The sequence below is a fragment of the Genypterus blacodes genome, unplaced genomic scaffold (assembly GCF_046128005.1).
Source record: "Genypterus blacodes isolate CSIRO-AG114 ecotype Tasmania unplaced genomic scaffold, CSIRO-AGI_Gbla_v1 ptg000076l_1, whole genome shotgun sequence".
NCBI classification, from domain to species: Eukaryota; Metazoa; Chordata; class Actinopteri; order Ophidiiformes; family Ophidiidae; genus Genypterus; species Genypterus blacodes.
Window position 1 is genome coordinate 1,531,398 of NW_027466885.1, and position 72,089 is coordinate 1,603,486.

Below are 72,089 nucleotides of genomic sequence, written 5' to 3' on the forward strand. Positions count from 1 at the left end.
GCCTATCTATAAATCAGAGTAGATGGATGACACGCTAATGACAAATTTCTGCCTGAATAGCATTATCCCCTGCATGTCATTGTACAAACTGACATAGAGTACATCGAACATGATGTTATATGGTCTGACACAGCTTGACACAAAGATTTTATTATACAAATCCGGCGTACTATGACATCCAGTTAACATATAAGATCACTGTTATCGCATAGTCTGCAGCATATATAACATGATTGCAAGTGTAAATTGTAACATTGTTGCAGCAGATGATAAAAGTGGCTCCCAAATATTGTAGTTTAGATTTATTCTTTGGAGACCAGAGTCCGGGGAGACAAACAAACCTATAGGTCAAGCTGCAAAATTGGAAAATGTTCGCGGTTTTAGTAAGTTTGATTTACTTACTGGATTGGACAAAATGGTAATGAAAAGGCAATTAAAAACAGGAACTGAACTAATGCTTGTGTTTGGTCGTGGAGATGCTGTTAAAGCAGGGCATACTAAATGACTGTAGGCTGAAGACTTTTTAAGCTATTTCTCCACCTTAACAGCAGCAGCCATTTGTGATACCAGGACAACAATTGTTTCCTCTGGGATACTTCATAATCTTTTGTGAGGAACTGAAGTAACATTTTACTTTAAGTGCACTCTGATGTCTTACCAGCAGATTATAAAATCATTACAGGCAGAGATCAACTTTCATCACACAATGGGGAGAACATCATCATCACCAGAAAATCACTTCCAGTTTAATACTATGTCATTAACCAAACAGCTTCTCTATGAAATATTTAGCCCCTTACAGTTTTGTACATTGTTATTATGTTGTGTTGTAATAATTATCATCATGTGCTAAGTACGGCACTACTGGCATTTCTGCTTGAGGATTGGTCTCCAGCCTGGGATGATCACATCATCTGCTCCACAATAGACTGCTGCTGTTAATATTTGCATGCTGAAAAGTTCAATACAATGCTTTCGGACACTTTTATATCGCACTGTGGAATCTTCTAGCCAGTTTTTATTATTCATAGCCCCATTTGTTCATGATACTGATTTTGGACTCCCTCCCTGCAAAACAGAAAAAGTGACGCAAAAACAGGTAAAATAATATGTTAATCCAAATCCTATGAGATCTTATGAAGATCAATTTTGGTACAGATCTTAAACAACAAATCTTTGCATGTTAAAGCGTTCTGTTACTCATGTGTAATGTTATAGATGTCTTTAATAATTAGCTTTGCTGTGTTTCCCTGCTGTGTATATGGGCAGTTATAAGCACAACAACAAGCATAAAACATAGGCAAGATTGGCCTATGGCTACAGTTGGAGGTTGTTGTTCTGGATCCTTACCACTCACAATGCGGTCCGCTACACATTGTTTTTTTGTTTGTCATGTAGATCTATTTAAACTTAGTGAATAGAAATAAAAAACTGCAAATGTTGAAAAAAAAATTCCAAGCCTCGGGGGCCTACTGGGAGAAATGCCATGAGTTGAATTTTAGAACTTTTCTGCCCACTATTTAAAGTATTAAAGCCAACAAACTATCTTCTAAACTGCAACTATTGAAGTAGAATGTAATTGTATCCTTGCTATTACAGTTCTGGAAGGACCAAAACTGTAAATTCAGTTGCTATAGTCTTTTATTTGGACTTGCAGCACTACTCTTTTAATTCAATTGTTGTAAACTCCACTGTTGTTATCCACAGGTGTACATTTTGATGGAACAGAAAGGTGGTCCAAATCAATCATGATATGACTTGAGCAAATAAACTGTAGACAGTAGCATGAGACCATGCAGCACACAATGGATAGACTAACGTCCCCACTGACACACTCTCTCAGACAGACAACTGAAGAATTATGTCTCCAATCGAGCACCAAATTGGAAACAGAGCAGGGGAGGCTGTTGCCTGAATAGTAACTCATTGATTCAGTATAGTGTGGAGGCAAAAGAGACTGCTCTCTCTGAGTTTCTGAGAGCATATATTTATACATTCTGTCACATTGGAAATCAATACGTGTTTATAATCACATGGAATCTGAAGTTGTTTTAATGTCGAAGTCAGGATGGAGGCTGGGCAAGATGTGTGATGTGGATCCATCTTCACATTATGCCAAATCCAAGGTCAGAAAGGCAGTGATCACACGTGATAATGTCCTTTACCCCAGTCGAGAGCTGGAAACAATGACATCAAAATAAATAAAGAGGTTTTCAGCTCTATCCCAGGTTGCTGCAGTGGTCAGTTCTGGAGACAGCTTTGAGTGTAAACAGCTTGCTTGGATAGATATCAGTGAAACATTGATATAGCAAAATAAGACCAGTGTATGTCAGATCCTGTATATAAGGCATAAATAATATATACACTATATGCTATGCACTATGCACTATACACATAAAATATAGAATAGATCATTTAATTTCCATATTACAGTATTGATGATATGGCAGCCTGATGACATACAGATATGATAACATGGTCAAACTAAGTTGTGTTCCCTGTCGAAATGAATGACTTGCGTGGACAGTAATTTATAACTGTGATCAAATATTGCATAGTGGGAAACTCGGCTGATGTTTTTTCTCTTCCTGCACCACATTGTACAGCTTAGTGTGCAGTTTTTCATGGCAGTCATTCAAGCAAACCAGCCAGTCGCACATCATTAGTTATTCAGCACAGTGTCAAAGCACATAAAATTCACATTTCACGTACAGCAATCCATGAATTTTTGTGATATTCTGGGGATACATTTGCATAATATCACACTGATATTCTTCCTACAGCTGTTGTCAACCAATGATGGATCACTCCAACATGTAGAAATGCACTTTGAAAAATAGTTATTTGGACTCAGTGTTTTTGCTTCAGCTTCAGCTTCAAATGCTCCATTGAAGATTTTCGAGAAAAGAGGTCAAACACTGTGAGAGTAAAGTCTTCAATAATAGTGGTGATGTGGTCTTTCAAGGATGGCGTCCACTTCTGCCAATCCCCGTGTCACCAATGGCTAGTGGCTTGTGACATTTCTGACATTCAACATTGTGATACCTTTTAGGATGGGAACCTTTTAGTCTATGGTGCACTTACACACATACAGTACATACACACACAAACAGACATGCTTGCTGTCACTCTCATGAGAAAGCTGAAAGGACAAAATGAGAGAAATCAAAATGTCAAGCGAGAGGGTCACTGTGAAACATGACAGTGAATATTTTCTCCTTAGCACAGAGAGGCTCCAGCCCCGTGATTTTAATAAATGGGTTCTTCAACCCAAGATGACATTATATCTTCCTGTCGGGTTCCATGACACAACTGACATTTGATGGCATTACTGTCCTCTGTTTAAGAGTTTCAATTTCAGATCTGCATAGCTAAATTACCATTCTGAATACTGAATGTGCACAACAATGAAGGCTTACTCAGCAAAGGCCCATGATAGCCTGTGCTGTGTGTGCATGTGTGTGTGTGTATGTGTGTGTGTGTGTGTGTGTGTGTGTGTGTGTGTGTGTGCGTGTGCGTTTGTGCATGCTGTATGTGTGTGTTTTCCCTGCCCTATGGAAAGTAGTGGCACACAGCAACTCACACTCGAAACTAATGTGGCTGATTTTAGGTGAGGGAGATGTTTGAAGTGACACCGACTGACACACACCCTCACACCTCCAACAACACATCAAGTCCCACGCTTCGTGAGACGGAGGACTGGAGTGCCCTCAGCTTCACAGGTTGCGTAGTGATGACATCACCTCTGACTGAGCTTGTCACAATCCTTATCCTGATGATGTCGTCACCATGACACCACTGTCAATGAGAAATGACAGCTGTGTTTGAATGTGAGCAAGAGACACATAAAGAGGAAAGAGGTACTTCTTGCACGGACTTTTCCCCCTGGTACCCAATTTGTCCCTATTCTTAGACAGTGAGGCCATGTCAAGAGAGCATCTTAAAATGTGAATTGAGCTCTGTAACAGTGTGTTTTGGGTTCCATATTGTTTAAATCAGTTGACAGCTTGAAATCTGAGTGGCACTTATTTCAAAAAACAGAAGTTTCAATTTAAAATGTAAGCCTTTGTCAGTGCTAACGTATGTCAGTGGTGACTAAAGAACTAATTTCAGCAACCAATTCCCCTACTTAGCCCAACCACATTGTTTAGCTCCATATCACATTTGACAGGCTTGTTTTTGTCACCCCTCCTATTAATAACAATGTGACTTGAATCCACGGAGCACTGTGCACCATGCAGGATGTCAGTCCACTGTTATTTCCTGAACAGCGAGCAGGGCTGATAAATGGCGGTGATTTGCTGAGCGTTTGACAGTTTGCTTATTTCCCTTTTGCTCAGAGGGTCCCTCATCAGCCAATTTCAACATGGCAGCCTCAGAAGCACAAGTGAGTCTGTGGGGAAATGTCATTTTTAATTAAATCCCAGGTCCTTTAAGATAAGCAGTTAGGCGTTAATTTCACCCAGGGCGTGACGCTGTCAGGAGCCCAGGAGCATGACGTATGTATGTCTGTCAGGATTAATCATATGCAAAAACTAGCCTTTTTTCTCTTCCTTCCCCCTGACATACAAAACAAATCCCAAACTGGATGTTACATTAGCCTTTAGAGTGACTGATCTTCATAGTTGGAATAATAGGATGAATTAATTGTCATTAGTACAATTGCTCAAAAAATAAATCTGAAGTCAATATAATATTGCCTATATAAATAACACAGGGGGTCACATTTATTGGTGTGTGTTGAATAGCCGGTGTGTCATGAGTAATATGGAGGTGTAGAGAGAAACAGAATCAGTTCACGTTTGCCTTGCCATTTATTATAACTCCTTTTCCGAATGCCCACACTGGACAGCCCACCATCAAAAGCAGAGAGGGAGAGAGAGTTTTATTTAGTGAGTATCTGTGTTTGATTAGTCATATAAATAAGGGAAACATTATGTCTCTCACATTATGTCTCTTATTATAAACAGCTATACGGCACCATTAGTCCTATTAAACTTTCATACCACGCAACATGCAGTCAGTTCCAATAGAAATGTGGATGCCACCTCTCCAACTGGTGGGTCGGATGAAACATACTGCAATCTTTTTTTGCAGCCTGTTTCGCTTCCCATTTCCACACCGATGCTGAAGAGTCACTGCTCACAGTCATGACATGAACCAGACCCCCATGTGACAGTCCAGCCCAAGAATTGTGTAACAGCACTCATAATTGTGAAAAAGACCTCAATAACCGCTGACACAGAAGCTCGGATATCTCAAATTAGCACTTTCCTGGAATTTTAGCTATTATATAAACCAGTGGTTCCCAAACTTTTTCAGCAGGGTCCCCCTTTTATAGATCAGAAGTTTTTCGCGCCCGCAATATGTCGGTCTGGACGCTCATTCTCTCAAGACGAAGAAGAGAGGAAGAAGCGCCTCATTCATTTACCTCAGACGTTAGTTATTCATATCGCTCCTCTTCCGATCCCGCGCTGCGCCCCCCCTGCAGTACACGCCCCCCACTTTGGGAACCACTGATATAAAGGATGTAAGGTACTTTGATTTGAGATTCAATTTTTAAAGTAGACCTGACCTAGACAAAGTACCACCCCCACATATTAAGGACAATGACCCACACCCAGCGCTTATTTGAGTTATTATGCTATTTATTTATTTTTGGTGTGTTCATTAATGTGTGTCTTCAAATTGTATTTCCCGTAAATGTGTTACTGTCATACATCATAGTACAGTACATGCCCTGCAATGACAACTGCACAAACTTCACAAAACAAAACAACTATTTATATGTATGCATAATCACTCAAAATATATATTTTTTTAAATATGTGTTTAATTGTGGGATAAGTATTTTCTAAATGTTAACCCATCCAGTAAAGGTGCCGGCTGGCTTCCTCGCGCGCTCGGAGTATCGTAACTTTTCGGTCATTTCCGTCGTTGTGTCGTCGTCGCTTCTCTTCATGTTGCCTCCATTTTGCTCTCCTGTGTATTTGTGTACGGGCTCATTGTGTTGTTGTAAACGGGACAGAGAACAAAGTCGAAATAAGAGGTTCTAACCAATCACTCCGGAAATGGATGGGTAATATTTATGTTTCCTTATTGATCAAGCCGCGTTCATTGTGAGCTTGAATAAGCTCTATAAAGGAGGCTCGTTAGCTTGTGTTAACGGGTTTCCATAGCCACGCGCGCTCCCGTGTTAAGGAAGTGCTAATGGATGTGTTTGCTAACCATCACGGTGTCTTTACATCAACAGGCGTAATGGCTGTTTTAAAAGAATTTGTTGCGTTGACCGCTTTGTGAAAAAATTAAACAGGTCGCATAGCCATTCTTTGTTTCAAGTCACCTGCGGCGTGAAGCGGCTAGCATGTACAAAGCTATGCTACGTTAGCATCGCACTGTTCATTGATTTATGTAAGAGCTAACTGGCTAAGCTAAGCGATCTTTAGCTAACCAAGGGGAGCTTCAGCTAGCCAAGCGGCACTGTATCAGTCTTTTGCCTTTTCCATAAAACATAGCGATAAATTAACAAATAACTAAACACACCGCAACCACTAGAAGCATGGCAAGCCTATGTATCAGACATAGGGACGGAGTTAGTAGAATAATGTGGTTCTGCCGTGGTATGTGTAGTCAACAGGCAAGGGAACGCATGTGGAGGTGGCTAAGTCTGAATTTAACATTAACATGCTGTATTTACTACAAACTAGATATGTAGCTGTGAGCAAGCATACTTGAATTTATGATGAGTTCAGTCTAGTTATGGAAGTTGCTTCATCTAGTGATATATTGAATTTTTATGTAAATACAGTGGTCGTTGAGGGTGCTGTGAAAGATGCATTTATTGTTAAAGTGTATCAAATAAACATGATTTTATGTTGCATTTCTATGTAGAATTGGAGATATCTTGAGTGACCTATAGTTAAGGCCAATATTTACTATGCTTTCCATAACTGCTTGACCGGGAGGACCTGCTAGGGTCCACATGAACTTAATTGAATTCAACATCATTTTGTAACATAATCAACATTTTATTGAGAGGTTGACTTGTTTTGATCAAATTTCTTATTGAGCTTTCTTTTTTTCTTTCAGCATCAGTGATGTTGGCGTCGGAGTAAAGGTGAGATTCAAGATCTTCGTGTCTTTTGTTAACTGGAATCATAGGAGTGTTGTGTGGTGGTGTATTGTGATGTAGACACTGTAGGTGTAAAAAATGTTGGTATATATATATATATACACACACAAGAAAAATCCACTGTATCTTGCATACGGGTATTCTGTACATGATGTACCTTCGCACAGTCACATTGATAAAATCAGGCTTGTATCGAATCCATTACATTATGTAAAAAATAATGATTTTTTTTTAGGGTTTGCATTATAACTTAGACATGCAGCATAGGTGAACTCGAAATTTGCCTGTTGATGTGAATGGCAGTGTGACTCAGTTGGCAAGCCAAGGGCACATTAGTAACTTTAACAACAGATTTTATTGAAGTAAACTCATCCCTTGCAAATCTCTCGGCCATCTTGTGAGCCCTTCACCGTTCTGCTCTTGTTTTTTTTTGGCCTTTTACATCACTGACACCTGCCGTGACACTATGAACATGCATGAGATGGATGCAAACAAACATGCCACAACAATTATGACTTTTTACATTTTAAAGGTACCTTACTTAATGCTACACCCTGTTTACTTCAAAGCAATACACTTTTCTTTGTGTGAATGCACTGAGGTTCTGGCTACCTAACATGATTTGTCGAGTGCCAGCTGCATTTCTGTCTGCACAAAATAAAGTTAAAGTCCTCCCTTGAAGGTAAACGGAAGAGTCATAAAATACTGATTCCTCTGGTATGTTTGGTCTTTCTTGCCCTGTTTATTTCATCAATATGTCCTGTCGGAGACAAAAGAGAGTTGCCAGCTGTTGGGGTGGAATAATTTCTCTGCTTCCTCAAGCTCATGCACTGTGAGCTCACATTTTAGCCAATGTCCGACAACTTTATTACTTTTCAATTTATTTGTGCCATGTGGATCTACCAGGGCCTGCAACATCGAGTTTATCTTAACCATATAGAATTCTAGTGACAGTAGCACAATTGGTTCAAATTCAGTCAGACGGAAACAAGGAGGGGGCGTATGAAGCTATTACAAAGTTGTGTGTGTAATGAGTCCCTAGCCAGGTTCCTCGTCATCCCATCAGTCAGGTTTAAGAGCGCATGGCGCCTGTCAGCTTCCCAGAGCCTTTCGGGACCTCGAGCAGCTCCGGATGAAATGACACATCTTGACATCTTAAATTCAGCAAGATTAAACTTAAACCAACAAAGGAGCAGCCTGGCCACTCTTGTGCTTCTTTAATGCCCATTTTCACCTACTCCATCCCACCTGCCTTTCACTCCTTTAAACTGTCTTTAGAGAGTTCCGTTTTTTATTATTGTCTTTCGAGTTTCAATCTGGGAAGTAGAAATGTTTTCTCTCCATTATTTTACAGCTGTGTCTGACTGTCTTGTCTTTTCTTTTCCTGTAGAGAGGATCAGACGAGATGAGTATGTACAACAGTCCCAACTCTGGCATGAGCAGTATCAGTGGTGAGTTCGTTCCGACCACCCGCAAATAGGGAGGGGATTGATGTTATCTGTGTTCTATTGGTGATGACTGAAGGCTTTTCAAAAGATCTGAAGATTTAAGGATTATGAAAAGCGAAATAGCCTTTGTGAGTAGATGTCTTCCCTCACAGAAGTAATTTACTGTCTGAGTAACACAATTTCTCAGTAGGTGGGCAGCCACACACCACAGCACTTGACTGGAGTATATGTAGTGGATGCCTTTGTGCATTTTAATGCCTCTGTACAACTCAAATGATCAGATCTGAAATGATAATTTAAAATCTACAATCGGTAACACAGTCCCTTAAATATTTCTAATCTCATATATTGCGGATAACACAAAAACAAAATGGTTGAGGTTCTTAATCACCTACTTTACCGACTGATTTTATCAGTACAAAAACATATTGTCCAATTATTGTCTACCTATGTTGTTATTAACCATAAACAGTACTCTGTGAAATAATAGGAACTCATTTGCTGACTCAGGAAGGAGTCAGGGTGGCATTTATCCTTATTTCCCCAAAGAAATGTGCTCTGTTATTAAAGAGTCACATAATCTTTCACAGTCTAAAAAATGATCCTAATTCAGTTATTTTCCTGGCCAAGTAAATGGTCCATTACATGTACTGTACACTCCATGTGCGTGTGACTGGAAGAACACAAACACACACACATCGTGGTGTGTAATGACCAAAGCTCATTGATGTTTCTAGAACAGGGAATAAACTGAAAACATTCTGTAGTTTCATCTCGGCAAATCCACTGTTGTAAACTTGTGTCCAGACAGAAATGAGAGATTTTACAGTTCTGAAGCAAATTCCTGACTTGACTCATCTATGAAGAATAGTGATAGTAGACACAAGTCATGATACTGTTTTCAAAATTTAAGTCTCTAAATATTTGCCTGCTCCGCACAAAACTGTCAGGAAGTGGTCATTATGTTCCATCTAATTGAGTGGCATGCGGGCCCCTCCTGGTGCCCTCTGTCCGTCTGGCTGCACTATTGAATGGATGGAGACTCTGGAGAGAGTCTAGGTCAGCGGTCGGCAACCTGCAGCTCTTTTGCCTATCTTTAGTGGCTCCCTGTGGCTTTGACAAGAAATTATATTTGAAATGATCAAGTTTTTAAATCTATTAAATTTCAGCAACTTATATGTAGCCTGCATCTACCACCTGGCTTCTTTTCCTCTGGGAATGAGAGAAAGAGAGCAACTTTGGAAACTGCAAAATGCAGAGAAGAGCAGATGTACTTGAAAGAATCGGGTCAAATCTCCAAACTCCGTACCACCATGTGTAAGGTTTACTCAAAGGCTTTGGGAGATATCTGTTTGGCCGAAGGAATAAAACAAATCCTCATTGGCCAAATGTCACATTGTTCCAGTTTCTTTTAACGAGTCAGAATAAACCATCATTTGGGAAAGCATGTAACATTTGTACAATTTAAACTGGGATTGACATAGCACTTGTGGTTATTGGGACGTTGAGACATTACTGACAAAACAAGGAACATTTGTGACTTGCCTCTGTTGGTTGTTGTACCAAAGTATATGAATGTATGAATTTAAAATGTAGCTTGATACAGTGTTCAGTATAAAGTGCAGATAATCAATGATGATGCTGACATTTCAGATGGAACATCCAATGGCAGTGATAGCAAAAAACTGAAAGTGGATGAGGCCCCCCCATCTCGCGTGCTTCACATCAGGAAGCTGCCCAACGAGGCCTCAGAGACTGAGGTCATTGCCCTTGGCTTGCCTTTTGGAAAGGTCACCAACATCCTCACTCTGAAGGGAAAGAACCAGGTAAGTGGAAGAAACTGATATTAAGTATTGGTAGCACCATAATGGTTTAACACTTTTCTTACCCCCTGTTTTTGCCCCAATTTTGCCTTTTGCTGCTTATTTCCTATACATTGACTGCCACGCCATTTGTGGGGAGATGAGGGTAGTTCACACTGGTGGTGTGCAGTAATTAGACTAGACATACAAGAGCTGGATTTAATAATTAAAACTTGCAGTAATTGGACACATTTTATGCTTGTGTTTATGCTTATAACTCCGCATGACAGAAACACCAGCAACGTTGGGAATTTAAGAAGACACTTGTACCACTAGATCACACATTTTCAATCACAGAGTTTATTAATCTGAATTCAAGCCCAAGTCCAATAAATCTAATTTGGACATGAAATGTTTTAGTTGGACATCAATACCCTTCAGCATGAGTAATAAAACCCTTTATAAAGCATAGAGCTGTGCTCCAACACTTAAAAGGTTTTATGAGGCATTTTTTCCACGGTATCCCTCGGCATCCAAGGGTGTGCCAATTTTACTTATTAAACATATAATCTATAGGACCTAAATATGAGCATTTTGGGGATAACCCTAAATGAATTAAACATGTAGAAGAAAGTTACCTAGTCTTGTCATGCACGTTACACATGCTTTTTGCAAAGCTAACCTAAGAGGTGACCCATCTACATCAAGCATGGGGCAATGCCGAGCCACTACAAATGCTAATAATGCGATATAATTCAGCTTTATTGTGTTTTTTTGTAATCCCAGGCCTTCTTGGAGATGGGGACAGAGGAGGCAGCCATCACTATGGTTAACTACTACACCACAGTTACTCCTCATGTGCGTAATGTCCCTGTGTTCATCCAGTACTCCAATCACAAAGAGCTCAAGACAGATGCTGGCAATCAAGTAAGTAGAGAGAGAATAATGGATATCATGTTTGACACATTTCACGAACTGAATTAGGCAAATAGTTGTGTAATGGCAGAATGCTATGAAATCCATCCATCGACACCGCTTACTCTGCAGTTTTCCCTTCTTCCTGCCGTGCATGTAAACACACCGACATGTTTTCTCTTGCCACAGCGGACCCAGGCAGTGCTCCAGGCAGTTTCTGCTGTCCAGTCCGGCGGGTCACCAAGCTCGGACATACAAGAGGCTCTGGCTGCTGCGTCTAGTCCCGTGCTCCGCATTATCATTGATAACATGTTCTACCCTGTTACGCTGGATGTACTCCAACAGGTACAAATATGTCATTCTGTGGATCAGTCATACTTGTTTTGTTTGCTCATGAAGCCATTTACAACAGTACCTGTTCTCAATGTTTTCCTGCCGGGTTTTAACAATAATATGATGTAATGTTAACCGATATCATTTGTCAGTTTTCATCGGCAAGTTTCTCTAGGCTTTTATTAAACATTGATATATAGAAATACTAAGAAATAGCACAATCCACTTTGAAAATAATATTTCTCTTAATTTACTGAAGTCAAAAACCTTTTTATGTCAGAAAATCACCACGAGAGAAAGAATTTAAAAAGATATAACAATCTCAACATTTGTACGTAATAAAACATTTTACCTATCTTACTACCAAATGTCTCCCCTGGGATGTTTTGGAAAGTGCAGGGTCAGTGCTCAAGTATGTCATTTTACTTTGTTGACAGATTTTCTCCAAGTTTGGCACAGTCATGAAGATAATAACTTTCACCAAGAACAATCAGTTCCAGGCCCTCCTTCAGTTCAGCGACCCTGTGAATGCTCAGCATGCCAAACTGGTGAGAGAATGAATGAATCACCCACTTACTGTCTAGATCTGTTGGCCTCTGTACATTGCAACAATGAACGTAGAAGCTGACAAACGAGTGTAATGACATCTCCCCCCGCCAGGCACTGGATGGCCAGAACATCTACAACTCGTGTTGCACGTTGCGCATCGACTTCTCAAAGTTGGTCAACTTAAATGTCAAGTACAACAACGATAAGAGCCGTGATTACACACGACCAGAGCTGCCGGCAGGTGACGGCCAGCCAAGTGTCGACTCCTCAATGGCCGCAGCCTTCAGCAAGGACTCCAACTCCCTGCTCGGTAAGATCCCAGGTAGATCAATTTTTTTTCCTACTCTGTCCTTTTTTCTTTGTCTTTGAACTGTTCAGACCGATCCAGCCTGGTCTAAGCAACAGTTCTGTATGATAGCACCCACTGGCCAGGGGATTTTTAAATTGATCATGCATGGAATTCTACTGTTGACTATGATGCCATGTGATAACAGATTGCTTATATAACCTTCACTGAAAGTTCAATTTGGTCTAGAAATGTAGGTATTAATTTACTTTAGGGGTGTAATGGTGTCAACCTTTTTAATCCCAACAGCTGCGAGCACTGTCCCTTGTTAGAGAAAACACTGATAGAACTGAGACTGTGGCCCTAAAACTATGATACATAGACAGTTATAACTCTTAATAGATAAATCATTTTCCCTTTCAACTGTAGATATTGAATGTGACACTTGCTGTTGAATTCCAATGCAAATACTAAGCATTGTTTTGAAGGACTGAAAAGTTCATCGTTACCTACAGTTATTGTTTAAGTAGTGTGTTCCTTTGTTGATTGACTTTGTAAGGCTGTGGCATAGCTCTGCTCCCCATTCTTTGATTGTTTTTTATTCCCCCTGCCAGGAGCCCTGAACCCTCTGAGTGCGGCAGCAGCTGCTGCTGCTGCAGCTGGGAGGGTGGCCCTAGCTGGACAGACAGGGGCCAGTGGTGTCCTGTTGGTCAGCAACCTTAACGAGGAGGTCAGTAACATCCAGACACATACCAGCCATATGGACTCCCACCCTACCCCTGGCTGGTTCTTGCCGGTTATCCCTTTCATGCTACCATCTCCATTTTCATTGTCGTGTGTCTCTTGTACAGTCTCTTATACTTGTACAATTGCAGCATGTTTAATCTGAGAGCTCAGTCATCAAACCAATTCAATTTGGAACATTTCGAGATGGATCTTCTTGGCTGTTATAGTAGTATGAGGAACTCTGAAGGAAGACAGACACTGTAAGAGTTGATTTGTTACCCCTAATTTGCATTAAGCATGATCTGATTTCCCAAAGTCAAAGCAATGCGAGCCTAAATCCCTCTGCAGGTTCCACCATTTTGCTGATACATATAGAACAAGTTATATTAAAAATCCTCAATAGATGAATATGTGGTGAGGTTTCATTCAGCGTGCAGAGCCACCTTATCAAGATTTGAGTGTGAGCATAGGAATCCCAGGTTTGTCTTTGGACGATCTCTATGGGTGTTTTAATTATGCAGTGTCAGTTAATGCAGACGTACTCATTCAGTGTCTGCTTGGCTTTAGTGTTGCATCATCGCAAATAATCCCTGAACCGTCATAAGGCACGGAGGAGAAATGATCACAATTCGTACTATACTTAGGAATCCAAAGCGGACCCGGGCCGTGCTATACCATCTGTTTTGTAATGAAGACTTTTTTGTCCAACCTTTTTCTTTGCTCCATTTTGTGTTCCCCACATAAATGTTGTCTTTTTTTTGGTCAAGACTCATAATATCCATGTAACAAAGGGGGGGGGGGGGGGGGGTTACTATCTGTCACCATACCAATACCTCCCCTTCTTTCTTCCTCAGATGATTTGCCCTTCTATCTCTAATGTCGAACTGTATCTAACTCGGCTAACTGTCTTTCTGTTTTTCTCTCTAAGCTCTCTTCTCCTCCTCTCCTCAGCTCATATGAAAGCTCGTCTGAAAGCTCATATGAAATCACTCTGTGGCCTCTTAGCCTCTTGTGTCACATGTTTTGGAACGAGACAACCTGCCTCTTCTCTGGAACACTTGTCTTTGCTCCCTCTCTCTCTACCCTTTTAAGAAACCGTGACAAAATAGCACCAAAATCTCCCACCTAACGCCTCCTCTTTCACTCTCGAGTCTTGTTTGTTTTCTCTGTTCTCTCGGGCCGTGATTGGGTGTCACACCGGCGCATCCGCAGTATCCAAACCCGTGGATGTTTAGATACTGTGCCTAAGCTTTTTTTTTTTCTGTCTCTTGACTTGTGTGGACGCCGCATTTGACTCAAGCGGCCTCCACATCAACTCTTGCATGCCAAAATTGTACCGTAGACGCAGGTTTAATTGCATGGTCTCTTAATTTACCCCTCCCTCAGAATCTCCCTGTTCTTAGGTTAGGTGTTATTTCTCTCCTGCCGAAAGATTTGTCAATCTTCAGGTTCTGCTGCATGTTGTTTTCTACCCCCATGGTTATGAGTTCTATTGCTGATTTTCTTATTATTTTGACATGAATGTACCTTTACCCCATGCTTGTCCAGGGTGAAATACATTTTGGCGCAAGTTACCTGCTGTTTTTTGACGAAAAGAAAACATTGATCCAAGCCATTATCTCTGACCAAACTACCTGCATTATTCCAGTGTACTGACCTATATTTTATTTTTTGTCCCCCCTCTTCACTTTATATTTTCCCCCCAATTTGCATTTGCCTCCCTATTCATAATTCTCTCTCTCTCTCCCCTCCTTCTCCCTCTCTCTCACTCTCGCTTGTTCTCTCACTCTCCCTCTCTCTCTCTCTCTCTCTCCCTCCCCACCCTCCTCCTTTCCCCACCATCCTTTCCTCCCCCTCTTTGGCACCCTCCATTCCATGCGCTGGTCGATGATTTTCATCTGCTCCCCCTCCCCCCAAAATCACCTCGTCATCTCCTTCCTTCCTTCCTTCCTTCCTTCCTCCCTCCACCTCCTCAAACATTTTAATGGCCCCCGAAAATTCTTCCCGACTCTTCTTCCTCCTCGCCCTGCCCCCTCCCACATGACCCACCACCACTCCATCACTCTACCGGGGGGAAAACAAAACCACCATTCCTCCTACCTACCTCCGTTCTGGATCGATCTGTCCATCTCTACCTCCGCTCCGCTCCGACTCTTCTACCTCTCTACCTGTCTCACGCTGCTTGTTGCTCTTCTCTCCCTCTAAAGATGGTTACGCCCCAAAGTCTGTTTACCCTCTTCGGTATGTTATCGTTAGCTCTCTCTCTCTCTCTCTCTCTCTCTCTTGCTCTCTCTATCTCTCTCTCTCTCGGTTTCTCTCTTTGTTTCTCTCTCTCTCTCTCTCTCTCTCTCTCTCTCTCTTGTCTCTCTATCCTTCTCTCGTCTCTGCATCTCTCCTCTCTCTCCTTCTCTCATTCTTCTACCTTCTCTGTTTGTTGTAAGTCCACTCTATCTTTGAGACATTATTCATTATTATTACCAGCCGATGTATATTTGTTTGCACACAGTAGCTTGTTTGGTAATTTGTAAAACAGTTTGTCCCCCATTCATTGGTTTGGGTTAATGTTTATTACTTTACCCCCGAAATAGATTCTGATAATTTGATAATGCACGTCAGGTCTTATTTTTGCATGCCGTTACTTCTTTGTAGCCATCTGACACAGCCTGATAACTTATCTGTTTAGAGGGTGTCTCTTTTCTCCTTCTCTCTTCTCTCTACACACCTCTCACTCTCAACTTCTACTGTAAATCTCTAGTGTGTACTCTGCTGTTCTCTCCTCTTTGTTTCTTGTCTGAAATGCCCTCTCCGGTGCTAACTTTTGTTTTTCTTAACTGTCTGCTTTCTCTCCACCTCACCTCTTCCCCTGCCTGGCTGTGGCTCTAATGCAGGAGTGTATGGTGATGTCCAGAGGGTGAAAATTCTATACAATAAGAAGGACAGTTCCCTCATTCAGATGTCTGATGGCAACCAAGCCCAGCTTGGTGAGCACTGAGTCATTATTCTCTTCAATTCTACATCCCTGTGTTGTTTAAGGAGGATATTTTGTGTTGTGTTCATTTAGTTTTTTTTCTCACGCACTCACGCACTCACGCACACAGACAATCACAGACTGTCAGACGCAGTGATGGACACACACACACACACACACACACACACACACACACACACACACACACACACACACACACACACACACACACACACACACATTGACAGTCACGCAGAGACAGACAAACTCACTTTATTGATCCTAAGGGAAATTCAAATGTGCAGTTGCTCGCGCGCACATCCATCAATTAAAGCAAACCACAGAAAAAGAGGAGGATAGATGAACAGAAAGAATGAAGCAACATAGGGACGCAAATACATACAGTATATCACGTATTCATCACAGCATAACACCAAGTCAGTTCAACTTCAGGGATATCAATCTGTCCGTTTAGGAAGCACAAGTGATCATGGATCAATTTCATCTGCTTTGGTGCAAATGAAAGTGACAACAGGTGCAAAGCAAGACGACCCCCAAAAAGATCTGGGTTTCTCTCCTTATCCTTCCGGGCTATTTCTTCTCTAGTTTTGAGTTCTACTAGTGTCCTTGTCACTTCTGGTAGCATGAGGCGGTATCTGCAGCCCAATCAGGTTCTCCAAAGGTAGTCCATCTCCTCCAGGTTGGCACATTCATAGGTGCGGTCGCAGGAAGGTTTGCTTTGTCTCAAGAGCACCAAGAAGAGCTGGACAGGGCCCTAGAAGTGCATCAACCCAGAAGCAGGACAGATATCTGCTCCTTAATGTGAGGAGAAAGGGAGAAGCGCTGCCAGAGCCCTACAAAATTGATCTCCAGCAGGTTTTTAAACAATTGATGGCCGACTGCTGTTAGGAACCGGAATGACATCCTGATGGTGCACAGATTGATATCCCTGCCCTTTATGTGACTTGGTGTTACACTCTAACTGTTCCTTTAATTTGAGCAGTGTGTGTGTGTGTGTGTGTGTGTATACGTGTGTGTATATATTTAAAGTTTTGGTTCAGTTTGAAAAGTAAATGTGTCTTTTCTTTGGCTTAAGCAATGAGCCATTTGAACGGCCAAAAGATGTACGGGAAGATCATCAGAGTTACGCTCTCAAAGCACCAGACGGTGGCACTGCCCCGCGACGGACTGGACGACCAGGGCCTGACCAAAGACTTCACAAACTCCCCACTCCACCGCTTCAAGAAGCCGGGATCGAAGAACTTCCAGAACATCTTCCCACCCTCTGCCACACTCCACCTCTCCAACGTCCCGTAAGTGTGGAGCGAGTCGGCCGAGGAGGTTGTAGTATCGCAATAATATCACAAATAGACCCGGGTTCTTCAGCTGAGCCATCTGGGTCTTTTCAAGGTCCGGCCAACGACCCACCAGTGTTGGCCGGTGTTGGTTGTTGTCTGTCCTCCCAGGTTTAAGCCCCTGGGTTAAGGGTTGAGTCCCGTCATGGCTGCCAGGTCTCTACCATATGGGGCTTATATACAATCGGGGGTCTGCGCCAACGGGACTTGACTGGTGCTCTTGGCCTGGTGCGGATGTGTGAGACTTATTGATTGTGTGGGCAGCATCTGTGTCTGTCATCATAATGACATGCGTATCTGTAAATGGTGTCGACCCGGAGAAGCCTGATCAGAGGAGCCATTTTTGTTCCCACTGGCTTCTACCAGGAAAATGTTAACAGATATTCAGATGTTCTCAATTATTCAAAAATGAAGAAGACAAAAATGAACAAAGTGTACCTTTCTGTCCTCATTGTGTCCTCGCCTGAGGGGGGTTTGTTTATGTTGGCTGCATTCTTTCATTGACTGTCCTCTGTGACCTTCATTTTCACAGACAAGATGTGGCTGAAGATGACTTGCGGCTGCTATTCTCCAACGCAGGAGGCACCGTGAAAGCGTTCAAGTTTTTCCAGTAAGTAGACCACTGACAGCCAAAGCAGCCACATTTTCCCACTGAGACTTAACTTAAGTGTAACTCCAGCTTAGAACAGGCTTCGTCTTTCCACCTTTTCGGTCCTTGTGCGTCTTATGTGTTCAACCTCAAAAAACAAATTGTCTATGGTAGTTACCAAGGTTTTAATATTTTTCAGGGATCGGAAAATGGCTCTGATTCAGATGTCAACTGTAGAGGAAGCGATTCAAGCCTTGATTGACCTTCACAACTACAACATGGGTGGCAATCAACATTTGAGGGTGTCATTCTCCAAGTCTACCATTTAGGATTCTGTCCCAGGATCTCCTGACAGTGCCGTGGCTTTACTGTCTCGAAGCCGGCAATCGGTAGACTGTGTCTGGACACTTGGGGGGGCCGCACTCATAGGTTGCATTTGTTGTTACTGTCATTCCTTGAGGCTGGTACTTTGATTTAGATCACTGTTTTGTTGAACAAAGTGTAGTTGTTGTACCAGTGCAGATACAGGATCCTTTCATCTTCCCTCTAACTGCACCTCTTTATTTTTATGTCAAGCTGAATATCGTTTTCATCCATTGTCCCCCCTGTATAATAGTTTGATGCTCATCATTTGTTCAAATCCTTTTTTAGTTGAAATAATACTTGCGTGCCTTACTTGACAATATCAACTGTTTCTATTGCTGGACGTGTTCATTAAAATCCTCATTCTCTTGGAGGAGCATTGATATTGGACACTTTGGGGGAGTTAGTGAGAAAGTAAGCTGTTATATTCCAAACCATTTTTGAAGCTTTTCTGTCAAGTAGTAATATTTTTGTTTGATTTCAGAGATCCAGACATTCAAAACAATTTTTTTTTCTTTTTTTTTTTTCTTTTTTTTTAGCATCAGGGAAATGTAAATTTCGAAGTCAAAGACGTGAATTTTTATAGCAACCTGTGATAGGCAATGTAACTTGAATTCCATTACTCCACAAGTATGTTCATCAGGGGATAGTTCTCCCGAGCATTAAAATCAAAATTCATGCTTCAGATAAAACCACATTAACACGGCTTGTGGCTAAGTATTTCTTCATTGGTGTTTTTTTTTTTAAGTCTTTCATGCTTTTTTCCCCTATAGTGATTAGGTGTACTCGTCAGTGACAATGTTTTCTAAGCATGTGTAGTTCTTTTACCAGAAGGTCAGAAAGTGTTGCATGCTGTGGAAGGAATTAGAATTTAAGTCCACTGTGATTTCATTGTCCTGTGACGGTTTACTTGAGAGGGCTACTCAGTTGGACCAAAGTTCATGTGCCTTTAGTGTTTTTGATTTGATAAATTTTAACCAAATCCCAGCATTGAATCGAAACTCTTAAAGTTTGAATTTCAGCAACGTGCCGAGAATTTTAACCATAAATTCCGTTTTTCTTTTCTTCTTCTTTTCTTAAATCCCTAACAGGACTTCTCCACTTGATAGGTGTTTGTTCTCGACTATGGTTAATGGATAGTTTTCTCAGTGTGACTTTATACATGGTAAAATGTAAGAATCTGGTTTAGCTTGGAGGAGGCACAATTAAAGACTGAATGTTTTTCTAACAAGGAGAGGTACGATTTGGTTTTTCTTGCTGTTTACTTTTTCCCTCTCGTGTTTTCTAGTGTACTCTGCATTACCTCTGTAGCATGCCCAATAAAATTCTTCTGTAGCTCTTCATTCAGCTCTTCTGTCTCTCTTCGGTCCCTTCCTCCTCCTGTCTGCTGTGTTCAGGAACCATCTCCAGTCCCGGGTTGGGAAAGAGGCCAAAATCCATTTTGTAGCCACTTGAGAACAAGCTGTAATAAGCTAGATTGAGCCCTCTGATGGTACTAATTCACTGGTGAAGAATTCTGTTTTCTTCATGCCTTTTCCACCCTGCCAGCTGAAACAATATATACTGTATATCCGGTGTCTTCTCTCCTCTGGTAGTTGCATACTTTCTAATGAGTCTCTAAGGCCCTCATGCTCTCCTGACAATCTCTCATCTATCACTTGCTATCATTTATGAAGTTACATTAGGGTCCTCGATTGTCATCTTTCTAAGCTTTATATGTTGCGTTATTAAAGGATTTCTAGAATCTTCAGGCCAAATTAATCCAGGCAAGAGCACAGAATGGCTAAAGGATCCAGTATACTTCAACAGATGAGACCAAATGGCCAAAGAACGGGCACATACTACTGTCCTTCAACTGGATTTAGTATTCTGCAAAAGCATATTGCAGACCTATGGACTGAAGGAGGGTTAAGGCTTAGCAGAACAAATAGCTTATAATTTCACTGAAATATTGTGACACTACTTTAAGAATTTAGCCACCAATCCCTACTGCACATGAGAGATGTGGGAGGTGACATCGCATGTTAATAGTTCACATGGCCACGACTAAGACAAATAGGTAGAGGCCATGACTTATTAAAAGCATGGGAATGTACTAATCCTCCCGTGGTCACAAGGTAATGAGGTAATTATGTTGATATTATCCCATAACAAGAAACGCCATCATCAGGACGTCATGGACATTAATGAAGCTTTTCTTTATGTTTTTTTAAGTAGGTATGATATTCAAAGACATAATAGAGACATTAACATGCACACGTGGTTGCTAGTATTAGCTGTGGGTCCTGTAGTTCCTGAAATGGCAGTGATGATTTAATGAAGGACGTCACCTCTGCTCTTTTATACTCATGTATGTGAACGGATTGGAAGAACTGTGACTTGTGGATGTCTTATCCTATGCTTCTCCCAGGACAGTGGCCTTGACCCTCACTAAGTTCCAATCCTCTTTTCCTTTGTGACTGGTTTAAGTTGAGTGCTGGACTTAAAATGGCGCCAGTTGGATTGTGATATACCGTATATGAATGAGCTGGATATGCTGCGTGAAGTTATTTCCCCTTACCGATATTAAATCTAGTGTTAAGTAAGTTGAAATTGAAATCTGAAGTCTAAGTTACTTTAACAATAATAGGAACCCAGTAGGCCTGAACCCCTGATGATTGCACTCAACCACTGAGGTTCAATTTGTGTCCAGCTTTAGCCCACTGAATGATAAAGTTGCTTGGCTTTGTGTTGCTATAAGCAGGTGTTGCTTCATCGGGGACTCGGCCCATCGGCGTGACTTTGTGATGATGGACGTCCTGTCACGCTCGCTCTGATAAAGATGACGCTCCAGAGTCAGGCCCTGGGACGGAGCAGATGACCCCATCCATCATAATGCAGACACAGCGCTGCTTTATTACCAATGCATTGCGCTTTTATTTAGCAATCTTTAAATGGAAGTGCTTGCATCCTGGATCTTGCTCTCTAAACAAAGATGACATGATGTATCAGGGCAGAGGGGCTGAGCCAATCAATAGCTGGTCTGACCAATGCATCACCAGGGCAGGACATTGTGATCCTGCTCTCCATCACTGACGGCAAAGGATGGGACAAAGGCTTGTCTTTATATGTCAAAGACCCTCATGGATTTTTTCTGTCTTCCTCACCATTAATAGCTACAGCCAGCGAAAGCTTTTCAGATGCCTGGGTTAACATTTAGACCTAAGGAATGCATATTTTAGATAACATTCACAGTTAAGTAAGGCAGTCTTTTACTCGCTAGACAAGGTAAATAAACAATCTTTCTTATATTATGGTATATTTATCATATGGCACTGATTCTGTGACATTCTTGCGAGCAGTCTACCATCATAGACTTTGAATATAGTCCAGATTATTCAGTGAATAAAGGAAAGAGGTAAGATCTCAGCATGCAGGCCTGTTGAAAAATCAAGACCAATACATTTGGAACCAGAGCATTTAGATTAGATTAGATTCAACTGTATTGTCATTAAAGTCACAGGTACAAGCAACAAAATGCCTCTAACCAGAAGTGCATTAGTCATAATTAAATAGTATGTTACAATGATTTAATATATGCTACAGTGGAGTATTTACAGTAGAGTATATACAGTAGTGCAAAGAATGATTTTACAGCCCAGGTATAGTTCAGGACTTAAACTCTGTCCAATCTTGGTCAGTAATAGTGTTAGTGTAGTGAGAAGATTGGACACATCAGCTGATTCTCTCTCTCTCTATCCTGCATCAATTGCTCAATATTACACCCCGTGACTGGACTGACCACTTCTCTGGCCCCGTGTGGGGTCCTCAGGTCAGCTATTTTCCAGCTCCGTGGCCCCTGAGCTGTCTCAATGGTAGACGGCTTCTCGCCCTGAGTGGTGCCGGTGTGTGTACACTTACAGGGACCTCTCTCCACCACCTCCTTCCCTCCCTACCATTTCTCATCCCCCGCTAACTCCCCACCATCCAAAATTGCCAAGCAGCTCCACCTGCAACATCTTCAGCTGTACCTGCTTACCTGAAATGCTCCCCCAACTACCGGCATGAACTGCTGCCCCAGGAGAGAAACTCTCACTCTCTCTCTCTCTCTCTCGCTCGCTCTCTCTCTCTCTCTCTCTCTCTCTCTCGCTCTCTCTCGTCTCCGTCTTACATGTTATGTCCTAATGCATGACTATGTTTACTGCTCTTCATGATTTTTTGTACCTTTGTATAATCCCTCTCAAATTTCCTTGCCATTCCGACTTGCACGTCTTAAAACACAACCAAGCTGTAACAAGTTCTGGAATCCATCTTTTCCTAATTGAATTAGATTAACTTAATTGTGCACCACGAACCAACTACTTGTGAGTATTTCTGTCTCATTTGCATTCATTATGGTGTTTTGTTTATCTCCATCTTGGAGCCTAAATTCTTGTTTGTCTTGTTAGTTGTTTCACAAGTCAGATACAGGCACAAATGTGGAACTGGGCATCGAGACATGTAGTGTAAATGTAGCCACAGCCAACCTGGTGTTAGGGTCATCACCATGATTCCCAAGATGCTTCTTACACTCAGTCAAACGTTTTGTAAGCCCTCCTCCTCCTCCTCCTCCTCCTGCCCCTCAGTGAGTCAGTGGGTGTATTGAAGCTACTGTCAACTATTAAGGTTCTACTGCAGATCATTTTCAAATGATGAGCAGGTCTACTGTCATCATCACAACAAAGCAGGCAGGTGTGAAATTATAGGATGCATTCCTGTAAATGATCCAAAGCTGGATGCAGAATTGTTATCAGAAAAACAAAGCTGGTGCATTGCATGTATTTAAAAAGCTTAATACATGCACGGATAAACTCTGTATTGAAGAGCAGAAGGTGTTTAGGGCAGCAACTGAACCTGTATCAGCTCTCATAGGTGTGCAAATCATTGAGACCGCACTGATCCGGACTTTGATTTAATGGAATAAAATGTGTCTTAGCTTCCTGAAGGCATTTCTAAAAGTCAGCTGGAGTCCTCACACATTTCACCAAATGTTAACATGTCTGAATCCAGTCGGTACATTTGGCCTCGGGTCTTCCTCGTTAATCCAGTCGAGTTTCCTTTAACTGTACATCTGCTGATTCCCCTGGTGATCAAATCAGGCATCCGTTTTTCTCTCAGTGCCTGACATTTTGAATTATTAGAAGGAATACAGGAAAATGAAAATGTGAGAAATTCCTGTTCTTTTGAAGTTCTCTAGCAGGAACAAATATAGAGATTTCTATTTCAGGGCTTGTGTACTTATCCCAAAGACTTTCAAGAAGCTCTGACTGGCATAGTTTTCTGATATTCGATACCAATGAATGATTTTTATTTAAACATATCTATGCTTAATTTTCAGATGTAATCTAAAAGTTTACCATGTGTAATTCGGACATCAACTTTAGCAGCTAATGTACAGTTTTTGATTAACTGCAAGACAATATTTTGATGTATTATGGTCCAAAAAGGCCATAAACTAACAAAGAACAGAAAAGATAATTCTCTGCTAGACATTTAACATTGGGTTAGATGAGGAAAATTCAGGACCAGCTGTTGCTTAAAGACAGAAAGAGCAAAAGCTAAATTTCTACACTGCTACGCATGTATTGTTTGTGAAGTGTCACATTTATGGAAGTTGAGATGTTATAAGAGCAAATTTTTAAACTGTTTCTGATTGGACGGCTGATCAGATCCAGCAGCAGTGCTCACTCTATTATAACAGCGTGAGTCTGATCAAACGTGATTGGAATAAAAAAAGCAAATATAAATAAATATAATCCACCTGTCAATGAGGAGGCAACTTTGACTGACCCTGTACTCACACCTACACACACACACACACACACTGTTTGACGTCCACACAGAAACATATTGTCCGATCCATCAGTAGCTCTCTTAATGTTCACATATGTCACATCTCCTCTTTCACCTGCAGGCTGTCTGACATCTAATTCAGTCTTACACAAGGCTCATAATGACAGTATTGATTTGGCTTTTCTTCAGTTTTTTTCTTTGTCCCTTTGTCTGTGTTTGGAATGTGTCTTCTTTGGTTGAATATTTTTATTATAGAGAAGAAGAAAGCATTTGAGCATGCAGTTAGGAAACATTTTGGAGATTGTTTTTAGACACAGAGAGGAAAAGAAGAAACTAATTGAAATGAATGAGAACAAAACACACGTGTGAATTAGGTGCATTAGGACAAAAAGCAATGGTGACATAGCACAGCCAATGGGTTACATGGGTTGGGGATTATTTTTAAATATACAGAGAGGGAGAAAAGAAAAGACAAAGAGAAAGAAAATGAAGAGAACTAAAGCGATTAAGACCAGGCTGTGTAATGTACAGCACATGTGAATTAAGGCTAAGGGACTAAAGAGAGTGACAGCAACCAATCACAGCGAGCAAAGGATATGTAGTCTTATGTAATAATGTAACCACAGAGTTTCAAATGACATCAAATGACTTAAGAGTTTTAGCAAGACATTTTGATAAAAGGCAGATTAAACAAAATCAAATCCCACAAATCCTTAGACTACAGGGACCTTAATAAAAATAGCTTCTTTAAAGTGAGGTTGTGTATTTTTATCTGTGACCTGAAACCTGCAAAACGAACGCATCATGTTCTCACACAAATCGACAAGAGCATCAAATGTAGTGGAAGTCAGCTTCTCCCAGCTCCGCTCCTAATCAGAGTCTAGTTCAGTGATTATTAACTCAGGTAAAAGCAAAGGAACGAGGCAAACGCACGGCTGATTGCTCTCTTATGTTCACATCCATCTGCATTATCAAATCAACAGAATATAAGACATACCATCACTGCACTTCATTCTTTATGCCACATTACTAATAGGATTTGTCACAGATGGGGAAGTATAATGGTCTTTTTCCCCACATTCTGGCACCATTAAGCTGCCAGTGCTGTTTCTCCTGCCAGACACTCCACCTTCTGAGGTAGAACTTTTATTACATGGTAATTTAAGACATGCTTCGTTCATCTCAAGTGTTGCCGCTGGACATACAAATCAAAAGAGGGCCCGCTGATATTTTCATTTCTCATCTCCCAAAGCCCACACATTATCCTTTTTTATAATCTGTATTTTATTTGCATTTTTCACCCCCAAGGTAAGAGGAAAAATCCAGCAGCGACCGTGAAAAGCCACAGCCCGTGTGCGTTTATGTGTCGCGCTTCACTGAGGACACGAGAGATTTATCACTTCTGTACATCAGTATGCCTTTTTATGACTTACATTGATCATCAAGGTGTACAACCATTATCACACAAAGTACATTATCGTAAGGGCATTTTTCACCTTCCTCATTGACATGGGACATGAACAGTGTCTGAGTCACATCTCCATCTGAAGTCTGAAACCAGCGGGTAAAGACACAGGGAAACGTTTAACGTGTTATTCAAGTTTTTTTTTTTAGTTTATGCAGAATATGTAATAGCTTTCTTTTTTACTTTTTTCTTTTACCATTTTATAGATTTTTTTGAAATTTTTTGAAACATCTATTTTATTGTGTGGAGATGGAAGTCTTACAGATTTCCTTTTTCTTCTTTTCCTACAAATTTACAAATCCACAAGACGTACAAATAGTAGATTTCTTTCCTCATTTTATCAAATGTGCGTACATCTTTTAAATTTCTTCTCTGTACCAGTTTCCCCTCCTTACTTCACCTGTTCATGCTTTTGAAATTGTGGATGTTACTTTATAATGTTAAGGTAAAGGCCATGAATCAAACCCCTCTGAGTTTCTTGTGTCATACACACTACTTTCTCAGTGTCCTGCATGGTTACAATGATGATGCGCTCCCATATGTCCAATAGAATAGAATGGAATGGTGGAGAAACTTGAAGACCTAGAGGAAACCCAGGCAGACAGGACAAGGATCAAACCTTTAGAAACTCAAAATGGAAAACCAAAAATAACTCCCAAACCAGATTGTTTCTGGAACACAAGTGTGATGTGACAGGTTAGGAGGCAGGAGATAGCAGCTGTTGTTTATGTCTTCTAGCATGTTAGTTAATCAAACTTATTAAAAAGCGATGTTTTCTCATGTGCTCTATGCTGTTTCAAAGTTATATTAAGGAAATATTTCACAGAACTCACATTATTTGTTAAGCGCAATTATATAACAATGTATATAATTGCGCTTATCTCATTTTTTTATTAACACAAACCCTGTAAACATGGAGTGGAATGTTCAGCAATCTTGTAGCTCTGGGGGAATTAATAATCATTATGGGTGACTTCTATAGTTGGATTGTACAGGTGGTGAAGTTTTTCTCAATTTTTTGAGTTAATTTTTGAGTTTGTTTTTAGTTTTCAAGTCTTTCTTTAAGTCTTCTATTACGTGAGACCATCACATCTACTTTCCAATCCATCGCGCGCCCACCCATTCATCAACGTCTGTGTGTGTGTGGGTGTGTGTGTTTGACGTTCTGGGAAGCGGAACGCGGGGTCACGCTGGTAATAGGAAGCTTTGAGAGAGACTGACAGGAGTGTGCATGTGTAAATAATCTATTAATTAAAGACGAGGCAGCGTAATGAATGTGGAAGCTTTTCCTGCGTGATATCTCCATCCACACCCCCCACTCGCCCCCTCCTCCCTCCTCCCTCTCCACTACTCAGCCTCATCCACTCACACACTCCAGGTATGCAGAAAAAATACAGCAGGGCATTTATTGCGAGATTAAAACCAAATCTTCTAGATTGCCATATAAAAAGGTAATTTACAATATTAAACTGACTTTTATCTATATGCAAATCAACCCCCCTCCCACAGCCAGTTTGAATAATTTATGTGAAGGTTTTTGGGAAAGTGGAGTGGGCGTCTTTTCCTACCTTCTAAAATAACCCAGTTATGCTATAAAGGAGACGATTAACTTCCTCCTCCCTTTGCTTTCATCTTCCATTTCATTTTTTCCCTCTGAGAGTTTATTTCTTTCAATTACACCGATAGCTTTCCCTTCAGGTTGTGGAGCAAGGGGAGCGAACATTCACAGGTTATTGCACAGCAGCCTGAATATTTTTACCCTCCGGGTTTCTTTCCTTTCACCGTCGAGTGTTGTCACGATTACGTGCAGCAGCTTCCTCCAGGCTCTGAATGTCACACATGGAGACATCAGACTGGTTTTGGTAATTTCAACCTGTTTGTTGTCATTTCTTTCCTCTTATCTGCTATGACGAGATTCTTCAACACCTGAGGTGTCAGTCTGCTTTTGCCTGATCAGAATGAGAGCAGCTCCTGTGCTTGCTGATTATCAGTCTGTCCTGTTCAGCTACTTCTCCTGTCAACACTGCAGCAATATCCAAGAAAACCTAGAACACTTGATGAGTTCATTTGCAATAAGAGAGAACACATTTGCAGAATGGTAGAATTGATGACAAAATAGTTAAAAGACTCCCATTTTAGCAAACTCTCCATTAGTGACATGTTGTTGTGAAGGGTGGCCCAGGTAAAATCTGCATGTTAATGTCAAATGAGCAACGGAAATCTAAATGATGTTCTTCAGAGCTCCTCATTTAAAGAGAGGATGTACAGAATGCGCCGACATCTCTCACTGCTTAAAATCAGACTGAAACAGGTGTTTCTTTTTGTGACTGTGTTTTATGAATAACGTCTGCAACATGTACATTTGGAAATACTGTTGTAAACGCTAAAAGATGGTAAAACATTTATTTTCAACAATGTAAAATGTATATGTACTAAGAGGATACACATGATCTATTAAAATACAAGTTTTTATGTTTAAACTACAATAAATCATGTTATTTTAGCCAAGGAACAAAATAGACTATCTGCCTGCTTTAAGACCTCTGATTGGTCTTATGTGATTATTTTTAATAGTGAACTAGAAGAGTGAATTACAAACAATCTAGATAAATTTAAACCTTATTTCCTTTAAGTCATCAAGCAGTGAGAAGAGGCTGTGTGCAATTCATTTTTATTGTGAACCATGTGAAGCTCATGAACATGATGCTGATGTTTCTTTTCATATTATCGCCCAGAGACTGGCTGTGATCATGAGTGAGTCACACTCGGCGTAATGAGGCACCAGCAGACTCTCAGAGGTTAGCAGAGGTGCCATCTCCATGCCACTGGCTAATTGACGATTATGTACAGTACACGGTCTGGAGCAAAATCATTCATTTTAATGGGCTGATTATTGGCAGAAAAGACATGTGGCCAATGGCCCCTATGGTGGCCTCTGCGGAACACTCTGCCACCAGCGGGGGGTGACATCAGTGAGCGAGGTGACTTCTCCATGGTGATCTAATCTCCTGGCAAGAACTATCAGGGGTACAAAAACACGTTTAATTTCCTGTGTCTTAGAGCCAGGATATGTAGTTTGCTGTAGAAAGGTGCTTCTAAGGCCAAGCAGAAAAAAGAAAAACAAATCAGCAGCAGCCACACATTGCTGATATTATCACATTTTAATATTTCTCTCCATCTAGATGCCCTGCTGCTCTAATTGGATCCATGGCTGCAGTGCAGAGGAAACCTGGCGCTTTATTATCTGTCTATTGTGCAGAATCTAAATCTCCATGTTTGAAGCACAACAAAATTATTATTATTCAAGATAAACTTTTTGTCTTCGGAGAACTGCATGTTCTTCTCCTTACGCTTCAGGTTTAGGTTTGTCTCAGGAAACCCAGGACACAGGATCTCTTTCCTGTGAGCATTTATACATGTGACAGTGATGAGTTCAATGCTTCTGTTCTAATTAAACCTCAGTGTTTGACTTTGAACAGCTCAGCAGCAGATTACGGGATCACTCACATGAGGTTTAGACCAGTGAGAGTTTAGTCATTGTTACCCCTGCCAAGTGGTTTGTATTTATCCATAATGTTTGCCTGACTGTCTCATGCTCACGCTACAGAGCCTGATTTAGAGCCTGATTTTCTCCAGACAAAGTCCAGATTTTTGATGACACTACGGATTATCTTGCCAGATTTCCTCTGGTGTGAGTTCTGTAGTTGTCTGGCTCCTACTGTAATATCTCAGCAGTGGCCTGTACAAAGTGCAGGAACCCTATTGTTTTTGCTCATATTTTGACAACAATTGCACCTGTTGCACCAGCTGTGTGTTCAAACTCAAAAAAAAAGATAAAAAAATTGTGATTAATTTATTTCTAAAATTAAAGTTGCACCCCAGGGATAAGTATTGCTATTGAGATAATGGGCGATAAATTAGATTTGTTTTGACTGATATCCTTCAATCTCTTTTTACTGCACTAGCATTTCTGCTTTGAACAGACATATTCTCTTGTCGCGCCCCCTCTGCACTTTGGGAACCACTGGGTTAGAGGATCATGTGGCTTTGGCAAAAGTATCTGTTGCATCTGTTGTTGCTGCCCGTAGCACAAAAGTCTTTCTCCTCCTTTGTGTTTTCTGACGCTTTTACAAGGTCTCCTCGGCAATGGAATCCAAAACCAAATGTTGGCCTAATTGGTGCTGGTTAATAAGTTTATTTCAGGCACATGCTCGGTTGCTTTCATTACAGCTCAGAGGGGTTGGATATTCTCTCAGGGCTTTTGTGAGAAATAAATGAAGAATCCACTGTCCTAATGAAGCCGCAAAGGGAATATTAGAGCAGCAGATTGATCAAAGCAACAGTCTGTCATTATAAAGGTTACTTTGCATTATGTGGCGTGATTTTCAATTTCCTGTTGTCTGGGAATTTGCATCTAAATCTGTATAAATAAGCAACATATTTTGTTCCGTAACGAACACTGGGCTCATTCAGCTTTCTGCACACTGTGACACACACAGATGAGTCATCGCTCGCATCGTTTTACAGTAACACAGGATGAAATTGATGATGTCACTGTAACTTAATTCACACCTACGGTAAATCACATTGCCTCCTCCTTTAAACATCCCATTTAAAAATCAATGGAAAAACAATGAAATTTCCAAAAACTTAATGGCTTTATGCGAGACAGAATACAGAGGCTTTGCTCACAGTGAGGGGAGGTTCAGGATGTTCATGCTTCAGACAACACACTAGTAATCTTCAATCTAAACAGTTTAATTCATGATTTATGAGGGGATATCTTCAAATATTTAATTTATCTTAAACCTGCAAAACAAAGGTTATGTAAGTCAATAAAGGATGAGTAGAAAAACAGCTAAATTGTCTCATAAATTTCACTAAATAAACACAGCAAACATTCCTAACTAACAATTCTAAATGTAACAAAATACAAATAAAAAAACGTTTTCAGATGGCCCTGTTCACTCTGATTAATAATAAAACACATTTTCAAAAATTAATATGGATAACTTAATGTGATCTGTTTCCAGATACATGATCCTGCATGTTAATGTAAGGTGCACAGACAGCACCCGAATCAGAATGCAATCCAACCGGTCTGACTCATAATGGGATCAGACATTAATCATAACCTATGCAGCTTTGACACACTTGTGAGATATAATCCACCCAAACGTTAAATGTCACACCACCTTGTCGTCTTGCACACAGTCATTAGTAAACATATTTTGAATGAGGAATTGTGATTTGTCAAAACAAAGGAGCTGGTCTAAGAATGCATAATATTGCTCCATGCAATCACAGGTATTGTTCTTCTCTTTCATTTCTTCTGTATGATTTTTTGGCACTCCAACCTATGGACACCTTAAAACATTAAAATGTTGTGAAGATTCAGGACATTATGACCATGACTTTTGGTGCTTACATATTTAAAATTTTCTAAAATAAAAATCTCGATTAAAATCCATTCCAATCACTTCAAATATTCTTCAAGTACCTTCTAACTTCTTCATACCTCAAGGCAGGGAAACTATTTACTACCAACATTTCCAGCCTTCAGACTTCATTTTTTCAGGTGCATATTTGTGCATATTTCACATTTTTTTAGATAATTCTTTTCAGCCAGTTTAAAATGCATCCCATTTTAAAGGATTTTCACCAAATCCCTATTAAATTGCATTAAAATTTCCTTCAGGCCTTCATACTTTCAGGACCTTCTACCTTCTTTAAACAATAGATACATAGAAATGCAGGTCTTTCGGAATATCTCATCTGTTAAACTGTAAGATTTAGTTTTTGCTCTTTCTGCCTTTAAGGGACAACTACTCCTGAATTTTCTTATAGTCTTATAATCATGGCCAGCTAGGCTTGCCTTGGACCAGCCCTTAGTTATGCTGCCGTAGGCCTAGACTGCTGGGGAACCTCACTGCGCTGAGCTCCTCTCTCCACCTCCCCTCTCCATCTGTGCATATCCATTACACATTATCGCTTTTCACAACCTTTACGTCTTTACTGGAGTTTTCTTTGCTCTCTCGTCTCACAGGTCTGTCCTGTAGAGATGTAGACCCTCTCCTGCTATTAGTATCAATATCATTATTATTGACTAGTTATTATTTTTATTATTTATTTACGCCTGTACTATTGTTATTGTTGCTGTGTCTGTCGTTCCTTGGTCTCCCTCTCTCTCTTTCTCTCAAAAGAGAAAAATGAAATTTAAGCTCAAATGAAATTGTTCATATGAGCAATTTCACTGTAGAGGTGAACATAATCACATGACACACCCCGACCTGACCCCCAGATGACAAACTCACTAGATAGATAGATAGATAGATAGATAGATAGATAGATTTTTATTGACAATTAATTACACCATTTTTTGACTCAATGACAAAAGCAACATTTATTTTCAGAAACTAGGAAAAACAGAAAAGGCAAACTGAGTGGGATGTGTTAATCCCAAAGGCCAAATCACTGAGACAAATTTGGCACAGAACGGGTTAAGCAGGGGTTATTCCCCCCGGGTCAGGACTGATTCCTGCGGCCAGAACACGTGAGACGAGTGTGTGCTCTTCTCCACCAAAACTTGCATAACCCTGTGGCGGCCATGTGTTATTTTAGGAAGCTGAGGGTGATAATGAGCATGTAAATGTTTGGTTTCCTTCCAGCAGCACCGCACACATTTCTCCGCTTAAATCATCCCAATTAGCCGACAAACCCAGACGCTCTCTCTTGGGAACACTCTCCCTGCAGGAGGGCCACATTAAACCAATCACACTGTGGAGCTGCACTTCTGTTTGTTTTTTTTTTGAAACTCTTTGGTTCAAACTGTATCACTAACTGATTCTTTTTGAATAAACACACCTGTGTGCCACTATCTGAATTGTAATCTTTTTGGAAACTGCGGTTCTGTTGTGGTCACTTCACTGTATAGAATGATGAGCTCATGGAGTTATATATCATCAAAGCTTCTGTTTCCTTGTTTAATTATTTTAGATATAGATTGTATGCCTTTCTTTATTTATTTAATGTTTTTATTGAAGAAAGCATGACACGACCTGCTGCATCTGGGACCCGGGTCCAGATAAGTGGTGGAAAATGTATTGAATGACAAAACCTGTGCAATCTCTTAGAATAACCTATATGTTTCAATGGATTACACAGGGAAAGTACAAAATAAGTAAGCGCATTAATGATTTCATTTTACAGCTGCTAATCTTTGAATACAAGAGGCAGCTGTGTTTTCCCTACCTGCACCACTCCACAGCGTGCATTTGAGCTGAAGTTATCAGGAAGTGAGTTTTCCAAAGATTGAACTGTGATATATTCATTGCATGCTATGCGTTGTTAACTCTAATCTCTGAGTCTCTGAGGGAGAAGAATTCCTTTTGAGACTTAAAAAACAAATGTAAAGTCTCACAGCTGTTGGAGAGAATCATGAAGAAATAAAGTTTCTCTGATAAAGGTGCTCATACACATTACAACACATGCACGCATTCAAAGCAAGTTGAAATGCTTAGGATAAACAGTTGGGGTTACAGTAATACATGAAATGAAACGAAATTCGAAGCAGTGAATCCTTATATTAATTTGAAATCCTAGTTCAGAATGATGGAAGTTGCTATCATTGGCTAGATACTTTTGGATGTGTATCAGATATCTTTGCAAATGCATTTTGTGTGGGAAATCCTTGTTCAAACTCTGGCTGAAAGATTGTCTCGAAACATAATGTTGTGATATTCTGAAAAACATTGCAATCTTTGATCTACAATACGGTAAACCTACCATGTGACCACTTTCATGTCACTCTGATATCACATAGTTAAGAGTTTCATATGACTAAATTTCTAAATTAATCAAACCGACAATAAATTTTCTTGTGTTTTCAAACTCACACCATTTTATTTTTATCAAAATGAAATTACATTAAAACATCAACTCGCTGATTTTGTTGAAGCACCCAGAGCAACACAAGTAATCGAACTTTCCTCATCACAGCTCAGAAAAAAAACATCAGTAGGGAGCTGGGAGGAAATCTGGGGATTTGGAGGCGGGGCTGAGCACTACAACAATATCAGGAAATGTGTATTCAGGATGAGATTTGAGGGAAAGATCAGAGTTCATGTCAGACCTCATTGGCTGAACCCCATGAGTATAGCTTTTATTCCCCGCTGTTCTACATGACTCAGGGGAGGGGCTCTGCTGCTGTTTTGGCATTTGTCAGTGCATCCTGTGTTAACGTGGCCACAGCTGGAGGAGAGGATCTGAGACGGTAAATGTGTGTTTCTGGATTTGTGAAGAGAAGGAGGATGGATAATCCCTGCGGTGCTCCATGTGCCTGCAGGGATGGATAGATCAAGCAGCATGACACACATCATCTCCTACTTTCTGTCTGTCTCGTTTCCCATCATCTACTCGCTCTTATCTCTTCACTCTCTCCGAGGGTAGAATGAGGGACTTACATTTTCTCCCATTACTGTCATTCGGTCGCATTTTTTGTGTTTTTTGTGCTTGTATTAAGCATTATTCAGGATACAACTTCTAATTCCTGTGTCCATATTATTAATAATAATATCCAATATGCCCACAGTTACACTTTGACACATGTAGCCTGCCGTGATCGGATATAAGAAAACAGATATATTCCACATAAAATGGCCTATTGTAACTGTTGTCTATGTCATTTCATCTGAGCAAAAAGCTGATTCCTCTCAGGTTTGCAAAGTTCTGAACAGCGTGTGTGTGTGTGTGTGTGTGTGTGTGTGTGTGTGTGTGTGTGTGTGTGTGTGTGTGTGTGTGTGTGTGTGTGTGTGGCCTCCAGCCGTGCAGAGCGCCTGCTGTGGAATTTTCTCCTCCAGGGTTTCCTACTGGCTCAGGGGTCATTGACTCCACAGTTTTGACTGCGGCTCTCATCACACTACATTGACTGGCTTCACTCTACTAGGCCCTCTCTCTTCTGTGCAACATATACACTGACAGGCACACACACACACACCCACACACACACAGCGGTGGGAAAAACCAAGGCACCTCATAAAGGTAGAAAAGAATGCGCTCAGCAAAAAGATTAAAGTTAGTAAAAGGCAAAACCACTATGCAATTGTGGACATTTATGAGCCGTAAAGAGTCATATAGCGCTTCAAAATGACAGAAAAGCATCACTGAATACTGTGAGCTTGTGTTAATGTATGATGTATTTGGGGCATGTCTGTGGAGGACTGCAAAGATATTAGATAATGAATGGAGATTCATTCAAATGCATGGTAGAACTGATTTATTGTTGCAGTGGGAGAGGAGACGGCGCCTGTATTTTAGCACCTAGGAAGAAGCAGGTGTAAAGTTTGCAGTGTCCATTGGTTTGAGCACAGAGAGAGAGGAAGGTAGAGTGAGATGAGTTAATGCAGGACCTTTTTAATATAACAAATATGAAAGAAGGAATTATTCATTACACTGAATAACATGTATTTTTCAATAATTTTTCTGTATTTTCAACATATTTTCTTGATCTCCCCTTTACCTCCTTATTAATTTATTTCTGTCATCATCATAGATTGTCTACCTTCCTGTTTTATTTTGTTCTTCCCTATGTTCTCATTTCTGTAACTTCCTGCCCCAGTGTGTTTCCTGATGGTCTTCCCCATCCTGATTAGGGTTTACCTGTCCCCTGGTTTCCCTTTGCTCCTGTTCCCCTCACCTCCTGTCACATGTCACTCTTTCAGCCAATCGGCCGCATGGGGGGGCGCGAAACAATTCTGATCTATAAAAGGGGGCCATGCAGAAAAAAGTTTGGGAACCACTGCCTTAATTGTTCCAAGTGTATTTATATTGCCTGTTTTATTTATTTATGCCAATTCATCGTTATCTTGTTTACAAAGCTAAGAGAAGAGGAAAACTACATCGACCATCCCCACTAAATCCACGAGGCAAAAGGAAATTGATTGCCTAGTCAGAAAGAGAAGGCAGCTGAAGAAACAATGGAGGAAGGCCACAGTAGAGGAGCTGAAAGGCATTCTGTAGGGTCTCTTCACAGAGGAGATGATAATAGAGAAGGAAGGGAACTGGAATTCTTTTAAGCAGCAGAGCTCAAAAAACACCTGGCGCCTCATTTATAAGTGTTTTGTACGCATGTTTCAGTGTCAAGGTACTGATATCAGGAAGGAATATGTGCAGTAGACCTCTCTGTGCTCACCCAAGGCCTAGCAGGTCATGAGATGATCACGGATTTCTTCTGACCAGAACTGGACAATCAATTACATCAGGGTAATCAATTACTTGTGGTCCTGCTTCTTAACTGACAGGAGATGTTTGCCACTCAGTCCCTGAACTAACTTAAACCTCTCCAGGACATGACCATGGATCTCATATTTACAATATAGGTATACCGTCTGATATTACTCCTATAGGATCTCAGGACAGGGACAAGTATTTCAGCCTTTGTCTAAAACAAGAGTGTCTTCGGTGCCAAATTAATGATTACGTCTGTGTTCCAAGTACCTGAACAGAGAATTGAAATGTACAAATTGCATGACTGAGACCTCCAGCTTGTATGCAGGTCTGGCAGCAAGTGTTTTACTTTTGAATCAGAGCTTGAAACGTTCAAGTGAAACATGAAAAGCTGTAAATGTTTTTGTGTAATGTTTTCAGAAGGCACCGAGAACATTTAAAACCTCCCATGGATTTTTAGGGTGTTGTTTCTGCCAATTTCATCCCACTGAGGGAGGAAATATCCAGTACACCCCTGACTCATGTCAATCCACCTGCTCTCCCTCTGTACAGCTGGGCCATGCCAGTATTGATGAGTGGTCTATTTTCCTGGTGATATAACCACTTGCATTAGTGTTCATCAGCCTTGCCTACCAAGGGACCACTTTACTGACATCTGCTTTACTCTGGGATCCACACTCTAAAAGGCAAAATGTTCCTATTGAGATAGAAACAGAGAGAGACCCTCCTCCCTCTTCTCTTCAGAAAAAGAGCCGCAGGGCTCCACGAGTATTAATTGATGCTTTTTGAGACACATCTGGGTAGTAGCAGCTAAAAGGCTTTTCCTGCAGATCTAGTTAAAAATAATGGGGCCATGAATTTGTGTACCGCACATTTGTTTCCTTTTCTGCTTTTATCAAAAATCACGTCACCCAGTGTTGTAGAATTTTTATAGTGGGTGTACGCTTGATCATTTTAACCTCTGTCACATGACACTACTACTCTGGCAGAACTTGTGTTTGGTTTATAGCTGCTATGGCATTTATGGGTTTGCCTTATCGTATTTATTGTGACACTGCTTTTAATATGGTAGATTATTTGTTTACATTGATGTCGGGTACTTGTGTTGTCTCCAACTCAATTTATCAATTCAACTTATTATTTCTTCATGAGCAAAAATTCTACTTCCATACTGCCTCATCTATCTTTTTCTGTCGCACACAATTTCCTTCGTTTACTGTCCCTGATGTTTGGGGGTTTGGCCTCAGTTCTTCTCCAGTGGAACCTTCCACAGCATGGAATTTGGCACTCGACTCGTCCAGCCAAGCCTGGTGGTAGCGGGCATCCTTCCAGCACCAGCCCCTCCGAGCAGGCCTGCCCGTCTGCCTGGCGAAATGAAATTAGGGAAGACATGATGGCACAGACATCCTCTCCCCACCCACAGGCTGATTGTATTAGCTCAGCATAAACTCGATTTGGTACTTTTCTATGGCCATTGGAGAGGAATTGATTTGGATTTAGTCTAACTGGCTCAGCCACATGTCCTCAGCCGACAGGGATAATTTCTGAGGAGGGACACCGGTAGGCTGATGATGGCAGAGGGAGGGTTAGAACAAGAATTCAGCAAGGAATCAGTATAGCAGTATACCACTGTGAATATACACAGTGACCACTCAACATACATGTAGTTCAGCTCAATATTCCTGTGTAGGTCACATAGAGTCGTGGATAGATAGCTTTCTCTTTTCTTTTTTTAAGGAGGTAATATTCTCTCTATTGCTCTCCACCTCACTCCACTGAGAAAAAGAGTTTTGTCTCTCAGACTGTGCTTACCCTTTTGTTGAGCAGCTCGAATAGCACCTTCAGGTTTTACAGATTTACTGACAGCTTTTTCAAAAACCCAATACACAAGTTTGACAAACCAACTGTGGTATTGTCTCTGAAGATTCATCTCATTCATCCAGGTAAACAGCTTAAACAGGACGTCACCACTGGACCTGGGGTTGAGCCATGCTGTGCAAGCCAGATCGATTTGCTTATAAAAAAAAATGCATATATTTTGTTGTATAATTTCAGGCTCTACAAGAGTTATAATTTGAAAAAAAGTTGAACTGAAGTTCAACAGTGAAACTATGCAACAGAAGCAGCTGATGCCTCCAAGCTTGCTGCTTCAGTGCCAGTGGACATGAACTACAACAAACTGATGGATAGATAACTACAGAAACAATAACTAGTACCTGATTTATTATTAAATGCAGCTATCAGTGCCACATACCCCACCGCTGCTGAACACCATGCTTAACCATGCCCCACGCCCATCCCACAGCAAATAATGATCGAATATGTAAGATCTACAATTTTGAAATTAAAATTTAATGAAACAAAGACACTTTTTGCCTCTAAACTCTGGAAGATATCCAGGTTCTAGCTATCAATCCATCTCATCACATTTTAGACAATGATGAAACCTTGTTATTTCACATTCCATTTACGCTCCTCTGCGTAACACACACACACACACACACACACACACACACACACACACACACACACACACACACACACACACACAGGAAGGCTACTGCCTGTTGTAATTATAGAAGGTCATGGTTTTTCATTGACTAGCAGAAGCCCATTGCTTTGTATCGTTATGCTAATCTACTGCCATGATTACCATGGCTTGGCTTTTAGTCCTCAATAGAACAGTGTGACCAGGACTTTGGTATCTGTGTGTATATCCGTGTGCGTGAAAGTGTGTAAGAGAGAGAAAGAGAGAGACGGTTTGACCAGACTGAATAGGAATCCTTGAATTCATTTTAAAGAGCCAGCATTGAGTGTGAGTCAGCTACAGCACATGCTGTTACACACTGCAAAAGTCTCCATCTCCTGTCATGTTTTTGCTGTTATAGACCATTTTTATAAGTCACCCGACACAAGCACTCTCCTCTTCTAGTTGCTATGGCATTTATAGTTTTTTTTTTTTACCTTATTGTGCTCATAGTGACAGTAGTTCTAATGTGGTCAGTAATTTGCACGTCATACTGAATGAATATTTGCGTGTTTAGAACAAGCTACTGATCCTAGGAGGGACCGTTTTGAGTGTATGAAAGATGATGTCTGGAGACAGAAAATTCCGTGTCAAGTCCAGTCTTGATTCTCAATGTTTATTGCTATACATCATGTTTGCGATAAACTGATCTGGGGGCTTTTTTCCCCCGACACTGTGAAGCCTTTGACATGGTTATAGCTGATTGGTCAGTGCTATGAATGCTCTTATTCATTTTGATCCATTTATTTACCAAAACCTTTCCTCTGGGAAATGCAATATGATGTTACTGCTCCTTTTATGCTATCAAAACCAGCAGTCCCAATAAAGACTTGCAATAAAAATGCTGCTTACTAGCACAACACCACTATATTATTTGTACATAGTCATTTCAGACAAATGCAGTAAGCAGAGTGCAGTTTGATGAACAGACAATACACACTTGCATATTATATGTTCCACTCCTGGGGCACAGGGACAGTGTCAGCAGATTACTGTGAAAAACCTTGGATAAAATAAAGTAATGGAATAAGTCTGACAGAGAGACAATGGTGCGTCTCCAAAATCCTCTGATTTCTCACACTAAGCAGGTAAACACTGTAGGATGTTATTCAAATGGACAAAATGATGTAGGTGTGAAAGCTACTTAACTAGCATGATAGAACAGGACATAAGCAGGGGGCCAGTCAGTTACAATCCACGGCGTTAAATTACACGGCGTTAAATTACACGGCGTTAATCGCGATTAAACACAGCAAATCATGCGATTAATCGTGATTCAAATTTTTAATCGTTGCCCAGCACTAGTTTAAACACAATTAAATTAAGGACATATATGAGCATGAATACAGACAAGTGAAATAAAAGCAACATTCCTGTGTACAGTTACTTTGACTTTAGATGTCTAAATCAATGATAGGATCTATGTTAACCTACATTTGCTACCTGGACTATTCTCAATGTTAATAGAATTCTTAGTTAATCAGTGGAGATTGCAACGGCGAACACATGGTATGACATGATTCATCCCAAAGGGGGCAATGTGGAGCTATAGTAGGTTTCACATATGTGTTAAAATCATATTTTGTGTAATCTTTGTTGTAGAAACTTCAGAGTTGGATACATGTTATGTGCTTGATTTCCTGAATAATAATACGTGCTTTACAAGATGATTAGATCCTTGTCAACCATTTGCTACAAACCTGCGCTAAGCATGTGAAGGAGGGAGGGAAACAGGGTTAGCGGAGCACTCTGAAATTAATTTGAGAACATATAATATCAGGACTTTTCTTATTCTTATTGAAATAGTATGATGAGATCACTTTGTTCAACATCAGAATCTTTCTCTGAGAGGGGGAATTATTTATTCTTGATTGAGAAAATGTCTGCAAATGTGTTGTAAATCCAGGTTTTGGCAGGATGGAGGTGAATGGAAGTTCAGACGGATCCTCTCCATCGATGAGTTGACGTTTCTATTATGCAAAGGAGGTAACAGTCCATTATCACATTCTGGTGGTGCTGAGTTCCAGTCCCTATTTGCTTTCCATAGTGATGTGCCTGTCAAGATTATATTCAAGCAGGCCAGTTCCTCCTCTTTAGGATTAAAGTTAGTTTTGGTAACTGTGTAGAAAATTAAACCTTAATTCTCGCCTTTAGTATTCCACAAAGATATAACACTGGGTTCTTTACAATTGAAATACAGCTGAACCCGCACCCCCCACCCTTTGCTGTTTCCTTTTGGTGACAGCTGTGCTTATTTCCATGTGGTATGACAAACTTTGATGGTGTCAGCGGCCCTCCCTCCGCCCAATCCACCCATCAGTGGTGACATTATTAAAAAACGCTTGCCACGGACCAGGAATGCAGATACACAGAGCAATGTAATAGATAGCATCACGCATCATTGCCCAGAAGAGAGAGCTGTGGCATGGAGAGAAACACATATATGAGCTCTGCTAGCCGCAGCAGCGTCATTTGAATTTGCATGTTATCATGCGCACAACATCTCCATCAAAATGTCAGAATGGGCCTGCGGTCTCTCCCTTCTGCTTAATATTGAGGCAATAAGTTAGAGTTTTGCCTGTACATAGGATGGTTTATTTACAAAATACAACTTGGTTATGTGCATTTTTTTCTGTTTTTAAATGTCAAAACTCCAGGCAGCTGCAGGAGTTTCAGTAGCTGAATCCACACTGAGTCTAACAACGGTGCTTTGCTGTGATAGGCTTGGTGTGAGTTGCTGTAAAGGTTTCAGAATGCATTGCTCTGGACATCTGGGAATGTTCCTCTTCCTACAGCAGACACATCCACTCTCTGATCTGTTTAATATGCGTAGTATGGCTTAACGTGTTCAGGTCCCACAACATTTTGCTGTGAATTACATTAATGTCATTAGAATTAAAGATGGGGAGACAGTGAGACAGAGTGGACAGTGGGGAGGGAGCAAAATGTTTCGAGACATTTCCAGAACAAACACGCAGCATTTACCGAAAAGTTACTGCTGTGGAAAGCTGGGGAGAGCAAATATTATTTCAAGAAGATCGTAAGAGAAATATATCCTCTCCATATATTATCCTCTCTATTCTCTATATATCAGAGAATATATCCTTGGAAAATCACCTTTGTTAAACGCTGATCTGCCGCTTATGTGGAAACACTGCATTTTAGTGGCAGAATGCCGTCACTTCGCCGGTTACAAAATCGACATTGAGAGATATGTAGTTTGTACAATATACGCCTATAAGCAGCATAGACGTTTATTTTACTCTCACGGCCCGCAGGACTTGAGTTTGACACATGTGGTCTAATGCAAGCTGCTCTATGCAAATGCAGCAGTGCAGTGAACAATAAGGCTGTATCCCAGCGCCTGCTCGCTTGTGTTTACTTCATTCATCATTGTTCATTTTAGTTTGACTTTCCAGAGCTGTATTGAGTTTACTCTTGCTCTCGCTGGGGCGGAAGCAAAAAGTAATCCCCTTTGAAATGACTTATTGTATTGTGCTTTACAGACAATGTCATCATTTGTTTTAATAGAGAGCAGCTCCTAATAACATGCCCCAATGAAAAGGTCAATATTATCTCTCTGGCAAAGGCTGTATGAGCTAGGGCCCAGGAGAAGGCTTGAGTGAGAGAGAAAGAGAGAGAGAGAGAGAGAGAGAGAGAGAGAGAGAGAGAGAGAGAGAGAGAGAGAGAGAGAGAGAGAGAGAGAGAGAGAGAGAGGCAGTGCCTATTAACATTTATGAATAATTTAATCCTGCGTTGCTGGCCAAAGTCCAAGTGCATAATTCACTAATTGCAATCAGAGAGGGAGAACTGGGGAAGCAGAGAGGTGTGTGTGTGTGTGTGTGTGTGTGTGGTATAAAGATATGGAGGTTGGGGAATTGGCTTTGTGAATGTAAAAATGGAAAACGGAGCGTATCATCCATGCATGGTAAAGCTCCTCTCTCCAAATGTGGTATATTTATCACTAATACAAATGATAATTTGCATTATCGCATATTATGCCAAGAATGATACCCTGACCTTATATCTGTCTCTGATTGACTGGCAGGTGTAATATACGAGGACATGTCAGGCACAGTCAACAGTTGTTCACTGTTCTAAATCAGTAGTCAGGTATATCAAACAGCATGTTACCATAGCAACAAAACTTCTGCTTTCTGCTCTGTGTCCAGTTGAGTGTCGGTGGTGAAACTAACCTAAACACTAGTCAAACCCACTGTATAAATGCAGGAGGATTTGGCCACAATCACTATGTTTACACTATATCCTGGCAATTACAAAAACATTCTGTTTTTTCAGTATACTTAGATCTGAACTTGACGACTCATGTCTGTTTGTGTTAAATGTAGCATTCTGTAGTTATTTGCCTTTTCACTTATGCCTTTGGCCTTAAAATGGTCCTTATTGCTTAGTGCTATTTCAGTAGCAGTGCAAAGATAGAAGTCATGCACAACACAAAAATCGGATGGACCAAATCGCGTGTTGTTATAAAAAGACCATATCTTGATGAATATAAGAGCAAGAGCTCTAAAATTTGAAAACACCGCATCTACAGGACATCAGCATTTATTTCTGTAAGTTTGGGGCAAATTAAATTTTTGGTCGAATTCCCAAAACAACAGTGTAACCATGGACCAAATCGCTTGTTTTTATAAGAAGCCCATATCTGCGTGAATTTAAGAGCTAGAGCTCTAAAATTTGAAAAAACAGCATGTACAGGACATCAGCAATATCTCTGTTAGTTTAAGGCAAATTTAATTTTTGGTCAGATTTCCCAAAACTACAGTGTAACCATGGACCAAATCGCTTGTTTTTATAAAAAGCCCATATCTTGGTGAATTTAAGAGCTAGAACTCTAAAATCTGAAAACACTGCATCTACAGGACATCAGCAATATTTGCTGTAAGTTTGGGGCAAATTTAATTTTTGGTCAGATTTCCAAAAACTACAGTGTAACCATGGAGCAAATCGCTGGTTTTCATAAAAAGCCCATATGTTGGTGAATTAAAGAGCTAGAACTCTAAAATTTTAAAACACCGCATCTACAGGACATCAGCAATATTTGCTGTAAGTTTGTGGCAAATTTAATTTTTGGTCAGATTTCCCAAAACTACAGTGTAACCATGGACCAAATCGCTTGTTTTTTATAACAAGCCCATATCTGTGTGAATTGAAGAGCTAGAGCTCTAAAATTTGAAAACACTGCATCTAAAGGACATCAGCAATATTTGCTGCAAGTTTGGGGCAAAATTAATTTTTGGTCAGATTTCCAAAAACAACAGTGTAACCATGGACCAAATTGCTGGATTTCATAAAAAGCCCATATGTTGGTGAATTTAAGAGCTAGAACTCTAAAATTTGAAAACACCGCATCTACAGGACATCAGCAACATTTGCTGTAAGTTTGGGGCAAATTTAATTTTTGGTCAGATTTCCAAAAACAACAGTGTAACCATGGACCACATTGCTTGTTTTTTATAAAAAGCCCATATGTTGGTGAATTTAAGAGCTAGAGCTCTAAAATTTGAAAACACAGCATCTACAGGACATCAGCATTATTTTCTGTAAGTTTGGGGCAAATTAAATTTTTGGTCAGATTTCCCAAAACGACAGTGTAACCATGGACCAATCGCTTGTTTTTTATAAAAAGCCCATATCTGCGTGAATTGAAGAGCTAGAGCTCTAAAATTTGAAAACACCGCATCTACAGGACATCAGCATTATTTTCTGTAAGTTTGGGGCAAATTAAATTTTTGGTCAGATTTCCCAAAACGACAGTGACCAAATAGCTTGTTTTTATAAAAAGCCCATATCTTGGTGAATTTAAGCGCTAGAGCTCTAAAATTTCAATAACAGCATCTACATGACAGTTGAAATGTCATGTATTTTCTCCATATCTTTACTGGCTGTGACTAGTTGTTCACATGTACACCAGAGATTTTGCAAGTACAGTTCTGTATGGAAGTGAATCTGTACGTGAGTAGCAGTATCAGCCCTGACACTGGAGCAGAGATCTGACTAATCAGGCAATCCTTAGTGCTCACCATCCCTTTACCTTTATTTCAAATTTGATAAAACTTGTAATGTGGGTGTTACATCTTTTTGCTTGCTGTATGGCTTAAGTTATGACTACTGCTAGAAAATAATACCATTTCTGTTTTTGTGCAATGTTACTTATTGATTCAGTCTGGCATTTTATACATCCTTTATGACGAATGTGTTTCTTGTATATTTATTATATTTATATTTAACAACTAAGTCTCTGGTGCGTACAAAAGCAAAAAGATTACAGGTCTGAAAATGCTGTTAAACTCGAGAGGATTAAGTTATTGCCACAAAATGGGACTGGATAAAATCTTTACTTACTGTTACTGTATCACAGTGCTGCATGAAAAACGGGTTAAAACGCAGTGGCAGAGTTTGGCTTTAAAAACAGCTGGTTGAGAAAGGAAGCAGAGAAACCCTCAACAGGCAAGGCATTTACGTAGAAGTGATGGCACAACCCCCTCAATCATCCATCACTGTGTCTGACAAGTCCCAAATGTCAGACAGGGCGATCCCTCAGTGCAGCCCTAACAAGATAGCGACAGAGGACAGATACGGTATCGAACGGTGCACAAAAAGTTGTGAGATAGTGCTTTTGTTCATTACAGTTGACCTGATAAATGGCTCACAGGTTCACATAGTTTCCAGTCCCCGCTGTCACAGCTAGCATCCTGCAGACAGGCCAAAGAAAGTTCCCATCACTCTCCACACAGTCATCTGCTTCTCTTTTTTTCATTCCGCCTGTGACAGATGTCAGGCTGCATTTTAAACATGGCAGGCCCAAAACATCCAGCCAATAAATCTTTCATGTGAGCAGCACAAAATGTCCGTTATACTATATAAATGAGATTTCAAATTCTCTTGTCCACAGTGGGCTGTTGCGTACTTTGATAACTGTAGAAAACTTGTTGTTTGTGGGGGGAGGGAGGGTTTGGGGGCTGAATTCTGTCCTGGAGGTCATTGGCAGGATCAACCTGGTACAGGTCACTAGTCCTGTCATTAAATAAGGATGTTCCAGACATTGAAATCAGTAACAACCAGACATGCCAAACTTCATTCTACCACTGCATTTTTTTCTTTCTCTTTGTCTTCTCTTCACATTGTGAAAATGGTGACCAGGCTTTCATTCCATCTGCACTAGAACCATCCACAGAAGCCACGGGAACTCTGTCCTTGTGTCACCTCTCACACACAGAACCATCACAGCCTGCTGTGCAGCCTCAGATGCTGTCATTTACAAAGGCATGTTTAAAGCGACCCAAAAGCGATTCCTTCAAGCACGCTGACCCTAAACCAAAAGGACCATGACAACACTGTCGATTGATGTTCTTTTTGGGGAATGATCTGTGTGCGAATCTCCACAGAAATCAGAGTGAAAACTTACACCAATACCAAGACTATTCTATTATTACTGGACTGAACGAACTAGAACACATTCCCTTTGTTGGACCTTTAGAGCATATCTATTTTTTGTAATAAATAGATATACATTTTAAACAGTACAAAAAATAAGAGAAAGAGAAACATATATTTATTTTAAGATCCAGCATGCTTGAGAGTTCTTAAACACTGTTTGTGTGTGAAGACAAGAATAACGTGTACAACAGCTACAGTAAACTCATAGTAATGCTTAGGATAATAGCGCCTGTGCTACATACTTAAAGAGACTGATTCAGGCTAACCCTAACCCAGCCAAGCAGCAAGAAAAAGTCATCCAAAAGTCATCTTCTAGAGACTACAAATACAAGTAGCCAAGCATAATTAGGTAAATAAATAGATGATTATTATATTCACTAGGTTTTCATAGACGTATGGTCCCAGTTGATTTCTAAAGTAAAATATGACACATGGGAGCAGTGGTACTTTCTGAATCCTTCTGCATAAACGACATGAAGATCCTTTGAGGTTTCCAAAGAAAAAATTTTATAAAGAGAAAAAGTTTGGCCTTCATTTTATGCTGCAGGGATTTGATGCTGTATGACACACAATGTCCACATTTTCTTCATGGTTGCAAAATACAAATCTGTGTGATACTCACCCTCCAGTGAGAGGATTTAGACACAGATACGTATTGAACAATGTTTTACCTTTCTGTGAACATTTCCATAATGTGGAGCTATATGTGACTTGAGGTTTGGCCAGTTGTGTCTTTTTTCCATTTCATTTTTTTACTCTGTTCCTGTTGTCGATTCTGGCTGGAGGAATGTTCACAGCCTAATGACATCGCCCTTGGACTTACTGGCTTCATTCCAGTGTCAGCATCCAGGATCAATATGCCTGTCTGCATTAATGCAAAAATATACACAACGGTTACTTGGCCCCTTATGTTAAAGCCCTGTTCCGTGTGTGCATTACTTTCATTGCACCGTCTTGCGTTTGCAATGTTTGACCCCCCCATCCCCCTAATGTCGAAAAAACACCACAGGACTCATTTAAATAACATGGAGAGAGACCTAGATCCCTGCTCTCCGGGGTGCCAGTGTCATTAATTCAAGTGTGGCAGAGAGAGAATGAGGTAAATGAAAAGGAAAGATCATGTGGTGCATAGCGCCTATTCCCCTACTGGCTAATGGTTGCTCATACATTATGAGTGGTCCAGTGTTGTCATTTATTAAACCGCACATAGATGGCAACTCATTGTGTGGCTGCAACCATTTAGCCCAGACTGTGCTGACATACATTTGACACTAGCCTGCTAATGTGACCTCTTGAATTTTGCTCCATAGCTTGAGCACAGAGTTGCTGTTTGTCAGGGGTCAGCTGCATACTGAGTCAAGCATTGGTTTCAGCTCATTTGGGAGCTGAGGGAAGTCGGTGATACTCCACCCACCTCCAGGCTCTCCTGCCACCAACGGTGCCACTGATGAGCGTTTGTTTGGCTCAGAGTTCATGCCCACGGCCCTTAGATTGATGCCATGTTGATATTTAATGATGTGCTGCCAAACTAAAGCCAATGCCGACACTAGACAGCCCTGCCCGGAAGCCGTTGGCTAAGCTAAATGTCACTCTAATTATCCATCCCTTTCTCTGCTGAATGCAGAGGTAAACATTTGCACAATTCCTTGCCCTTTTGATCCCCAACACAACGCTTGCTACCCATCCCCCATTTCCTTCGTTTGCTTCTCTTGTATTTGTCTCTGCTGCTAAGTGGATAAATATAAGCCTCGTCCTGTCAGCATAGATGTGTTTGGAACAGAATATAACTATTACAACAATGTACTAGAGCTTTTAAGCAACTTTGAAAGGCGTCCAAGCTTTCTGATGTTAATAATAAACCATGGCATGTCAGCATGGGGCCAGTGGTCAGGGTTACTGTGCGTCATATACTGTGAATCTTGAACACAAGACAAATGTATTGCAATGTAAACAAGGTGCTAAATCCATCTCTATTAATAAAACAAAACAGATAATCCTACACTGTAAATTTATAGTGAACTGTAATTAGTTAATCTTACTTAGAAAAAGTATGAAAACTGATTGCCTTAAAAAACAAGTAAAGGTATTGTATGTTCTACTGACAAAGGCTTATTTAGTATAGTTTACTTACACTTGAGTTGTAGTTACTAAAAATAGTTCTTGATTATTTATGTTAGTTGTACTTTGTACTGTGACTTAGTATAAACTACTCAGAATGACTTTGTCAAACAACTAAATCATTGTGACATATACTGTGTGTGTATTCCAAACCACACATTTATTAAAGTTGAGCTAACTAATGTGAGATTTTAAAACCATGCAAACCTGTCGGAAAAAAAAAGGTTCCATTCTCTCCATTTACAGTTACACATAATACATTAAGGTAGTGACACAGTTCAAAGGAAGAGAAATCACCCCCCACAGAATGCTCCAGCTTACAAAGAGAAGCCGACGTCAGTGCCCTGGTTCAGATGGAAATGAACTGAAAGTGAAGATATTTTGTAAAATCACGCCAGTATTACTTTAAAGCAGAAACAGCTGGATTAGTTCTTCGAGACGTCAGAGCATTGTCACCCTGTATGAAATGTGAATTGGTAACCCAAAGGCAAAGTGACGGCTGGACAGGTGTCCCCTGTGTGTGGCTGCAATGTGTTTCACTGTGGCCCTTTGGCTGCTGCCATTTTGTTTTCAACCTGAGACATCTAACCTAAGCATAGTAACAACATGAAAGTGAGACAGACTGTGTGTGTGTGTGTGTGTGTGTGTGTGAGAGTGAGAGAGAGAGTGAGAGTGAGAGAGAGAGAGCGGTCACGCTTGACCTTTCTATGTTTCGCAGTAAATCAGGACTAGTCTTCATATCTAATGATGCAGAAACAGTCAAACATGACCTTTAAAGTTACAATACTGTACCGTGCCTCTGCCCCACCCCCATTCACATCCCCGGCATCCTCCACAACACACACGGCTTGCTGATTTACACACTTAACAAACATCAAATAAAGACAAATGGTTGGACATGCTAAACATAACAGTGCATAATTGACATTGAGTTGCAGGATTAAGCATGGTTGTGTGTGTGTGTGTGTGTGTGTGTGTGTGTGTTAGGGTTAGGGCATACACATTGTATAAAGGTGTCATGATTTAATGCTTTACTGGTTTTGACTGAGTTTGATGGGCTGTTTAAATGAGCTCACTGAGGTGTGGCATAGCTGTACTTGCTGGAGAAAATAATGCAATGATTGACACACAAGCGCAACACTTGTTAAATTAAGAAGACAAGAGAAGACAACACAGTAGCATTTCTTTTCTTTTCAGTTGTGGTTATGTTTAACTGTCTATTGACCTCAGTTATTTTGTTTAAGCTAACTATTCTTTTCTTGTAAAACATTTGCATGTTCACCGTATTGGTTCCAATATATTTTGCTAATGTGTTTGGTAAATGAAACCTGTTTTGTGTGTCCCTAACAGTCGGGTAACTTGCTAGTACCTTGTCCAAGATGTAGGCGCATGAAGCCAGAAAGGTGCAGTAGTGTGGAATGCTCTTTCTTCAAATATGTGGCAAATAATAAATATGGATGTTTTGAAAAAATATGTAATGGGTAAATAGAGATGCTTTTAAGAATTTACGTTATATGTTAAAACCAAATTTTCAAACGTTATATACATTACTTCACTGTGACATTGTGATTTATGGTGATTGAAGGTGTTTAGCACAAGTTTAGTATTATAACCTGCAGCCTCCTTCACTGGCAGCACACTTGTGTGTCTTGGGGGCTGCAGAGCTCTAGCTGTTAGCCACAGGGTCATGCTGCCGTTCCATTGTGCATTTGTTTGGGATGAATAAAGCATTTACACCCTCAATGAGGTGTCTGAAGCTCTCTGGTCTTTGCACAAAGCATATGTAAGCATAAGCACCTTGACTTTGCCGGGGAGAAACACAGTGAAAAGGTGTGTTACACTACGAGAAGATCTCACTACATCTAAACAAAAAGGACCACAACCTTGTTAGAGCTGTTTTTGTGATGTCTTTCGTACACTTAAATAGGTAAAATAGAAATCCAGAGATTGAATGTACACGCATAGATACACAGACAGAGACAGACCCTGACTGTCTTCTGCAGTTGTTTTAAATATTGTGTACAATGAATTCAGATATGAGATCTGATGGTACAGGTCACATTGAAATGTCTTATTGTAACAGCTACTCAATCTGGCCTGATCAGATCAGATATTCATCAGATTTTTAATATCCGATTCTAGAATTTGCATGAAATGACTAATGCAACCACAGCCGATGTCACTTTCAAATGTAAAAGCACACTGAACTGCATTCCTTGTATGAAAGGAGCTATCAGAAATAAAGATTGCTATTATTGTCATGACATGAGAAGAGGCTGGGGCTTTTAAAATAGTAATAGTATTAATGTGCACATATACAGAAGAGTTGGTCTACAGAGAGTGCTGATACAACATTTCTCCATCATCCTTTATAGCCAATCAGCATGCAGCTGCATTATACATGTATGAATATCAGCATGATATTACATTTTGATTCCTATTCATCACAGCTATGAATAATTCACTCTGTTTGTTGTTTATTGCCCGGGCAGCACAGTGAAAAATGTAGAAGCAGTGCGGAATGTAGCTCAGTGATGATTCCTGAGTACACTGCAGCTAGTGTATGTTTCTATTCTACTGGAAAATTGCAAGAAAAAAATTCAACAACAAACAGGATCCAGCCTCCTATCCTACCATATCATAAGCCTACTTCCATAATATAAAAAGGAACCATTTTATTTTAGAATACAGGGAAGTAACCATACTTTGAAACCACTGGTTGTTCTAAGTTTTTGAGATCTAAACCATATTAGGGATTTATACTGTATGTTAATGTGAATAGGTTTTTGCACCTTCATAACAAAAAAAGTCAGGGAGAAAACCCTCTTCACAATGACTGTGACGTGTGAGTGAAGCCAAGTTTGTGGAGATGTTTTGTGATCTTTGGGTTCTAGTGGTGCTTATAGTGGTGCTTGTGGTCTGACATTGACCAAGTTTGTTCTTCTGTCTTCTGAGCGACAACACTACCACACCTGTTATTACACCATCAGAGGTCAGCAAACAGCCAGAGAGAGTCAAAGAACCCCAACTGGAGTTCCATTCTTATTAAAGCCTTGCTGTTTACTCTGGAACAGTTGCCGCTGTTCTATCAAAAATGAATGAGATCCTTCCTGCTAACATTGACATTTTGGGAGTGTCCATGTCACATTGATGATATTGTAATGTTCTGTGCAGGTTTACTGTCCTCAAAGACCGGGACAAACAAACAATAACTTGAATAGCTGTCCTCTTTCCAAAATCAGGGGAGCATATTTTATGTATGATAATAAGCACTGAAAACATTTCGCTGCAGTCACAGTTCCCCACTCTCTGCGTGTTGTTGTGCATTATACTCAATATTGAAAAACAGTTTGGGCCTCTGAAAATGAAATAAGAGCTGATCGCAGTCACACAGGCTACCTCTGAGATTATTGTTGTGCTTTTTACTGTGTTTTTATCTGCTGCAGGCCCTCTACTGTAAAATCATGCAATATATTTGCAAAAATATTCATTCACCAAACAGGCTTAAGACATTGCCATGTCAATGAGCAGCAATTGCTTGCTCTTCCAAATGGATTCCGCCTGCTACATATCCCATTTGAGTGTTTCTTTTTTTCTTTTCTTTCTTTTTCTTTGAGGCTTTTACTGATGTGGCGCAGGTGAAGTTGAATATGAGAGCATTACCTCCAGCACTTAAGAGCTTGTCTGGAAATGGGCTATTTTGTTTCACAGTGAAAATAATACAGCTAAAAAGTCTCTCTGAATGTTCCTGGGGAAAATATAACCTGAGTGAAAAGCATATTGTTGAATGTATTATCATTTCAACAGATCAGGAGGAGACAAGGCCACGCTCATAAAAAAAGACCCCCAAGAAACATGCAGGAGCCAATTTCACAATATTTTCATACAGCTAAAATCTTGTCATTTGATTCCTGAGGACATGACTGAAGATATCCACATTAAACACAATGTGTGGTAGATAACACAAACTAACAAATGACACATGACCAAATTGGCTGTTTTGAAGGCAGTTGCCTCTATTCTGGGATTGTGTATATTTTTTGTTAGGGCAGCACAGTGGCTCGGTAGCACAAAGGTCAGAGGTTGAAATCTTGCTAGATAGCGAGAGAGAGAGACAGAGGAAGAGGGAGAAAGAGAGTAGTTTCCAATTTCCCCCTGCAAGGCCCCCTGCTGCCAGACAATCTAATCAATAAAACATGGAAACCCTGACTTCAAAATGACAAGCAAAATACAAGAAAACACATGTAAAAGTTTATGTTTGTCATGGTCGCCATCTTTGTTTCAGCATGTACTGACAGGAAGTAGACCTCATTATTAACAATAGCCATTTAAAATGTTGAAAAAGAGTTTGAAACATTTCACCATTAAAAAAAAGAACATTTACTAGCTGGGTAATAACAGCAAACGTCAAAAACCACAAAAACATTCTGTTAAGCCCTTCAACAGGCTTGAATAAAGTGGAAATTAAAATGATCGAGTTTCATGGGGTTATAATATTCTTCTCATCCATAAAACCGCTAAAATATGGAATCTTACCATAATTTTGAAGGTTAAAGTGTCCAAAAAATGTCAGTTACTTCATTTAGATCCACACTTCTGTTTGAGAGAAAATACCCAGAGACTGGATCAGCGAGTATTTTATCCAATAGAAAACTTTCTAAGCTTTCAAAGGCGCTATATCATATGCCAATCAATCGATCATTTTGCAGTGCAAGGGGCTTGAGAAGAGATAACATCACCATGGCTGCACAACACATACTGTACTTTCCTTTTACCTATTTAGATCAATTTGTACTTTGAAGAAGAGTTGTATTAGTCACGTAGAAAGTGATAGAAACTCTCTGCTCCCTGAAATAGAATTTAGGCATCTTTGGCAGACTAAAGCTCTCTATTGAAAATAACATCCTTGTGTTTTTTCTTGAAAGAAGGAGGAAAAATCCAGTTATTTAAATTGGCAGCAGGGATAAAACACAGCAAAATTCTGTCTCTGACAATCAAACTAACTGAACAAACACAACCATCCAAGACACAATATAGAATAAATGTATTAGGGCTCCAAGCACAAAGTGGAGGAACCCAGATTATTGAAGGTAGTTCAGTGAGGTCAATAGGAGAGATTGAAGAGATCTAAATATGTATGTATAGGTGTTATGTCTCTGTAAAACCAAATGTTAAACATACTTGACTCAATAATAACAAACACTTTGTAGATTTTTAATGTATGTTGTTCCGTTGACCTCTGCAATAGTGTGTGAGTGGAAGTGCTCCTCCAGGGGCCCCTGCTTACCTGTTGGTGTGTGTTTAAGTGGAGGAGTTACCCCTTACTCGTTAATTCCCCTAGATTACCATATTGATGGCAGTTAGGAGAGAAGTGCACATGCCTCTAAACCCAGACTGCTGCATGGGAATTAACTACAGCCAGCAGGCCGATGATGTGTGTGCATGTATGTGTGTGTGTGTGTAAGAGCAATTGAGAGAGCCTTGGGATAGTGGAGATGAGAGGAGATTGTGGGAGATTGTAAGGGAGCAGAGAGAGAGTGCAGGAGAGATACAGAGAAAGAGGTGTAGGGAAAAACAGAAAACGGCAAAGAGAGAAATTAAGCAGTAGTGAAAATGTATGCGGTTGCATTTAAATGTGGCGCACACGCACCCTCCCTGAGAGACATGGGGGCAGTTGTGTGTTTTATGGAAAAAGCCTTTATGCCAGGATGCCAGTCTGATCTCACATGGCACTGAGGCTCAGTGGAAATGTAATCAATCAGCTCCAATGGGGGGCCGCCAATTCATTTCAAACTGCAAATCTCAAAATTGGCTAAACCAAATTGGGTACAACCGTGGGGGACAAACACGGATTTCCCCTTCAAAAAACTTGAAAAAGGAAACCACAACTCCACAGCTTTCAAGATCTACATTAGTCCCACAACACACACACGTTCTAAAAGTGAGAGGATGAGGAAGAATATATTTCAAACTTTATTAGGGATGGGCTGCAGGAAGTGTAGTACTGCCGCCCCCAAATGATGTTTACAGAGGACTGTGTTACTCTTATTGCTGTGCCATAGAAAGCATATGAAAGCAAAAAAGAAAAAAAGAAAAGGCAAGCAGCAATTGATGGCTCTGTAGAGCAAACCAGCTTAATCAAAATAACAGTTATATTAATTCCACCTGTACTGACAACCTGTAATAAAGCAAGAATTGTAATACCTCAAACCTCAAACTCTGTAATTCTGTCATTTCAAAACCCTTTGTACGTTGTTGTTGTTGTTGTTTTATACCATGAATGACAAATAAACTGACTACACATCATACTGTAATGTTAGCCCTGTGAAAATCTGCATTTTTGCAATTTTAATCAAGGCTGTGTTCGAATATTTGAATGTGTGTTTTGAACACATTTGTTTTAAATTCTTGATGTGATTCAGCCGCATGGATAGCCATTTGGGGAAACAGCAAGCATGACTGCAGAATTATCTCTTTACAAGCCTCTTTCATTTCTCATCACTTTGTGGTAGAAGTGAGATCATGTAGTCGACTCATAGTCTATTATTGATTTTATTGTACAATCTTCATTCCTCAATTTTAATATTCAAAATAAAATGCTAATTTCCCTCTGTTATAATATATGACAATGAGCCATAATGATGACCAATCTGAAGCCTCTCTTCAGGTTCGCTGTGGGTTATCAGCAACAGGAGGCGCTCTCCTTGGCTTTCTGCTTGTTACTGCTGTGCTAAAATCCCATCGTGCAGAGTGGTATTATTGCCTGCGGCTTCCTCAGTTTATGATTCATGTACTCACCTCTGATGAGTGATCGAGTCCCCTGCTGACGCATGGAATTGAAGAGCATTGAGCATGTTGACTTGCATTTAGGTTACAAAACCACATTTGGCACAATTAGCACCTTCCTGGAAAAGCAGAAAGTAACTCCAAAATAATTTTCCATATAAATACATGTTATCTAGTTAACATACAGAATACACACAATCATTTCAAGAAATAAGTTAGTTTGTTCCATAGACCTTTTCCCTGTGACATCATGGGTCATGTGATATCTTGCTCTAGCACCACACTGGTAGGCTAGCTTATCTCCTGTTGTGTGATGCTAGTTATACCTTTCTTTTGAACCTTCCAATGAATCCAGTAGGAGTTATTGAGAGAAATTTAATTGGTGGAGTGGACCCGGACTGAATTTCCCAGGAAAGCATGTTGATATGATGCTTATGACATCCCACAGCCACACAAGTAGTCAGCATGATTGAAATCAAAACATTTACCAAAGGCATATTGGGGCCAATGGTACGAGCTATCACTTCCTTGTATAACTGAAGTGATAGCTTTGTCTGTACTCTCAGCACAAGTCAAACATGTTCCAAGTGGGCGTTGGAATCTGCCAAGGTTGCCCCTTATGCTGTTTGTGATATTTATTGACAGGATCTCCAGGTGCATCCAAAGTCAGAGTAGTTCCAGAGTACCTTGTTTAATTCTTGATGTGAGTTACTTGTAATTGTAATAGCTGTTCAACCTTCATCTTTACGATTGCCTCCATTTGAGTCCTCACCCAAGCACTCCACTATTTTCCCTCGACACCTGGTTCTCTCTTTTCTACAGTATCCCCCTTCGTTTGTTTCATAAATTAATGATTATTAATAAAGAAAACCCAAATAAAAACATAAAAATAAAAACCTTGCTATGATATCTATTTCTTCATTCAAACACCAGTTTTCTTGCCTCCTGTAATCAACTCAAGTTTGTCCCATTTTTTTTTGATCCTTGTGTATTTCATGGTAAGTTTTCTCATTCATCTTCGGCTTAGTTAGCAGTTTTTCCTTAGCGTGGGAGGAGAAATGGAGAAAAAGGGAATTTGAATTGGGTGATTTCAACAATCCCACAATTGAAAAGTTATAGCGATGCACAAAAATGCAAGTAGCAAGTTTTATATTGCCGTTCCATTGAATGCCCAGAAGGCAGAGATAAAAAGCCTGGTGGTGGAGAGGTTGACGGAGCAAGGGGTGCTTGCAAAGCCGAGCAAAACAATTGATCATGAGGGTTCTACTCTTGTGAGCAGAGGGAGCGGAGGCTGCCGCTGCCACACCGGCTCGCAGCGGCCACTGCTCCTCAGGCCCTGATCACAGATCCAATCAGCTGCATGCATGCAGAAGCGGACCCTGAGCGTCTTAGATTCATTCTCTGTATGAAGGAGTTGAAACTGGAAGCAAAAACCTAAGGTTGAGCGCTGGAGTTGGAAAGAGCACCAACGCATTCCATCCCAAGTCAGTCGGCATTCTGGTACTGATCCTGATCAGTTTGATGGCAGTCGACATGTAGCTCTGTTTTCTCCTTTGCTCCTCCGGTGCAAGTTAGTTGGTAAAGCCCGGGAGTTTGCACTGCTTTGTCGATCGAAGAGGGTTTGAAAGATGACGTTGTTAAAGCCACTGTTCTGAGAGCATATGAATTAGTTCCTGAGGCAAATCGTCAGAAATTTCGGTGCAGCAGACAAACTGCTCACCAGACCCACCACCCAGTTCGCCAGAGAAAAATCTGTTTTATTTGATAAGTGGTTTCTATTTTCCTCTCCTCCTCTCTTGCCCCCTCTCTCAGAGGCAGTTTTGCTCTGTAAGATAGAAACATTAGGCTTTATTTCCTCCCATACCCACTGCACTATTAAGAAAACGACATCATCTTATGAATAAACAACAACAACAACAACAGCAACAACAAATAGATGGGAGGAGAAAACAGAAAGAATGGGGGAACAACCCAGCAGTGGGGTGAGGAGCATAATAATTGCATGATTTATCCTTACTGAACTACTGCAGACATGGCATAATTAAACATGAAAAGCCAAATTTATTGTAGTGTGCTCAGCCTCCTCATTAATTTAAAGCCGAGACATTCCAAGAGAGGCCTTCTAATCCACCCACTGTTCTTCTTGTTGTCTTTCCTCCAATCCCTCCATCCCCTCCCATTACAGAGCATTAAAATGTATATTACCCTCAGAGCTCCATCATCATAAACCACAGGCCCCACTAAGGAGGAGGGAGGTGTAAGGGAGGGAAAAGGGCTAAATGAAATCCTTAGAGAGGGAGAGGGCGAGAGAGAAAGAGATGATATGAGAGTGGATGTGATGGGGGGAGGGGGGGGGGGGGGGGCGAGACAGCTAGGCTCATTAAGAATAAGAAAGGATCTCTCATTAAGACAGAGCTGTCTTTGGGCCCATGTCCTGCCTGATAGCCACCTATTTGTTGCCTAATAGCTCCAGCCATTGAAAACATGAGATCCATCTCCTATAATGAGAGCGAGCAGAGGTGACGCCTCTCCCACCCAGAATTCTGAGTGCCTCTACGTCATTAACATTCACCCAGCATCCGCTAATTGGCTGCTGTGTATTTTCTATTTTTCTTTTCCCTTCCCTCTTTCCTCCCCATCCTCTTCCACTTTCCACAGACAAACAAACTTGTCAGCAGTTTGATTTGTTTATGTGTTCTATTTGTTATACTTACTTCTTTAAACTTTAAATCTGGTGAGCAGCCTAGCTGGGGAACTAATAATCAACGTTGTACATCTGCATTCATAAATTATGCAGCGAGCTATGTTGCAGCTTGTTGACTGTCAGGCTGCTGCAGCCTTGTCAGTGCCTACCGCATCACTTTAACGTTGGAACGACAGGAAGCTTGATCTAAGCGGAGGAGGTGTAGAAGCGGTCAGAAGTCACTTTTCAACTCCACACTGGCAATTAAAACTTTCCACTAATGAGCAACCGTGTAAACTTTGTCACCTTTGATTTGTCATCTCTCAAGTTAAATCTGTCTTTGTTTTGGGCACGAAACAAAAGATCAACAAAACATTAAACATGACACGTTCACTTAAACCCATTGGAGCTGAAATACTGACTTTTTCAGGTAAAAACTTCAAACAGTGAACATGAAGGTTATTATGTCCTCAATCTCTACAAAAAGGAACTGAAAAAAAGGTGCTCCAGTTTTTATATCAACACACATGATTGTTCAGCAATGTTATGTTCTTAATTATACTGGACCTCTACAGTTCTCCAGATTCTCTGGCAGATGGAGATACAATTGTTGCAGAATCGGCTCTGCATCACGCACATATCAATATCATGCTCGATCAGATGGGTACGAGAAACCTAGCCTGAAAAGCATAACCAACAGAAAGAAGTGCCAAGACCAAGTCTCCAGAACAAAAAACATGCTTCTTCGCCCTACAGGCAAATAATCGCTTCATCTCTTTTTGAGACTTTCCCAGATTTATCTTTTCCAGTTTGCCAAAATTAGAAATGAAGCAAGTCAGAGCTTTCATTACCCGGTACTTGTTGCACAATGGGTAAGCAGCAGAGTAGCAAGTATTGAAACACGACAGTCAACCAATAAATATTGGGCACAAAGGTAAAGGTTTAATGCTTTATACTCATTTCAGCCAAAGAGAGAGCGCGACCAACTTGAAAAGGGCCCTTCCTAAGAGTTTAGCCTTGCCAAACTCTCCGCCAGTTACGAAGGATGACCCACAATTATCTCTAGTCAAAAGATGAGATTGAACAGCACAGAATAGATGGATCATCAGCCACTCACCACACAGAATATAAAACACTGAATGATTCAACATAACTGGGATTATGTTGAATACCAGTGTACGGTAGGCTACCACCAGTTTATCTCCTGTGGTATACTGCAGCTATAATACTATGGTGTAATGGACATGTCTAATTCACTGTGAAATTTAATAACTTAGTCTGTGAAATGTCAGACAAGGAGTGTGTGTGTCAAAAGAGAAACCTTGTGAACCAGCCACTACAGTGATGTGACAAAAAGCTATCAATTTCTAACAGATGTGAAAGGGCGTCAAAGGAATGACACAGCTGGATCATTTGAACTTGCTTATAAAATCCTATTAGTTATAGAATCAAATTTGTGTTTAGTGACTGAACAATATATTTGTACGTGGTTTTAAAAGGTGGAGTACAGCCAACATCAATAAACTTGGGGTCTTCAAGTCAGGCATTGTCAATTTCCAACTTTCTATGCCTGCCAGTTCCTCTTGAAGACTGGACGTTTAAAGATGCAATGTTAATTTACAACATTTCTTTTGTTTACTCTAACATCGTAAGTGCTTCTGAAATGCTGTAGCGATCAACACGGCCAGATTGGTCCACTATATTTCATCATCATCACTTGGCAATATGCTGTGAAATTAGCTGCTAAACCAGCAGGAAGATCATCACGACTGCTCTCCATTGTTTTTCCTACTTCTATGTCATGGGCTCTCATTGGTTACAACACATTTAGTATTACAGCAGTTGGCCTCCTGCACCCTTTGGGTCGAGATATTTTACCCGCTAGATATCTTTCTGGAGTTTGCGAGTGAATTGGCACGTCAGATCGTCTTTTACAAACGTTTGCACATTGTAGTAGTCGCTCACGGGAAACACCAACGATGTAGTCTGAAGTTGGCTTAGGAAAACTTCACACGATATTGCTCTTTTAATCATTTTACAATTTACTTTTCATTATTGAGCGTAATTTTGGTTGTTCTGAGAAGAGCAGAAGGGCTTATCCCGTCCTCACACCGATTAGCCTCGACCACAGTCAAGATGTACAGTTATTGCCACGGCTGTCTGGGCTTCCTCTATGGGCTCTTTCATTACATCGACTCAAACTGTATCTGGCCCCAGAGACTCCCAAGCCAAATAAGTTTCCACCTCTCTCTCTCTCTCTCTCTTGCTCACTCTCTCTCTGTCTCTCTCTCTCTCTGTGTCTGGCCAAATCCACACATTTGCAGTCATGAGGAAAACTGCAGCCAAACCAAAACCCTATCATCATAAATGTTAATAGTTAAGTTTAGAATTAGTAATATGCAAATGTGCAATACAGTGTGTAGGATTAAGTTAAGTTATAATTAAAGATGAATCTAATCCCAAACATAGGCGAAAAGAAAAAAAGAAGACGAAAGTTCAGTGTATAGTTGATCATGTTATTTGTTGCTTGTCACCTTATTTTATTAAATGTTTCTGTTGTGGTAAATTACATGTATGAAGACATGCTGATTGTGTTGCTATGTGATGCCATATCTGTCACAAAAGGTCATCACGTAGATGCTTCACAGAATGTACCAGGGTTTTCCAAGATCAATGAGTCCACACCACCAATTTACTAGACAATAATAAACGTTAGGAAAGGGAATTGCAAGAGAACTAAGCAACCATCACTGTCTGGGTTCTAAGGGCAATACAAGAGCAGACCTCAAGGACATAAAATAGAAATGTTTTGTCCAATGATTAGTTTTTTATTGTTTTCAAAACATTTCCATGAAATACAGCACTAGCCTACCACTGAGGTGCTGGAATGAGGTATCACATGATGTCACATGGAAAGAATTATGGGAATTAACAGATGAATCATATCCACACTTTTGCGTGTCATGTTGTTGTGCAGTCTTGAACGCTCCACCTATCAGTGAAACATTCTGAAAATACCACTAGCTGGTTTGGGTCTTTAGATATCTATGCAACTTAACAGGAGAGGATATTTCTCCACAGCTAAAACTTTTTTTAATCCCCCAATGTTGAATGTTGAATGACTTGTGCCCCCTTTCAGCTCTGCATGTATAGATGCACGGATTCACACAGAGCATTCATACAGAAAGTGTAAATTAATGTGCATGTATCTAAACTGGACTCAAATCCCATACAAACTGCAAAACTTAAATACTTTTATTTATTTCAAAATTATTTTTAGATCCTTTTAAAGAATCGGAAACATGTCGAAGATTGCAGGTTTTTGTGTCAAAAATTACAAAAAAATCCTTCAGACTCCAAAGGATTCAATCACCTTGACCAAAAACATTCATTATTTTTAAATTGATACATATAGTATTAAAATTCCAAAGGTCAGTGTAGTTTGGTCTCTTGAGGTTTGGGGGGTTCACTGTTTTTGCCTCCATCCACCTTATTCAATTCAAGGACGCTATCTTAAATCAATCAAAATAAAATCAAAACAGCTTGAAGTCTTTAAAATAAAAATGTCTGTTTGAAAATATTGTTTGTGGCATTCATGTAAAAGGCCAAGTGCACTGTGATGAATGGTGTGTTGTTCAGCAGACATAGCGCTTTGAAAACCTGTTTGTTGTTCCTTTACTTTGAAATAGAACATCAATCATGGCAAGTAAATAGGATTTCCACGGACGCCGTCTTAATCTAAAGGTCTGCCGCGCAACCCAATGAAGAAATCTTCAACTAAATTTGACAAAGCCAATTGTCAAAACATTTCTGTCCGGTAGCGTTTGCTCAGTCCACATCAGGAAAAACTCCCTGAATGTCTCCTCGTGTTTGCAATGGCAGAATGAAGCTGAATGTAAATGAGGCACCAAAGAAAAGCCAGAAAATAAAGAAAAAGAATGTAAACTCTTTCAACCATCCAAATTAGAGGTTTTTATCGGATCAAAGGCACCATAGCTTACACACATAACCACACACACACACAGCAAGCCTCCTGTTGTGTTTATAGCAGGGTGGCTGCCAGCAGTTATATGTTAATGCCAAATGAGCAGAGGGAAGAAGGAAGAAATAAAGGGATAGAATTAAGCAAGGCTGGCAGGGAGGATATCAGAGGCGTGAGAGGTAGAAATTATTCTGTCTCCACAGCGGCTGTACACACCGACATTGTCAACGAAATGTTCTGCGGATTTAACAATGAACATTTTGAAGCTTCAAATGAAAGAAGGAGGGAAAAGGGAGAGTATGAAAGGATTTAAGTTCAACTGTGGTGAATGGCAAAAGACCTGCATTGTAACGTGAAAGTGTCCAAATATTAGATGTATGACATGCTGAAATATCTAAAGTACTAATTACGCAGATGAGTGTCACCATCAGCTGAAAAAACATTTATTTAGACTGTAGGTGACTTGCCTAATGGATAAGGCCACATTTACACCTTGCACTGTAGCTAGCTGTGAATACTGTTTGACAACTCATTTGGTAAAAACAAGCATATTCTCTTACAACCGCTTATAATTTGAAGTAGTAACTGCAGTTAGCCTGATGTCTTCATCTTTCTCTGTGTCGCTTTAGATTGTCTACAAGCCCAAGGGCCAAGGAAGTCTGTGTATGTTTCTTTGTCCCGGTGAATGTGGGAATTGTAGCCAATGATGTCAATACTGTATGTCACTGTTGCTGCCGTGCTGATAGAAAACTGAGTCACTGGAATGATCAAATTTGTTTTCCACAGTCGCAGTTGTGAGCAACAAGGAGCAAAAGTGAGTGAATGTCTTTCTGCTTCAGTGTCCATTGGTCTTCATCCCACCATTTGCCCTGCACTGACTAAAAACGTTGTGGATGTAGGGCAGTAAGTTAGATTTTAACTGAGGTTGAGTTACCCAATATTTATTACTTCTATTTCCCTCTGACCCCCTTCCCCAACCTCTCTCTTTCTCTATCTCTCTCTCTCACACACACGCACACACGTCTCAGCCATCTATTTTCAGCTGTGTGGCAGTGAGCTAGCTGTTGACCTATAGCAGTAACAGGCCTTTAGGGAAGCTGTGATTGCTTTGCTCTTTGAAGCTTCAACTCTTTTCTTGGTCTTGATTATACACTTGGAGTTTTTTCAGCTCCAGGAAAACATCTTGCTGTTTGTCTTTTGGAAACTGAATGAAAGTCTGTACCAAAGCATTATAATTGCTACATACAATAAATGCTCAAGCACTGTATTTGGTGGTTAACGAGACACTAATTGACGACACCTGTTCAAAGGAGCAATTTCTTTAAAAGATTTAATATACAAATAGGAATAAAGGGAGAAGGGGTCCACCACTTAATGTCCATAAGGAGGTGCAAAGGTGTGAGAGCAATGATGTTTCTCTTTAAGCCCAATTTAAAACCTCTGTTACTTGTTTTTTGGTGCATTTTTTATTCAAATGATAGGTTGTTCCACAGGTTTGCTTAGCTTTGCCTTTTTAACAACGCAGAGTGAAAGTCCAAAAGTCACATGATAGTCACCATGTCCTGTCTCTGCTGTTATGTAGATATATAAGATAAACTTTAGATAAGAGTCTATAGATTCACATTCAGATTTCTCATTAAATGTGAAATAAAGTCATCAAATATAAATTTTATTAATTTAACATGAATATTAATGATGCTCTTTTCTTTTTCTCTTTGGGCTTTTTAGCGAACGAAAGCCTATAGCCCTAACCCTATAAATGTATATGAAGAGTATGTCTGCAACTGAAACTAGGTGCTGCTGTTCTGTCCACAGTTTTACTCAGGATATATGTTATGTTATTTTTATTTGAACAAATTCAGGGTCTTTACTGGCGAAGTATTGAACTGAAACGTTTTTTTTCCATCATGGGTTTTTGGATTTGACTAAAGTAAATGTTTCAGTCCTTCTGTTGCTGCTTGATTTCAATAGCAATAGCATCCCCCGGTAATATTGTGTGAGTTTTAATATATTAAAGACATGGACTGTTGACAGAAAATATCAGTAGTATGACTTCTTCTTCTATATCACTTGAGACCCGGATTCATCCTGGATTCATGTTTATCTAATAACTGTGGGCTGGTGTGCACATCTGTGTGTTTGTGTGTGCATGTGTATCAGCTGCACACAAGCTGCACACACTGGAGTCGACTTTATTCTTGGCAAAGCCAGTGTCTCAGGCAGCACAGATCAGCAGTGACAGCTCACCTGTGATGCACAGGGCACCGCTGGCCTGCAGGCACACAAGAGGAGAGGAGAGGGGTGCTGGTGATGGTGGTGGTCGGGAGGGGGGCAGTGGCACGAACCCAGCATGACACACACAGTCACACACACACAGTGGGGGTTAACACGATCACATTACTTGCTGCACAGCTCAGGGGTGTGTGGGTGGTGGCTTTATGTGTGTGTGTGTGTGTGTGTGTGTGTGTGTGTGTGTGTGTGTGTGTGTGTGTGTGTGTGTGTGTGTGTGTTGGGGGGGATGCACTGGTGTACAGGGGACATTAGAGATGTGTACTACATCTGAAGGCTGCAGAATACATAAAATGGGGGTGGGCTGGGGGTGAAAAGACAGGAAAAAGCCACATCACAGGCAGATGGGAGAACATTTACAGATCATGGAAAAGCTTACAACAGTGGAAAAAGCTGGAAAAACATGGAAAAGCTTATTACAACAGTATATATATATATATATATATGTGTGTGTGTGTGTGTGGAAATGTAGACATTACAGGAGGGCTGAATAAAGAGGGCCAGAGTAGAGGGTTGTACTGAGAAGAAATGGCAGGAATGACATTATGAGTTCATATATACATGGTTGACAAACAGAAGCTTGACAATGTGTCAAGTCTTGGCTCACTGTCCTCTAGGACACTGCTCATTGTCCTTGTTGAATTAGTGTGTCCACACCGTCGACACACTGTGGACACACTTATTCAACATGTCACACATCTTACACACCATTTTACAAGTAAAAATAAGCTGTAAGAGGTGAATGAAGGGACCATTGTGGACACTGATGAAGATTGCGGGTTTAACAATTGTTATTAAATGTTCTTATTGCTTTACAACCTCCTCCAAGGCTCATTATGGGTCTGGGGGCTGATAACAATCTTCAGTATGTGTGGGTCTGCTGAGCTACTAGCTGGTGACCAAATGTGTGTGGAGGATTATCTGATTCTCACAGGTTTAATAATCCAGCTTTATTTTGAAATGCATTTGACATATATGTCTCACTGCACTTTCCATAGAATGATAAAAAATAGAACAATTACACACCCACACAAGCTACTCTGATGTGACGTACGTATGCATCATGTGACCCTCCATCTTGTTCCTATATGCTCGTGTTTGCAGACCCACCCCCTTTTATGAGCGCACATGTCTCCGCATTAATCAGGCTGGCATTAACAAGTCGTGCTCAATAGCGGCTTTGTGGTACCGACTAAGCGTGATTGCAGGTTACACAAACAAGGCTGAGATCAGTTGAGCTTCCTTCATAGTGCAGGCCCAGGTAAGGGGTTAATGTCAGCACGGAACATGTTGCAAGCGTGTGGTGTTTGTTTACAAATGTTGGACCGCCCATAAATGTTAAGGTGTGAACACAAGTCCAATCAATATCGGAACAAAGCAAACAAACTGCAAGTCTAAATACAGCCACACATAAACTCAACACATTGTGTGTATTCAATCTTTTTAGGTTAGATACACACAATCTCTATATGCCTGGCATTGTGACAATAGTTTTGTCAAAATCTGTGATCACTGGCATAAACTTGAAGCATAAAATGATAGGAGGGCAGATTTCCAGGAAATATACAGAATTGACTTGGTCTGCCTACTCATGTTTACTTGGCTTGTCAATATTATGATTACAAATTTCCAAAACATTATGGATATTTTTAAAACACATTTCCAGTACAGTCCAATACATTTTCCAATTGGTGATGGTCGCAGTAATCCTTTCCAGAGGAGAAAGGAAACGCAACACACTGGCAAGGGGCAACGAAAAAACAAGGAACATCATTACACTGCTAATAACCAGGAAATGAGGATCAGGTGAGTGGAACATGGAACAAAAGGGAACTAAATAGACACAGGTGAAACTAATGAGAGACAATCAAAGTACACCAGGGCAGGAAGTAAAGTTACAGGAAACATAATGGGAGACGATTACAAAATAAAACAGGAAATTAACACAACTGATAACAACACAGGATCATGACAGCTGGCGTCCTAAGTGCAAACACTGCAATAGAACACCAGCAATTTGTTTTATGCTTCTACAAGACAGACTACTCTCATCTTCCATGCACAACCTATTATAGATAGATAGATAGATAGATAGATAGATAGATAGATAGATAGATAGATAGATAGATAGATAGCGGCTGTGTCTGTTTAGGAATGGACAAAGAATCGTCCTGAGGAACACCAATAAGGAAATTCATGCTAAGAAATTAGTTTCACTCTGCAAAATGGTGTGGCTGTGATTTGTGTGTGTATGTTTTCAGCTCTGTGTCTCTGAATGTGAAGCCTTCTTTCTTTGTGCTCCCACTTTAGGTGTGTTTGTCAAGAGGAGAAGTGCTCTGCGGCTTGACACTGAGGTGACCAAATGATACACACCGTCTCAAAAAGCCACTGACCAACTGACAGACAGAAAGTAATAATAATAAATAATCCTGGCTCATTTGATCTCATGTAACAAAAGCAGTTCAATGTGAAGAGCAAGAGTGACTCACTCAGTAAGAAAGGCAGAAATACACAAATCCCCAAACAGGGCTATGCAGGCTCCAACACCAAACAGGCTTACAGCAACACAAGCAAACAAGTCCAACAAGGAACACAGCCAGGATCGCCGCGGAGCATAAATTATCGTGGCGACGGAGAGCGATCAGAAATGACTTAGCTTGACTTGATCTTGAATTTAACTGATTAACCCCTTAATCTCGCTTAGTAGTACAGGTCTCTGAAGTCGAGGGGTAGGCAATAACGCAGAGAAAACAAGATATAAACCTTCAGCTGTAAGGCCTGAAGACTGGAGGCCAGACTGGACGTGGGTGGCCTTGGTGCAGGGGCCTGGGTAAATCAGGCGAGCGGCCCAAACTCAGGGGTCCCTGCAGGGCAGATGGCTCAGGAACCAGGCAGGACAGGAAATGTTCTGTTATTATAAATGTGTCAGCATGAGCACCAAGCAATTAGGAAAGACAAGAAAACAAATAAGGGGACAAAACCCTAACCCTTTATCCAACAACCACACACTCACTCGCGTGCACGCACATATACACCCAAACTATCAATGCTCTCTTCCTTCGATTCATTAGCTATTCCTTTCAGTTAATTAAAGGTTACTCAGATGAAAAAAAAGCTTATCTGGAGAGCTGGAGAGTCACTCTGAGCTAACTGCTCACACACACACCTTCAACTTTGATACCTCTCAGTGTAAAAGCCGATCCCTGCACTTATCTTTTCTACAAAAACACCATCAGAGCTACATCACACACAGGAAATCATTGTTTCTTTTTGTGTGCCCCTGTCTGTTATGCTCGTCAAATAACACACTCAAACTACACATCCTGTACACACACACACACACACACACACACACACACTAAGGCCAGTCTTTGAGCAGGTGAGATAACGTGCTTATCTTCAAAACATCACATACATGTACAAACGTATCGCCAGATGCCATCTTCGGGAACCGACTGACTGACTTGCCGCTCCATTGATTTGAGTAAAAGCGTACACTACTGGAGGATTAATGTATAAACTGTTTGAAACATGACAGTAAGCTGCCTGTGTTGTGTCTGTCTGATGTGCATCAAGCTCCTGTCTTTGTGTCCTTGGCAATCATTCTACCACTCAGTGGGAAAATCCAGCTTTTGACTAACAACGAGCATTCACACTTGTTTTGTGTAGGAGGGAGGGCAGTGTGGCCGACATTGTTTTACCTTGCTCAGCGACAGTCACAACAAATTGTTTTCCCTTCTAGAAAAGCCAAGCTGTGCTGTGCTGTTTGTGTATTTAAAAACTGCATTTTTCCAGTGCCAGAGCCCTCATGCTGAGTTAAATGAAGGCATTTATTCTCCAACCGTACCAGGCCTGGAGATATGCTTTCATTAGGACTGTGATTAGCATAGTGCTTGTTACCGCTGGGCCTGTTAGGGAAACAGAGCTGTCTGTCTGTCTCTACACATCCCCTCATTACAAACATGGAAATCAGCTGTAGAATGGAGTTATGTAGATCATAGACAGGACACATAGGTTAGAGATAGAAAACAGTTTAATGGCCTGAGAAAAGAATGATGACTGATTTTAATGTGTCCCAGCATATTGACAAATAGTCAAGAGATGTTCTAACATTAGGCATTTCCATCTGCAGTTTCTCAACAAGTGAGGCAGACAATAGTTCAGATACTTCACAGGGAAAAGCTTACAACAGGTGAGGTGCTACATGGCTTGTGTCTTTAACCATTCAGTTGAAGGACAGCTGCATGTATTTGTATCTATCAACTAATGCTTGCAAGGGAAGGTTAATTTTACACTCCTTGTTTTGAAAGCTGTGTCTTTCTTGATTAAGATCTGAATGTGTAGAAGGAAGATTTTTCTTTATGCCAATATTATTGCAAAGATTCTTGAATGTAGCTGAGGAACATAAACACACTACGAATACCCAGGAAATGAGGATCAGGTGAGGGGAACATGAAACAGAGGGAAACTAAATAGACACAGGTGAAACTAATGAGAAACAACCAAGGAACACAACGGCAAGAAGTAAAGTGAAGTAAGTAACATAACGGGAGACGATTACAAAATAAAACCGGAAATGAACCCAACTGACAACAACACAGGATCGTGACAACTTGCCTTGCAAACAACAACAAGTGCAAACAATGCAATTAAACACCAGCAGTGCCTGAAAAGATAACAAACCCCTCCCCCAATCTATTGATTTAGGAGGAATGGTAGTTTTAAAAAGCTTCTTACGCATTTCTACAGTGGATGCAAGGTGGAGGTCACTCTGCGCAAACCTTCCTCAAACAGTATGAAAAGAGGGAACAAAGCTACAGCTGTGGTTTGTTTTGAACATGACTGATGGCTGCATTTGATAGAAAAATGCCTATAACGACACAACCTGTGAAATGTCAATGCTCAGCCTGAAACACACAACTATGGAATACCAGTTACCTCTGCCCCCGAAGAGAATGTGTTTCATGGTAGACAACTCATCAAGACAAATACCCGGTGATGCTCTGTGATGGGAGGACTTCCAATACCCTTTGAGGGAAAGTTGCACATTGCAGCTTTAATAAAGGGCCACTGACGTTTGCAATATCTGCAGAATATCCTACTATAGTACAAGTTCTGCGTAGAGAAAGAGAAAGAGAGAGAGAGAGAGAGAGATGACAAATGGGAGAGACAGAGAAGCCTCAGAGAAGCTCAAGGGAATCTAAAAGCATCAGGCAGGATCTAAGGCATGGCTGAATCAATGCGCAGTGCCAGTTTGCTGCGACAATAAAACGAGCCTGCTGTCTCAGTTGCCTGGGAACTACTTAGAAATTCTCACTTTGATTTATTTGAGAAGACGGGCCACATCAGGGCTAAATGCAGTGCACCAGGGCATCTGCTCTAAGATGATGAAAGGTCCCTGTACAGCAGTAAATGAATCCCGATTTGACAGAAGGTTCTTATTAAAAATGACTACTGTTACAAAAATAACTGTACAATGGGTTGACCGGATCAATACATCTAAAGATCAGCTTGTTAAAAAGTAGATATACATAAGCACTAAAACTTTAATAGCTCCATTTACTGTATGTCTCCTTCAGACTGTGTGATAAAAGTGATCCTCTAAGTTCACTGTGTAAATAAATAATAATAAGATATGTGTCATAATGTGACTTGATCTGAGGTGATCAGACTGTAGGATACAAGGTTTGATCCACGTCAGATTGTGTGATGAATGCCTGGGGAATTGTATTATTATGTCAAGAAGGTGGAGAAGAAAATGCACACACCAAACTGTCATCTATTTGTTGAACCAGCAGTAAAAATCTATCTATCCATTGTAAGTTGCGCATGGAGGATGAGAGTATTGTGTGCATGTTGTAGTATCTATAAAATAAGTGACAAGTAACGGAGGAGAAACTATGGTTGCCACATGGCCAACACAGGTGCCTGCAGGGAGAGGGATAGGGAGTAAATGTAACTAGATTTTTTTAAGTGTGAACACCGGATCCAGGTGTAACTCATGACCAACCTGGAACTACTAAGGTGGGTTTATAAGGGCACTGCTTTACAGGTAACAACAGAAGTTGACGAGCGTCTGTTGTTAGCGCACTGTCTCTCCAAGCTTTTAACCATCAGAGAATAGTTGTTGTGAAAATGAGGCTTTGTGAAATTGGGAGCACAAACACTGTACTTACGAACACATATTGGTGAGTTGAGTTGGTGCGTGTGCATTTACTGGCAAATTTTGCAGCTAAAAATGAAATAGAAGTCTGCAGTGTGTGGGTATTCCCTGGACAAGATTGATAATGTTACATGGTCTGCATGGAGGCACTTTGCTGAAAAGATGGAGCCAATTAAATCCAGCTTGTCCAAGAACATGTAAGTTGTAAGTGCTTTCCTTACAACACGTCGAAATTGGAAATATGAACACATAACACAGCACTAGTGTCCTTTGGGTGGAACAGTGGGCAGTAATATGAATATTTTGTCGAATTTGTTGATAGACAGTATGTGTGGAAATAGTGAAAGCAAGTTGTGCAGCTAGATGTTCCATATCCCAGATGCATTTCACTTTAGGTTGGCTCCTCTGCTGCTACCAAACAATCAGATCATGCAAGCAGTATGAAATGTGTTCTCCAACAAAGAGCTCTATCTGATCATATGCATATGTGTTCCTTTCATCAAGGTCTACCATAGACTGGAGATAGGCTGGAGAATAAAAGACAAAAGATGAAATGCAAATAAATACTTTCAGCCCCCTTAGAGACTGAAGGTATTCAGATTTGATCAAGCAAAACTTCCTTTTTTTCCTGTAATTAAAATGATTCCATTTAATCAAAGATTCTTTGGTTCCATCGCTAATGATTCTCACATCCTGTGTCAAGGGATTTTACGAGGCGATCAGGTGAAGGCAGTAATGCAAAAATATGAAATCATTGAAGGATAAAAAGAAAACAATGAGCAAATACATTTACATTCACAGGATGTGATTCAATTTACATGCAGATTTTCAAACTGATTACTCCCTGGGTATAAACCACTAAAGAAGCAGTGAACTTAGAAAAAATACTTTCAAGCTTAGAGAGTTTGACACATTCCAATAAAGAAGTTCAATTACCTGTCCCAGCGGATGCACACATACAAAAACAGAGTAAACACAACCCAAGCACACACTTGTCATGCTTTAGCCGTACAGTGGGTGTAGCATGGCCTCAGCTTAAATAGAGGTGACAGATGGGAAAATACTCAGAGCCATGGTTTCTGCAGCCTAAACCCCAGCATGAGCTCCGCAATACCTAATAGCACATTCTTCTAGTCTGAAAAATGCTTGGGGGTGTGTGTGATATATGATTAAGACAGTGGCTAAGTTTACACAGTGCCACTTCATGTGGCACATATCCGCTTTCTGGTATCCAATCACTCCAGGCTACATGAAGAGTGAGAAGCGAGGGCATATTTGATATTTGTCACTTTGGGATCAGATCTGCCAAACCACTTGAGGAGGTGATCTAGGTCACATTGTGATAGGGTTTTCATGTAGTATACAACAATGTGATATCCAAAAGCTTTCACTAGTGTTTCCTCCCGGCAATATTGGTGGTTATGCTTATGTATGCTTTGCAAGGAGGAGAGGGCTTCACACACCTCATGGACAATATGAATCCTTCACCCTGAACAAATGCACAATGGCCATTTACCTGTTTTTTTTTTTTTTTTGCTTTTTTATCATCTTGTTGTGTTTCCAGAGTATTTGTGTTTTCTAAATGTTTTTGCATTTTCTTAATGTGTTATTTGGTCTTAATGTTGTTCCGATTCCCCAATGTTTTTGTGTTTTCTTGAGGTGTTTCAAGGTGGAAGTGCTCCAGGCCACAAGAGGGCAGTAGTAGTTTGACTTATATATTTATATATTTGACTTCTATTGCCAGCAGTTGTTTGTGCTGCTCTGCATCTGCATGTTTGAGGCAAATATCTAGTCTAGAACCGTCCTGAAATATTTTCAGAAGCCTCCAGGTGCTGGAGAAGGAATATCTGATCTCTCATTATCACCACTCTCTGAAGCAAGTTCAAACTAAATATCGTTTATTTGTCCAGTGAGGCTGAACATTTTGCAGTGAGTCTATTGAAGATAGCATCTTCTCTTTTTACACAGAGAGAAGGAAAAAAAGGAAAGAAATGTTGATTGGGACCTTGGGAATGTGACACATGTGGACAAAGTATGAGGAGATGAGGGAACGGTGGCTCAGGCTAATGAACGATACAGGCGAGGTGTGTATACTTGTGCTGATGGTGATGAAT

General features: G+C 40.5%; 1 protein-coding gene across 2 annotated transcripts; it reads left to right on the plus strand.

Annotated features, from left to right (window-relative positions):
• Nucleotides 1-5,942: 5,942 nt before the first annotated feature.
• LOC143006783 (polypyrimidine tract-binding protein 2-like) lies at nt 5,943-19,809 on the plus strand. Of its 2 annotated transcripts, none has more exons than XM_076158068.1 (14): nt 5,943-6,079; nt 7,090-7,117; nt 8,523-8,583; nt 10,234-10,406; nt 11,169-11,309; nt 11,487-11,642; nt 12,068-12,178; nt 12,291-12,501; nt 13,080-13,195; nt 15,399-15,432; nt 16,080-16,172; nt 17,256-17,472; nt 18,047-18,124; nt 18,303-19,809. In XM_076158068.1, the coding sequence occupies exons 1-14, from the start codon at nt 6,072-6,074 to the stop codon at nt 18,430-18,432; spliced, it is 1,557 nt and encodes a 518-aa protein (XP_076014183.1). In that variant the 5' UTR covers nt 5,943-6,071; the 3' UTR covers nt 18,433-19,809. The 2 variants fall into 2 exon arrangements, with proteins under 2 accessions (XP_076014183.1, XP_076014184.1); XM_076158069.1 differs by having other exon boundaries at nt 12,291-12,489.
• The last annotated feature ends 52,280 nt before the right edge of the window (nt 19,810-72,089 follow it).

Excerpts from the sequence above, each read along its gene's own strand:
- LOC143006783 (XM_076158068.1), top strand. Across the intron at positions 10,407-11,168 it reads CTCTGAAGGGAAAGAACCAG|GCCTTCTTGGAGATGGGGAC; the intron begins GTAAGTGGAAGA and ends TTGTAATCCCAG. Across the intron at positions 16,173-17,255 it reads TGGCAACCAAGCCCAGCTTG|CAATGAGCCATTTGAACGGC; the intron begins GTGAGCACTGAG and ends CTTTGGCTTAAG.